Below are 72,089 nucleotides of genomic sequence, written 5' to 3'. Positions count from 1 at the left end.
ACTTGTTAATTAAAGAGACCTGTTTAAAAGACTGCTTTATTTCTTTGTCTTTTTTGAAAGACTTGTTTGACCTACTTTTAATATAAGTTACATGGTGTTGAAGTATAGGAAAAGAAGCCATTTTGGTTCATTAGGCCCATTGACTGCCTGCACAAGGGCGGAAAAGATAGCTCACTCGGTAAGGTGTTGTTTTATCGATCAGCAGATCCCCACAAGGATTGGGGTTCAATCCCAGGCATTGCCAAGTAAAATATTATAATTTTCTTTTGAAATCCAACAGTTTGTCTACTTTATAAAATTAAACTATAAATCTACTTGTTAATTAAAGAGACCTATTTAAAAGATTGCTTTACTTCTTTGTCTTTTTTGAAAGAATTGTTTGGCCTACTTTTAAAGAGTTACAAAGGGTTGAAGTATAGGAAAAGAAGCCATTTTGGTTCATTAGGCCCATTGACTGCTTGCACAAGGGAGAAAAGATAGCGCACTCGGTAAGGTGTTGTTTTATCGATCAGCAGATCCACACGAGGTTGGCGGTTCAATCCCAGGCATTGCCAAGTAGCATTTTTTAATTCTCTTTTGAAATCTAATAGTTTGTCTACTTAGTAAAATTAAACTATGAATCTACTTGTTAATTAAAGAAACCTGTTTAAAAGATTGCTTTATTTCTTTGTCTTTTTTGAAAGACTTGTTTGGCCTACTTTTAATATGAGTTACATGGTGTTGAAGTATAGGAAAAGAAGCCATTTTGGTTCATTAGGCCCATTGACTGCCTGCCCAAGAGAGAAAAGATAGCTCAGTCGGTAAGGTGTTCGATTATCGATCAGCAGGTCCACACAACGTTGGGGGTTCAATCCCAGGCATTGCCAAGTAAAATGTTTTCTTTTTCTTTTGAAATCTAATAGTTTGTTTACTTTGTAATATTAAACTATAAATCTACTTGTTAATTAAAGAGACCTGTTTAAAAGACTGCTTTATTTCTTTGTCTTTTTTGAAAGACTTGTTTGACCTACTTTTAATATGAGTTACATGGTGTTGAAGTATAGGAAAAGAAGCCATTTTGGTTCATTAGGCCCATTGACTGCCTGCACAAGAGAGAAAAGATAGCTCAGTTGGTAAGTTGTTGGATTATCGATCAGCAGGTCCACACAACGTTGGGGGTTCAATCCCAGGCATTGCCAAGTAAAATGTTTTATTTTCTTTTGAAATCTAATAGTTTGTTTACTTTGTAATATTAAACTATAAATCTACTTGTTAATTAAAGAGACCTGTTTAAAAGACTGCTTTATTTCTTTGTCTTTTTTGAAAGACTTGTTTGACCTACTTTTAATATAAGTTACATGGTGTTGAAGTATAGGAAAAGAAGCCATTTTGGATCATTAGGCCCATTGACTGCCTGCACAAGGGCGGAAAAGATAGCTCACTCGGTAAGGTGTTGTTTTATCGATCAGCAGATCCCCACAAGGATGGGGGTTCAATCCCAGGCATTGCCAAGTAAAATATTATAATTTTCTTTTGAAATCCAACAGTTTGTCTACTTTATAAAATTAAACTATAAATCTACTTGTTAATTAAAGAGACCTGTTTAAAAGATTGCTTTACTTCTTTGTCTTTTTTGAAAGAATTGTTTGGCCTACTTTTAAAGAGTTACAAAGGGTTGAAGTATAGGAAAAGAAGCTATTTTGGTTCATTAGGCCCATTGACTGCTTGCACAAGGGAGAAAAGATAGCTCAGTCGGTAAGGTGTTGGTTTATCGATCAGCAGATCCCCACAAGGAGCGGGGTTCAATCCTAGGCATTGCCAAGTAAAATATTATAATTTTCTTTTGAAATCCAACAGTTTGTCTACTTTATAAAATTAAACTATACATCTACTTGTTAATTAAAGATACCTGTTTAAAAGATTGCTTTACTTTTTTTGTCTTTTTTGAAAGACTTGTTCGGCCTACTTTTAAAGAGTTACAAAGGGTTGAAGTATAGGAAAAGAAGCCATTTTGGTTCATTAGGCCCATTGACTGCCTGCACAAGAGAGAAAAGATAGCTCAGTTGGTAAGATCTTGGTTTATCGATCAGCAGATCCACACAAGGTTGGGGGTTCAATCCCAGGCATTGCCAAGTAACATTTTTTAATTCTCTTTTGAAATCTAATAGTTGTCTACTTAGTAAAATTAAACTATAAATCTACTTGTTAATTAAAGAGACCTGTTTAAAAGATTGCTTTATTTCTTTGTCTTTTTTGAAAGACTTGTTTGGCCTACTTTTAATATGAGTTACATGGTGTTGAAGTATAGGAAAAGAAGCCATTTTGGTTCATTAGGCCCATTGACTGCCTACACAAGAGAGAAAAGATAGCTCAGTTGGTAAGATCTTGGTTTATCGATCAGCAGATCCACACAAGGTTGGGGGTTCAATCCCCGGCATTGCCAAGTAACATTTTTTAATTCTCTTTTGAAATCTAATAGTTGTCTACTTAGTAAAATTAAACTATAAATCTACTTGTTAATTAAAGAGACCTGTTTAAAAGATTGCTTTATTTCTTTGTCTTTTTTTGAAAGACTTGTTTGACCTACTTTTAATATGAGTTACATGGTGTTGAAGTATAGGAAAAGAAGCCATTTTGTTTCATTAGGCCCATTGACTGCCTGCCCAAGGGAGAAAAGATAGCTCACTCGGTAAGGTGTTAGTTTATCGATCAGCAGATCCCCATAAGGAGGGGGGTTCAATCCAAGGCATTGCCAAGTAAAATATTATAATTTTCTTTTGAAATCTAATAGTTTGTCTACTTTGTAAAATTAAACTATATATCTACTTGTTAATTTAAGAGACCTGTTTAAAAGATTGCTTTACTACTTTGTCTTTTTTGAAAGACTTGCTTGGCCTACTTTTAAAGAGTTACAAAGGGTTGAAGTATAGGAAAAGAAGCCATTTTGGTTCATTAGGCCCATTGACTGCCTGCACAAGGGAGAAGAGATAGCTTACTCGGTAAGGTGTTGGTTTATCGATCAGCAGGTCCCCACAAGGGTAGAGGTTCAATCCCAGGCATTGCCAAGTAAAATATTTAAATTTTCTTTTGAAATCTAATAGTTTGTCTACTTTGTAAAATTAAACTATTAATCTACTTGTTAATTAAAGAGACCTGTTTAAAAGATTGCTTTATTTCTTTGTCTTTTTTGAAAGACTTGTTTGAGCTACTTTTAATATGAGTTACATGGTGTTGAAGTATAGGAAAATAAGCCATTTTGGTTCATTAGGCCCATTGACTGCCTGCACAAGGGAGAAAAGATAGCTCAGTCGGTAAGGTGTTGATTTATCGATCAGCAGGTCCCCACAAGGCTGGCGGTTCAATCCCAGTCATTGCCAAGTAACATTTTTTAATTCTCTTTTGAAATCTAATAGTTTGTCTACTTTGTAAAATTAAACTATAAATCTACTTGTTAATTAAAGAGACCTGTTTAAAAGATTGCTTTATTTCTTTGTCTTTTTTAAAAGACTTGTTTGGCCTACTTTTAAAGAGTTACAAAGGGTTGAAGTATAGGAAAAGAAGCCATTTTGGTTCATTAGGCCCATTGACTGCCTGCTCAAGGGAGAAAAGATAGCTCACTCGGTAAGGTGTTGGTTTATCGATCAGCAGGTCCACACAAGGTTGGGGGTTCAATCCCCGGCTTTGGCAAGTAAAATATTTAAATTTTCTTTTAAAATCTAATAGTTTGTCTACTTTGTAAAATTAAACTATAAATCTACTTGTTAATTTAAGAGACCTGTTTAAAAGACTGCTTTATTTCTTTGTCTTTTTTGAAAGACTTGTTTGACCTACTTTTAATATGAGTTACATGGTGTTGAAGTATAGGAAAAGAAGCCATTTTGGTTCATTAGGCCCATTGACTGCCTACAAAAGGGAAAAAAGATAGCTTACTCGGTAAAGTGTTGGTTTATCGATCAGCAGATCCACACAAGGTTGCGGGTTTAATCGCAGGCATTGCCAAGTAACATTTTTTAATTCTCTTTTGAAAGCTAATAGTTTGTCTACTTAGTAAAATTAAACTATTAATCTACTTGTTAATTAAAGAGACCTGTTTAAAAGATTGCTTTATTTCTTTGTCTTTTTTGAAAGACTTGTTTGGCCTACTTTTAATATGAGTTACATGGTGTTGAAGTATAGGAAAAGAAGCCATTTTGGTTCATTAGGCCCATTGACTGCCTACACAAGAGAGAAAAGATAGCTCAGTTGGTAAGATCTTGGTTTATCGATCAGCAGATCCACACAAGGTTGGGGGTTCAATCCCCGGCATTGCCAAGTAACATTTTTTAATTCTCTTTTGAAATCTAATAGTTGTCTACTTAGTAAAATTAAACTATAAATCTACTTGTTAATTAAAGAGACCTGTTTAAAAGATTGCTTTATTTCTTTGTCTTTTTTTGAAAGACTTGTTTGACCTACTTTTAATATGAGTTACATGGTGTTGAAGTATAGGAAAAGAAGCCATTTTGTTTCATTAGGCCCATTGACTGCCTGCCCAAGGGAGAAAAGATAGCTCACTCGGTAAGGTGTTAGTTTATCGATCAGCAGATCCCCATAAGGAGGGGGGTTCAATCCAAGGCATTGCCAAGTAAAATATTATAATTTTCTTTTGAAATCTAATAGTTTGTCTACTTTGTAAAATTAAACTATATATCTACTTGTTAATTTAAGAGACCTGTTTAAAAGATTGCTTTACTACTTTGTCTTTTTTGAAAGACTTGTTTGGCCTACTTTTAAAGAGTTACAAAGGGTTGAAGTATAGGAAAAGAAGCCATTTTGGTTCATTAGGCCCATTGACTGCCTGCACAAGGGAGAAGAGATAGCTTACTCGGTAAGGTGTTGGTTTATCGATCAGCAGGTCCCCACAAGGGTAGAGGTTCAATCCCAGGCATTGCCAAGTAAAATATTTAAATTTTCTTTTGAAATCTAATAGTTTGTCTACTTTGTAAAATTAAACTATTAATCTACTTGTTAATTAAAGAGACCTGTTTAAAAGATTGCTTTATTTCTTTGTCTTTTTTGAAAGACTTGTTTGAGCTACTTTTAATATGAGTTACATGGTGTTGAAGTATAGGAAAATAAGCCATTTTGGTTCATTAGGCCCATTGACTGCCTGCACAAGGGAGAAAAGATAGCTCAGTCGGTAAGGTGTTGATTTATCGATCAGCAGGTCCCCACAAGGCTGGCGGTTCAATCCCAGTCATTGCCAAGTAACATTTTTTAATTCTCTTTTGAAATCTAATAGTTTGTCTACTTTGTAAAATTAAACTATAAATCTACTTGTTAATTAAAGAGACCTGTTTAAAAGATTGCTTTATTTCTTTGTCTTTTTTAAAAGACTTGTTTGGCCTACTTTTAAAGAGTTACAAAGGGTTGAAGTATAGGAAAAGAAGCCATTTTGGTTCATTAGGCCCATTGACTGCCTGCTCAAGGGAGAAAAGATAGCTCACTCGGTAAGGTGTTGGTTTATCGATCAGCAGGTCCACACAAGGTTGGGGGTTCAATCCCCGGCTTTGGCAAGTAAAATATTTAAATTTTCTTTTAAAATCTAATAGTTTGTCTACTTTGTAAAATTAAACTATAAATCTACTTGTTAATTTAAGAGACCTGTTTAAAAGACTGCTTTATTTCTTTGTCTTTTTTGAAAGACTTGTTTGACCTACTTTTAATATGAGTTACATGGTGTTGAAGTATAGGAAAAGAAGCCATTTTGGTTCATTAGGCCCATTGACTGCCTACAAAAGGGAAAAAAGATAGCTTACTCGGTAAAGTGTTGGTTTATCGATCAGCAGATCCACACAAGGTTGCGGGTTTAATCGCAGGCATTGCCAAGTAACATTTTTTAATTCTCTTTTGAAAGCTAATAGTTTGTCTACTTAGTAAAATTAAACTATTAATCTACTTGTTAATTAAAGAGACCTGTTTAAAAGATTTCTTTATTTCTTTGTCTTTTTTGAAAGACTTGTTTGACCTACTTTTAATATGAGTTACATGGTGTTGAAGTATAGGAAAAGAAGCCATTTTGGTTCATTAGGCTTATTGACTGCCTGTCCAAGGGAGAAAGATAGCTCACTCGGTAAGGTGTTGGTTTAACGATCAGCAGATCCCCACAAGGAGGGGGGTTCAATCCTAGTCATTGCCAAGTAAAATATTATAATTTTCTTTTGAAATCTAATAGTTTGTCTACTTTGTAAAATTAAACTATAAATCTACTTGTTAATTAAAGAGACCTGTTTAAAAGATTGCTTTACTTTTTTGTCTTTTTTGAAAGACTTGTTTGGCCTACTTTTAAAGAGTTACAAAGGGTTGAAGTATAGGAAAAGAAGCCATTGTGGTTCATTAGGCCCATTGACTCCCTGCACAAGGGAGAAAAGATAGCTCAGGCGGTAAGGTGTTGGTTTATCAATCAGCAGGTCCCCACAAGGTTAGGGGTTCATTCCCAGGCATTGCCAAGTGAAATATTTTAATTTTCTTTTGAAACCTAAGTTTGTCTACTTTGTAAAATTAAACTATAAATCTACTTGTTAATTAAAGAGACCTGTTTAAAAGACTGCTTTATTTCTTTGTCTTTTTTGAAAGACTTGTTTGGCCTACTTTTAAAGAGTTACATGGTGTTGAAGTATAGGAAAAGAAGCCTATTTGGTTCATTAGGCCCATTGACTGCTTGTGCAAGGGAGAAAAGATAGCTCAGTCGGTAAGGTGTTGGTTAATCAATCAACAGTTCCCCACAAGGTTGGGGGTTCAATCCCAGGCATTGTCAAGTAAAACTTTTTTATTTTCTTTTGAAATCTAATAGTTTGTCTACTTTGTAAAATTAAACTATAAATCTACTTGTTAATTAAAGAGACCGGTTTAAAAGATTGCTTTATTTCTTTGTCTTTTTTAAAAGACTTGTTTGGTCTACTTTTAAATAGTTACAAAGGGTTGAAGTTTAGAAAAAGAAGCCATTTTGGTTCATTAGGCCCATTGACTGCTTGCATAAGGGAGAAAAGATAGCTCAGTCAGAAAGGTGTTGGTTTATCGATCAGCAGGTCCACACAAGGTTGGGGGTTCAATCCCAGGTGTTGGCAAGTAAAATATTTAAATTTTCTTTTAAAATCTAATAGTTTGTCTACTTTGTAAAATTAAACTATAAATCTACTTGTTAATTAAAGAGACCTGTTAAAAGATTGCTTTACTTCTTTGTCTTTTTTGAAAGACTTGTTTGGCCCACTTTTAAGATGAGTTACATGGTGTTGAAGTATAGGAAAAGAAGCCATTTTGGTTCATTAGGCCCATTGACTGCCTGCACAAGGGAGAAAAGATAGCTCAGTCGGTAAGGTGTTGGTTAATCAATCAACAGGTCCCCACAAGGTTGGGGGTTCAATCCCAGGCATTGCCAAGTAAAATTTTTTTATTTTGCTTTTGAAATCTAATAGTTTGTCTACTTTGTAAAATTAAACTATAAATCTACTTGTTAATTAAAGAGACCTGTTTAAAAGATTGCTTTATTTCTTTGTCTTATTTGAAAGACTTGTTTGGCCTTCTTTTAAAGAGTTACAAAGGGTTGAAGTATAGGAAAAGAAGCCATTTTAGTTCATTAGGCCCATTGACTCCCTGCACAAGGGAGAAAAGATAGCTCAGGCGGTAAGGTGTTGGTTTATCAATCAGCAGGTCCCCACAAGGTTAGGGGTTCATTGCCAAGTAAAATATTTTAATTTTCTTTTGAAACCTAAGTTTGTCTACTTTGTAAAATTAAACTATAAATCTACTTGTTAATTAAAGAGACCTGTTTAAAAGACTGCTTTATTTTTTTGTCTTTTTTGAAAGACTTGTTTGACCTACTTTTAAAGAGTTACATGGCGTTGAAGTATAGGAAAAGAAGCCTATTTGGTTCATTAGGCCCATTGACTGCTTGCGCAAGGGAGAAAAGATAGCTCAGTCGGTAAGGTGTTGGTTTATCGATCAGCAGATCCCCACAAGGTTGGGGTTCAATCTCAGGCATTGCCAAGTAAAATATTATAATTTACTTTTGAAATCTAATAGTTTGTCTACTTTGTACAATTAAACTATAAATCTACTTGTTAATTAAAGAGACCTGTTTAAAAGATTGCTTTATTTCTTTGTCTTTATTGAAAGACTTGTTTGGCCTACTTTTAAAGAGTTACAAAGGGTTGAAGTATAGGAAAAGAAGCCATTTTGGTTCATGAGGCCCATTGACTGGTTGCATAATTGAGAAAAGAGAGCTCAGTCGGTAAGGTGTTAGTTTATCGATCAGCAGGTCCCCCCAAGGTTGGGGGTTCAATCCCAGGCATTGGCAAGTAAAATATTAAAATTTTCTTTTAAAATCTAATAGTTTGTCTACTATGTAAAATTAAACTAAAAATCTACTTGTTAATTAAAGAGACCTGTTTAAAAGATTGCTTTACTTCTTTGTCTTTTTTTAAAGACTTGTTTGGCCTACTTTTAAAGAGTTACAAAGGGTTGAAGTATAGGAAAAGAAGCCATTTTGGTTCATTAGGCCCATTGACTGTTTGCGCAAGGGAGAAAAGATAGCTCAGTCGGTAAGGTGTTGGTTTATCGATCAGCAGGTCCCCACAAGGTTGGGGGTTAAATCCCAGGCATTGCCAAGTAAAATATTATAATTTTCTTTTGAAATCTAATAGTTTGTCTACTTTGTAAAATTAAACTATAAATCTACTTGTTAATTAAAGAGACCTGTTTAAAAGATTGCTTTACTTCTTTTTCTTTTTTGAAAGACTTGTTTGGCCTACTTTTAATATGACACATGGTGTTGAAGTATAGGAAAAGAAGCCATTTTGGTTCATTTGGCCCATTGACTGCTTGCATAAGGGAGAAAAGATAGCTCAGTCGTTAAGGTGTTGGTTTATCGATCAGCAGATCCCCACAAGGATTGGGGTATAATTTCAGGCATTGCCAAGTAAAATATTATAATTTACATTTGAAATCTAATAGTTTGTCTACTTTGTACAATTAAACTATAAATCTACTTGTTAATTAAAGAGACCTGTTTAAAAGATTGCTTTATTTCTTTGTCTTTATTGAAAGACTTGTTTGGCCTACTTTTAAAGAGTTACAAAGGGTTGAAGTATAGGAAAAGAAGCCATTTTGGTTCATTAGGCCCATTGACTGCTTGCATAAAGGAGAAAAGATAGCTCAGTCGGTAAGGTGTTGGTTAATCAATTAACAGGTCCCCACAAGGTTGGGAGTTCAATCCCAGGCATTGCCAAGTAAAATTTTTTTATATTCTTTTGAAATCTAATAGTTTGTCTACTTTGTAAAATTAAACTATAAATCTACTTGTTAATTAAAGATACCTGTTTAAAAGACTGCTTTATTTCTTTATCTTTTTTGAAAGACTTGTTTGACCTACTTTTAAAGAGTTACATGGTGTTGAAGTATAGGAAAAGAAGCCATTTTGGTTCATTAGGCCCATTGAATGCTTGCGCAAGGAAGCAAAGATAGCTCAGTCGGTAAGGTGTTGGTTTATTGATCAGCAGGTCCCCACAAGGTTGGGGGTTCAATCCCAGGCATTGCCAAGTAACATTTTTAAATTCTCTTTTGAAATCTAATAGTTTGTCTACTTTGTAAAATTAAACTATTAATCTACTTGTTAATTAAAGAGACCTGTTTAAAAGACTGCTTTATTACTTTGTCTTTTTCGAAAGACTTGTTTGACCTACTTTTAATATGAGTTACATGGTGTTGAAGTGTAGGAAAAGAAGCCATTTTGGTTCATTAGGCCCATTGACTGCCTGCACAAGGGAGAAAAGATAGCTCACTCGGTAAGGTGTTGGTTTATCGATCAGCAGATCCCCACAAGGATGGGGGTTCAATCCCAGGCATTGCCAAGTAAAATATTATAATTTTCTTTTAAAATCTAATAGTTTGTCTACTTTGTAAAATTAAACTATAAATCTACTTGTTAATTAAAGAGACCTGTTTAAAAGATTGCTTTATTTCTTTGTCTTATTTGAAAGACTTGTTTGGCCTTCTTTTAAAGAGTTACAAACGTTGAAGTATAGGAAAAGAAGCCATTTTGGTTCATTAGGCCCATTGACTCCCTGCACAAGGGAGAAAAGATAGCTCAGGCGGTAAGGTGTTGGTTTATCAATCAGCAGGTCTCCACAAGGTTGGGGGTTCATTCCCAGGCATTGCCAAGTAAAATATTTTAATTTTCTTTTGAAACCTAAGTTTGTCTACTTTGTAAAATTAAACTATAAATCTACTTGTTAATTAAAGAGACCTGTTTAAAAGACTGCTTTATTTATTTGTCTTTTTTGAAAGACTTGTTTGACCTACTTTTAAAGAGTTACATGGTGTTGAAGTATAGGAAAAGAAGCCTATTTGGTTCATTAGGCCCATTGACTGCTTGCGCAAGGGAGAAAAGATAGCTCAGTCGGTAAGGTGTTGGTTTATCGATCAGCAGGTCCCCACAAGGTTGGGGTTCAATCCCAGGCATTGCCAAGTAAAATATTATAATTTTCTTTTGAAATCTAATAGTTTGTCTACTTTGTAAAATTAAACTATAAATCTACTTGTTAATTAAAGAGACCTGTTTAAAAGATTGCTTTATTTCTTTGTCTTTTTTGAAAGACTTGTTTGGCCTACTTTTAATATGACTTACATGGTGTTGAAGTATAGGAAAAGAAGCCATTTTGGTTCATTAGGCCCATTGACTGCTTGTGTAATTGAGAAAAGATAGCTCAGTTGGTAAGGTGTTGGTTTATCGATCAGCAGGTCCACACAAGGTTGGGGGTTCAATCCCAGGCATTGGCAAGTAAAATGTTAAAATTTTCTTTTTAAATCTAATAGTTTGTCTACTGTGTAAAATTAAACTAAAAATCTACTTGTTAATTAAAGAGACCTGTTTAAAAGATTGCTTTACTTCTTTGTCTTTTTTGAAAGACTTGTTTGACCTACTTTTAAAGAGTTACAAAGGGTTGAAGTATAGGAAAAGAAGCCATTTTGGTTCATTAGGCCCATTGACTGCTTGCATAAAGGAGAAAATATAGCTCAGTCGTTAAGGTGTTGGTTAATCAATCAACAGGTCCCCCCAAGATTGGGGGTTCAATCCCAGGCATTGCCAAGTAAAATTTTTTTTATATTCTTTTGAAATCTAATAGTTTGTCTACTTTGTAAAATTAAACTATAAATCTACTTGTTAATTAAAGAGACCTGTTTAAAAGATTGCTTTATTTCTTTGTCTTTTTTAAAAGACTTGTTTGGTCTACTTTTAAAAAGTTACAAAGGGTTGAAGTATAGAAAAAGAAGCCATTTTGGTTCATTAGGCCCATTGACTGCTTGCATAAGGGAGAAAAGATAGCTCAGTCGGAAAGGTGTTGGTTTATCGATCAGCAGGTCCACACAAGGTTGGGGGTTCAATCCCAGGCGTTGGCAAGTGAAATATTTAAATTTTCTTTTAAAATCTAATAGTTTGTCTACTTTGTAAAATTAAACTATAAATCTACTTGTCAATTATAGAGACCTGTTAAAAGATTGCTTTACTTCTTTGTCTTTTTTGAAAGACTTGTTTGGCCTACTTTTAAGATGAGTTACATGGTGTTGAAGTATAGGAAAAGAAGCCATTTTGGTTCATTAGGCCCATTGACTGCCTGCACAAGGGAGAAAAGATAGCTCAGTCGGTAAGGTGTTGGTTAATCAATCAACAGTTCCCCACAAGGTTGGGGGTTCAATCCCAGGCATTGCCAAGTAAAATTTTTTTATTTTCTTTTGAAATCTAATAGTTTGTCTACTTTGTAAAATTAAACTATAAATCTACTTGTTAATTAAAGAGACCTGTTTAAAAGATTGCTTTATTTCTTTGTCTTTTTTAAAAGACTTGTTTGGTATACTTTTAAAAAGTTACAAAGGGTTGAAGTATAGAAAAAGAAGCCATTTTGGTTAATTAGGCCCATTGACTGCTTGCATAAGGGAGAAAAGATAGCTCAGTCGAAAAGGTGTTGGTTTATCGATCAGCAGGTCCACACAAGGTTGGGGGTTCAATCCCAGCCGTTGGCAAGTAAAATATTTAAATTTTCTTTTAAAATCTACTAGTTTGTCCACTTTGTAAAATTAAACTATAAATCTACTTGTTAATTAAAGAGACCTGTTAAAAGATTGCTTTACTTCTTTGTCTTTTTTGAAAGACTTGTTTGGCCTACTTTTAAGATGAGTTAAATGGTGTTGAAGTATAGGAAAAGAAGCCATTTTGGTTCATTAGGCCCATTGACTGCCTGCACAAGGGAGAAAAGATAGCTCAGTCGGTAAGGTGTTGGTTAATCAATCAACAGGTCCCCACAAGGTTGGGGGTTCAATCCCAGGCATTGCCAAGTAAAATTTTTTTATTTTCTTTTGAAATCTAATAGTTTGTCTACTTTGTAAAATTAAACTATAAATCTACTTGTTAATTAAAGATACCTGTTTAAAAGATTGCTTTATTTCTTTGTCTTTTTTGAAAGACTTGTTTGGCCTACTTTTAAAGAGTTACAAAGGGTTGAAGTATAGGAAAAGAAGCCATTTTGGTTCATTAGGCCCATTGACTGCTTGCGTAATTGAGAAAAGATAGCTCAGTTGGTAAGGTGTTGGTTTATCGGTCAGCAGGTCCACACAAAGTTGGGGGTTCAATCCCCGGCATTGCCAAGTAACATTTTTTAATTCTCTTTTGAAATCTAAAAGTTTGTCTACTTTGTAAAATTAAACTATAAATCTACTTGTCAATTATAGAGACCTGTTAAAAGATTGCTTTACTTCTTTGTCTTTTTTGAAAGACTTGTTTGGCCTACTTTTAAGATGAGTTACATGGTGTTGAAGTATAGGAAAAGAAGCCATTTTGGTTCATTAGGCCCATTGACTGCCTGCACAAGGGAGAAAAGATAGCTCAGTCGGTAAGGTGTTGGTTAATCAATCAACAGGTCCCCACAAGGTTGGGGGTTCAATCCCAGGCATTGCCAAGTAAAATTTTTTTATTTTCTTTTGAAATCTAATAGTTTGTCTACTTTGTACAATTAAACTATAAATCTACTTGTTAATTAAAGAGACCTGTTTAAAAGATTGCTTTATTTCTTTGTCTTTATTGAAAGACTTGTTTGGCCTACTTTTAAAGAGTTACAAAAGGTTGAAGTATAGGAAAAGAAGCCATTTTGGTTCATCAGGCCCATTGTCTGCTTGCATAAGGGAGAAAAGATAGCTCAGTCGGTAAGGTGTTGGTTTATCGATCAGCAGGTCCACACAAGGTTGGGGGTTCAATCCCAGGCATTGCCAAATAAAATCTTTTATTTCTCTTTTGAAATCTAATAGTTTGTCTACTTTGTAACATTAAACTCTAAATTGATTTGTTAATTAAAGAGACCTGTTTAAAAGATTGCTTTATATTTTTGTCTTTTTTGAAAGGCTTGTTTGGCCTACTTTTAATATGAGCTACATGATGTCGAAGTATGGAAAAGAAGCCAAGCTGGTTCATTAGGCTTATTGACTTATTGCACAAGTCAGATCTGATAGCTCAGTGGGTAAGGCATCAGTTTAATTATCATCAGGTCTTCACAAGGCTGTAGGTTCAAGCCCCAACATTGCCATGGTAAAATTTTTATTTCTCTTTTGAAATATAATAGTTTGTCTACTTTGTAACATTAAACTCTAAATCGAATTTTTTAATTAAAGAGACCTGTTTAAAAGATTGCTTTATATTTTTGTCTTTTTTGAAAGGCTTGTTTGGCCTACTTTTAATATGAGCTACATGGTTTTAAAGTATGGAAAAGAAGCCATGCTGGTTCATTAGGCTTTTTGACTGCCTGGATAGGTCAAATCTCATAGCTCAGTGGGTAAGGCAGAGGTTTATTGGTCAGCAGTTCCTCACAAGGTTGTGGGTTCAAGCCCCAGCATTGCCAAAGGAAAACTTGATTTCTGTTTTGAAATATAATTGTATGTCGACTTTGTGACATTAACCCGTAAATCGATTTGTTAATTAAAGAGACCTGTTTAAAAGATTGCTTTATATATTTGTCTTTTTTAAAAGACTTGTTTGGCCTACTTTTAATATAAGCTACATGGTGTTGAAGTATGGAAAGAAGCTATGCTGGTTCATTAGGCTTATTGACTGCTTGTATAAGTCAGATCTAATAGCTCAGTGGGTAAAGCCTAGGTTTACTGATCAGCAGATCCCCACAAGCTTGTGGGTTCAAGCCACAGCATTGCCAAGGTAAAACTTTATTTCTCTTTTGAAATATAATTGTATGTCTACATTGTGACATTAAACTCTAAACCGATTTGTTAATTAAAGAGACCTGTTTAAAAGATTGCTTTATTTCTTTGTCTTTTTTTAAAGACTTGTTTGGCGTACATTTAATATGAGTTACATGATGTTGAAGTAAGGAAAAGAAGCTATGTTGGTTCCTTAGGCTTCTGACTGCTTGTACAAGTCAGATCTGATAGCTCAGTGGGTAAGGCATAAGTATACTAATCAGCAGATCCCACATGGTTGTGGTTTCAAGCTCCATCATTGCCAAGATATCATTGTTATTTCTCTTTTGATATCTAATAGTATGTCTACTTTGTGACATTAACCCATGAATTGATTTGTTAATTGAAGAGACCGTTTTAAAAGATTGCTTTATTTCTTTGACTTTTTTGAAAGACTTGTTTGGCCTACTTTTAATATGAGTTACCTGTTGTTGAAGTATGGAAACGAAGCCATGCTGGTTTATTAGGCTTATTGACTGCTTGCTCAAGTCAGATCTGATAGCTCAGTGGGTAAGGCCTTGGTTTAATGGTCATCAGGTCTTCACAAGGTTGTAGGTTCAAGCCCCAGCATTGCCAAGGTAAAAATTGTATTTCTCTTTTGAAATATAATAGTTTGTCTACTTTGTAAAATTAAACTCTAAATTCGATTTGTTAATTAAAGAGACCTGTTTAAACGATTGCTTTATTTCTTTGTCTTTTTTGAAAGACTTCTTTGGCCTACTTTTAATATGAGCTACATGGTTTTAAAGTATGCAAAAGAAGCCATGCTGGTTCATTAGGCTTTTTGACTGCATGCACAAGTCAGATCTGATAGCTCAGTGGGTAAGGCATAAGTTTACTAATCAGCAGATCCCACATGGTTGTGGTTTCAAGCTCCATCATTGCCAAGATATCATTGTCATTTCTCTTTTGATATCTAATAGTTTCTCTACTTTGTGGCATTAAACTGTAAATCTATTTGTTAATTAAAGAGACCGTTTTAAAAGATTGCTTTATTTCTTTGACTTTTTTGAAAGACTTGTTTGGCCTACTTTTAATATGAGTTACCTGTTGTTAAAGTATGGAATAGAAGCCATATTGGTTAATTAGGCTTATTGAAAAGTTTATTACACAAGTGGGAAGTGATAGCTCAGTGGGTAAGGTGTTGGTTTACCGATCAGCAGGTCCCCGCAAGGTTGGGGGTTAAATGTTCTAGTTCATTGGTGAGCAGTGGAACCAAAGAATCCTCTTAATTGAACACAAACACTTGACAGTCTTCTACATCTGACAGTGGAGAATTATCTTCACCTGTTAATTCAAATGTGAAGGTCATGATGCTGAAGAAGAAAACGGATGGTGGAAGCAGTTCACAGTGTGTCTGGCTTGAATGAGGAGACAAGCACTTACAAAACACCATCTTTAGCACTGAAGCTTGGGCACAACCTCAAGAAGATGGCAAACATTATTGAATGTGAGGCGATGATGTCAGGTGATAAGAACACCCTTGGCAATGTCCAAGCCTTCAAACAAATCTGGAGAATTAAATGCAGTAAGTGTGTCTCAGCCCAGGCCGAAATTTGACCGAGGCAAAGTGGAACTCTCTGCAACTTCTTCCTATTGCTGAAGATGTGAAAAAAGACCACAAGCACTGAGTCACTTTAGATGATCAGACATTATTCGTCAGATTGCTAAAAGCTGTTGAGCAGAACACCATGAAGCGTTATCCTCCACTAGACTAAGAAAGCACATGGCCATTATGTCCAAGGTCCTTAATTTGAAAGACAATGAAATGGATGACCTTGCTGACTTTTTAGGACACGACATCAGGGTGCATCAGCAGTACTACAGGCTACCTAAAGGTACATTACAGCTGGCGAAGATAAGTAAAGTTCTTCTAGCCATAGCCTTCCTTTAAATCTCAATTTAAAGGAGGAAATGTAGATGAGATCCAGATTGATCCACAAGGTAAAACAGGCCTGAGTAAATAAAGATGTTTTAAAAATCTTAAATTCCATGTTATGATTAACAGGAACACCAACGTTGGTTCTAGATTATTTAATGGATGTAGCAGTTTAAAAAATATTTTTCCACGTATTGAGCTATAATTATTTTCTCTGTGGGTGCTGTGTTTACTAGAGAGAGTACTGATGGACAGTGAAGGATCAGACTCTGAAAACGGGAAAGAAAATGATGCATCACCTCCACCCTCAAATTCTGCAGGTATGTAGGCAGCTAATGTAGGGAATTATGGGAAAGCTATAGGTAAAATGATATGATATGTAATGAGTCACTTTTATCACAATTTCTAATTACTTTTAATTTATTTAGGATCTTTACAAAACCCACGGAGAAAGTGGTTACAGAGGAGGTACAGGCTGTGGAAAAGACTCTAATGGACTACATCAGTTTTGGCCAGGTTCCTAGTAAACGCCAGTGCATGGTGTGCATTTATAAAAAATCCCCAGCAGGCAGTCAAATTTTATGTAAAGAAATCGCATTAATTCCATGAAGTGAAAAATTTAAAAGTGAAAAGCTTTTATTGGATGTTTTTTTTCATATGTTTGTTAAAGGCAACATGTTCAGAAACATTTTAGTTCAAGTTGCTGACAAATAAATGTTAAAGAGAATTATGATGTCACAGATTTTAGTTTTTGTGGAATTGCCTAAATGTCCAAACTTTTCAGGTGGTTCTTAATCATGGGTGTACATCAAATATCTTCTACTTCTACCTAATATTTATATAGATATATTAGCAATATATCGTGCAACACGGTTGATCACATGCTGTTTTAATTTAAATAGATTCCAGTATGCACAGATCATTATTTATTTTAGACCATGATGGTGTAAATGAACATAAACGTTTCCCGCTTGTCATATAACATGAGTGTTGTAGATACCAAAATGTGTGACTATTCAGACTCTCAGAATTGAAGAGAATTGAATGTGTTAAACAGGAAGTGAGGTAAGGCTTTTTTACTGTTTACTTTCTTAGAAATTGTCTATTCAAATACAAGGGATGATGGGAAATAGTGAAAAGCAAAATAAAAATAAATAAATAAATAAATAAACAAATAAATAAATAAATAAATAAATAAATAAATAAAAACAGTTAAATTCTCCCTTTTGAACAACACTTTAGTTATGGTCTGAACTTAATCTTCATCTTCGTTAATGTTATACACAGTTTTAATTGCATGTAAATTGGATAAACTGCAGATAATTTATAATAGTGACACCTAGAGGTGGTTGGTGGTAAGACAAAATAGGGACGTCCCCACCAGAATAGAAGAAACAATAAACAAAAAAATCCAAAAGAGACATCTGACTTAAAATTGTGGCCTTAATGTATTTAGAAATCGGTGTCCCCACGAGTAACCACTCAGTCAGGAGTCCCCACCATGTAGTGTGTGTGTTTGTGTGTGTGTGTGTGTGCGCGCGCTGTGGGTAATCCTATTATGTGACCGCTGCAGACTGCGCATGCGCCGCACAAACCCGAGCTAGAGGAGCGGTCGAAAAAAAAAAAAAACCAGCTGTATGAACGCCCACAATGCAATTCGTCGCCGCAATTCACGGGTTCGCGCTTTAATTTTTTCTACTTCTTCTTCTTCGTCATATATATAAATATTTGATAGAGCGCGTCCGCGATGTCTACGCGCAATAAACCAGGACTTATGGTTGTGTAATAGTAATATGCACCTCAGCAGCACGGCGGACACACGGCCACGACCGGACCAGCCTCAAAATGAGCACCGGCTTCAGCTCCAACTCCTGCCGGTTCGCGGACTACTTCGTTATCTGCGGACTCGACACCGAAAGCGGACTGGAACCAGACGAGCTGTCCGGTAAGCATCCAAACCTCCGAACCGTTTGATTAGTTTTTTTGTTTTGTTTTGTTTTGTTTTTTTTTAATCATATTGTCCGTATTTAACACAAATGTGTTGTTTTCTTTTCCCCTTTTACATACTGGGTGATATTTACAAACACCTGAAACAGCTCATTTTTGACTGAAATATTTTCCGAAATGCGAACAAGCTCTTCTTTCACCAAATAGAAGCGGCCCACCATTTATCCCGAGAACATCCCGTTTCCCTGAGTGTTCCTGTCGGAGACTCGCTAATATCTATCTATCTATCTATCTATCTATCTATCTATCTGTCTGTCTGTCTGTCTGTCTGTCTGTCTGTCTGTCTGTCTGTCTGTCTGTCTGTCTGTCTGTCTGTCTGTCTGTCTGTCTGTCTGTCTGTCTGTCTTTTGATTTTAAATTCGCTTTCATGCTCAACATCTTCATGTCCTTCAGAAACTCAGTAGGTCTTCTGAATAGAGATCCAGAGAGACTGCTTTCATCTTCTTATTTGCATTTCTTTTTTTTTTTATTTAAATGCATAGATAGATAAGATTTTTTTCCTTGTGTTTTTTTTTCTTACCACCTCCTTTTTTACCCCCGAAACTAAATTCTCTTTTGTCAGGTTTCTCAAACACCGGTTTCTCCCCCTTAAAGGTGCAATGGGCGTTTTTTTTTAGTGCGTACTTTTAAAAATAAATAAATAAATAAAAGACCCTGAAAGATTTACTAGACATGTGAGAATAAACAAGAAAAGTTCTGGCTGATAAAATCCGCTTGAGAAACTGGCGACCGATCTGTAATACTTATTACTGTTTTGACGTGTGACCTGTCAATCATTTTAAAGATACTGTACAATAATAGGCAACTAATATTGTGGGGGCGAGGCTTAGCGAATGTGGGCGGGGACGTGGGCTCAAGGAGTAAAGAATCAGAAGCCCCTTTATTGCCAAATATCATGGATTACATTTAGCATGAATATGTTATGGTGTGCTGGTGCTTTAAAAAATACAAAAACTATAAAGACTAGGAAAATAAAATGAAGTAATAGAGTAAAATATGAAGATAAAGACATTGACGGTACAGTTAATGCATAGTATGTAAAAGTGAGGCAGTGAAAATTATAGTATTTTCCAAATAAGTTTTGGTTGTTTGTGATAATTTCACCAAAATGTCTTCTTAAGATTGCAATCTTAAAAAAAAAAAATTGTTGGAAAGAAAGTTTCAAGAATGATTTTAATCAGTTTAGGGCTACTTTCACATTAATCCAGAAAATGGAAACCGCATCCGTTATAGTGACCTGAGAAAATAAAGATATTCAAAATATTTGTAGTTATTTACTTTTGTGACACAGTCACAGCTATTTAATTTTAAACAAATAAGATGATAAACAATATTGTATTGCAGCTATTGTGCCTGTTATCCAGTTTCAGAAGTTTGTGAAAGGAAAATGTGACTTAGTATGACCTTTAGATTGCATTTTTTTGGAGGGGACAGAACGTTCACATCAATTCAAAGAGAAGGAAAGTAAAAAAAGATCTGACTGAAATAAAGCAGGGCAAAGCTACTTGTGTTTCTCTGCATGTGCAACGGGGATGTTTATAGGGATGTAAAACATAAGTGAATGTATTGGCTAATAAAAATAAGTAAAAAAAGTGCTTATATTTGTCTGAATTAAAATTTTGGAAATTTCCTTTGTTATTACATAATAGTTATTTTAGAACTGCCCGAAGACTGTTGTGATTTTACGGCAGAGACTAAATAGCAGTGAAACAGCAACAGCAGTAAAATGATTTTGTTTTAGCCTGAGTCTTGATCATAGCAACATTCCTTTACCAGTGTATCTCACAAACCAGCTGTAAATAGATATTCACATGAAGCTTATTTGGAAGCTGGACTGTTTGAGCAGATAAAGGAGTATAAAGCTGGACAGACTGAAGCACTAAAGCAACACTACATTGCAGTGTTTAGTTTGAAAGGAATTTCCACTAGCGTTGTGGGTAATGTCGGAAACTTTACAAAACTTTGGAAGTGAAGGAAAGAATCATATTTACTGTGTCTTTCTCCAGTGTAATCGTACGTCCTGTCTTATGTTTGCGACACACATGTACTACGCAATGTGGAAATAAATAATAAGTACTAACACTTTAACCAAGGCCTGATTTGTTGCTGTATTGCATTCGGTTACAAAAGAAATAAAAGCTTAGCCTAATCCGTCTACTGAAGAAACTGTAGGTCAACTGAGTAAAGATCAACTAAGATCTATAGTTTTTTTTAGAAGAACAGCATAGGCAAAGATCACATACATACATACATACATACAGTACATACATGCATGATTATTAAGCACTGTCCCTTCATATTTCAGAAAAATCCATTCCCAGAGGGTTGTGTCTTTTCTAATGAAGCCTGACCTGAAGCAACTTTTAGGCAGAGTCTCATAAGATGTCATTAGCTGCTCAGTTGTTCCCTTGTCAATTTCCAGACATTTTGTTTGTTCAGTTGTTGACTCTCTCAATATGAAAAGCCCTGTTTCAGCATGTTTCATAAAGAAATGCTTTTATGCTTTCCTCTCATTGATTTGTTTTTCTTCATTAATATTAATAGTGTATAGTGCAGTAATATTAATAAGTGTAATAATGTAACAGTGCAACCGCGATACTCGCAGGGTTACGCTCTTATGACCCCTCGTGAGTAACAAAAACTTTTTTGACTCTCTTCTTTTTATGGTTCCTTTTTCAAGGGGAATCGTACATGTACTGTAAACTCAACAAAAATTGTGAATTACTTGTCATGCATGTTTTATTTACTACTTTAAATGAATAATACAATAATAAAATTGTTTTTCAAATGGCTTCTCGCAAACTTTCAGATCTTAGTCTGGTTCCAAATAAAAAGTTGCGAATTATCGAGGTCACGAGTGTCAAGGTCGTGAGTTTCGAGGTTCCACTGTATATGTAAACAGATTGTGGGTGTAACATGTTTTCCAGATCATGTCTTTGGAATTGCTATCATATAGAAATATAGGAGTTTTTTTAACAGGGTTCATTTTTTTGCTTAGAGCTGAGATTATGATGATCAATTATGATACTTTGACCAGAGTCACAAAAAACATTATGTATATTTATTACGTTCTTGTGTTGCTGTAGCTAAATTTTTCCAATTAGAAGTGGAATTATGCTACAGTTTCAATCAGAAGTGGAAATCAATTTGGACGATTTTGTGTATGTGGGCTACAAAGTGGGGCCGAAAATGATGATCGCCCCAGTGTTCGAATTTTGTTATCAACAAGCGAGTCAGAGAACTGTGATGAGTTATGTATTTTTTCCTTCTCAAAACAGCGAATTGTAAAGTCAGTGTTATAGATGTAGCAAAGTAATATATTTTTATGTTGATTGATTTAAAGCAAATACTTGTATATGCTCATTTAAAGTAAGAGGGGCTACTTTGTTTACTGTTTATGGTATAAGCAAGTATTTTGACTTGATCACTTAAAATTTGGGTCGAGATATTTTAGTAGAAATTCCAAGATTTTCTTTTTTTTTTTTTTCTTGTCTGAGGTCAGAAATTCCAAGTTTAGGGGGAGTTTTATTTGTTTTATTTTCTAGTTTGAGGTCAGAAATTCCAAGTTATGGTTTGTATTTGAATGTAGCATTAAATCTTGTCTACATTTATTAGCATATATGTAATGCAAAACAAACAAATGCTTAGCAAGTGAACTGCATGGACTACAAAACGAATCATATCTGAAACCCAAGATTGCAACATGTCAACTGAAAGTTCCCGAAGTGAAAGCAACAATATTAATGAAATTATTTGTTCCTGTTCAACAAATTGAGCAACTCATACCCCACTTGTGGTTTTGTGCTTGTGATGTATTCCTGAGTTTAGCGAAGTAACACGCAGCCTGACAATGCATTTGTTCAATTCACATATTAATTGTCATTTTTTTCAATAATTGGGAATTTAATATACAGGATATGATCTGAAGCATCTTTTTGGGACAAATTAGTTTCTTCCAGCTATAAAAATCTCTTCTAACATCATTCAAAGTCCCATCACTTCAGGTGTGCACTGTTTTTGATTTGATTAGCATCAAATTATAGAATTGTATGAAGTTCTTTTTGAGATTTCACTATGAATTTTTTGTGCAGAAAAGACATCTTCAAAACTGATATTCTGTGGCACCTTATAATTTTTTTCTGTAATGCCTAACAAGGATGAAATATTTGTAAAGGATCTTGAACCAGGGTTTCTTTGTGCGTCTTTAATTCAAAAGACATGTTTTCAGGAGGTTTCAGTCTAGACATTGACATGGCCAATGCAGAGCATGGAGTCTGCACACCACAAACATTTCATTACCATTTCTGGAACTCGTCATTTTGGCCAAGTTTTAACCTTCTACATGGCAGAGGCATCGACGCTTTGTGCTATAGACATCCTGCTATTTTGCTGCATTCTTCAGACCATTAGATTCACCTCTGTATGGGTTTAAGCGCCTTCTTTCTTTTTTTTCTTCCAGTGAGCATCATTCATTTTTTAAGGAATTAAATATATTGTGAATGCACATACTACCGCACACAATATATATATTATTGTAAATTGGCGTCACCATCACTACACCGTTCACAGTATTATGGGATTGAACATATTCAGATCCTTTCAGATCAAAAGGAATTGAGATCTTTTTTTTCTGATTTGTCAAAGTTAAAATCCAAAACCAAAGTAATTATTATGAAAATAATTCTGCTGCTTCATCTTTTTTTTTGCTAAAGGAAACTGTCCTCAGCAAAGATCCACACAAGCACATCCTTCCCTTTTTCTGATGTTCCGTTTAGTGTGCCTTACACTTTCTCTTAGTTTTTTTTGTTTGTTGGTGCAGCAAAACCAAGCACCTGATTTATACTCAAATATCTGTGTGTCCTCAGCCCTATTAAGGTGATTGAGATTATCTTGTGTCGAGTTGTGACAGGAGTGTTCTGAACTTCTCGACACGGTCGCTGCTTTTCCCTGTGGTGACTCACTCCATCAGCACGAATGCCACGCGTGTTTTGGGGGTTAATGTAGTTCCTGGCAGCGCTGCAACAGTGCAGTCAGTTGCCGTTCGGTGTAGTCCAGGCATGCTTCTGAAACCCCTGTGACATTTTTTGCGGTGATGTACAGGGTGCATTCTGAATCTGGGTCGCTTGTTGCAGTAAACAATAATAATGTATGCGTAAGCAGTGTTTTAAAGATACAAGCTTATGGCCTCTTGCTTGTAAAGGATGTGCATATTATTAGATCACAGGCTGACCATACATTTGTTTCACCATCTATGGCTGGCTCAGAGATTTTTGTATTTTAAATAATTGCTATAAACAATCACGGTTATATTTTTTAGCTATTACTTGGCCAACACTGTAACATTATATTCCTAAATCTTGTATGTTCATGATGTATTTTTATCATTGTTCGTTTATACAATAAGAGCAAATACAGAATTGTTTGTGCAGCCTCACTCAGTTATAGTCAATGTTATCCACTTCCATTACAGCAGCTATAAACAGACATTCCATCACCATTCACTCTTCCTCTTTCTGTCTTCATGCTACAAACAATAGCTTATAGAGAAAGGACTAAGCCCTCTACTCTGAAGACTCAAGAAACATAGTTACTGCTTTTTTTTTATGTCAAAAAAGCTGTGATATAGGTGACTTTTAATATACGCATTTAACATCTGATAGCAGAAAACGTAACCATATCAACTATTACTGATTTAATATGAACCTGCGATTTGAATTACAGCAGGCTTAAAGTGAACGAATCAACCTTGACCAATCAGAATCAAGAATTTAACAAGGCTGTGGTTCAATACAATAGAGAGAGGTTTTAGATAGTAAAATATTCATGCTGCACAACCTGGCAACAAACCCTGATTACTTTTAGTCCATTTAATCTCGACGATGGGTGATTATGATGATGTCCATAACATTGACTCTTATTTCAGAATTTGTGGCGTTGCCCCCCAAAATGATTACCCGGGTAGGTCCAGGGTGAGATCTTGTAACATGGCAGACTTGAGATTTGTGTTTTTGTGAATTGCTTTGCGTACATTTCCCAGGACTAAACTGTGGGCATGGTAACAGACATAAACACACTCAAAGGTGCACACACAGGTGCTCAAGATGTTTACTGTAGCAAAAGCAGGATAAACAGTCTTAATGTGTCTCAGCTTTACCGCTGGCCCATTTACATCTTTGAAACTAATTGAAGCCCCGTTTCTAATTGCAGCTTTGTGCTGTTTTAGGCCAGTTTTGACCCTAGTTTACTTAAATAGAATCTATACACAAAGCTCATGAGCACACATTTTACTTGAAACAAAAGAGACGCTGTCAAATACATAAAACCAATATAGATGGCTATAGAATATAACTCTTTTGAAGAAAAAGTGAGCAGACCTTGGACCACTCTTCTTCTACTTAGTTTTCTTTTATGAGGCATTGCACAAGCTCACTTTCCCTCTCCTCTAGCCAAGCCTGTGACGTCCGTTAGCACACTGAGAGCAGCTTTTATTCTGTTTTTCTTTTCCTCCCACACTGCGGAGGGGAAAGAAAGTACTTCCACTCCCACTCTAAGGCTCCACAAAGCCAGTTCTGTTGGTGCAGGTCCGTCTCTATGGTACAGACTCTTTTTTTTTTTCTGCTGCTGATTTAGTTTCAGAGTTTCAGCTATCCGATAAGGAAAAACTGTCTCTTTCACCATCTGAATGCCATGTGACAAATTTTGTCTCTCTTTCCAGTTGAAAAAATTCAGAGCAAACAGATGTCTTAATGGAGGCTAACAGTGCTGTGCGCACATCTGTGTACGGCGAGTAAATGTGTATGTCCAAACCCAGAAATAATGCAGAAAGTCTGGTTCAGGCTATTTTGCCTTCATTATTTAATCAGTGTGGAAATACTGGTTTATAGCAACCTGCAAGTTCGACTTGCGTAAAGCTGTCTTTTCTCCATAGGGTCTAGTCACATTAAGGCTCAATGATAGACGTAACAAGGACTTGAAAGCGTTCTGTAAGCTTGCGGTTGTCAGAGCTGCTCAACAGAGTCATTGATTCTAATCTTCAGTGAGACAGAAAGTGTTGTGTTTTTTATTTAAAGACTTTCCAATCTAGTTTTTTTTTTCTGTTGATGTATGTAATCTGGCATAAATCTAAAAAGTCAATTCTGATTCACAGTCTTGGTGACAAATCAGGGGTTTCTGATGCAGAATGTCAGGGTTTTCAAAGGCTGAGTAATTATCTCACACTGAATGATCTATGGGACAGAGATGCTGGCTGTGTCTCAGACTGCAAGCAAATGCACTATTTTAGATGGTTATCAAGTATGCATAACTGTCTAGTGAGCTCACATTTGACTATATTTGTCAAACAAATAGCATGTAGGTCAGGGGATACCTCACACTAACCTGTCCCATCATGCACCACAAACGGAAAGGGAAGATGCTTCCAGGAGATAAGAAGATATCACACTGTATAGCTTTAGTCCTGGCTCAAAACTTACATGTATAGCATTGTAATTTAAAACAACAGCCATCTATAACTATTGGCACCCTTCATAGAAGTAAGTCTAGGTTCTAACCTGACAACACAGGATGCACTGTGTATTTGTAGTGTTGCTCTGATCATTGTTTTTGAAAAGTCCTAGGAAAGACTTTTTTCTTGTAACACTAACTTAGTTTGTTGTTATGAAAGTGGCATTTAAGAGCTGGTTTTGAAACAGTGGCAAATTTATCCATCCTCCTTATCATGTGGGCGAATGCTGCACTTTTGATTTCAATTTCTGTGCAAACAACCCTGGTTATAATTAATACTTAATGGTATTTTTCACTGCTAATGTATTTTATATCCATTACCTAATTTGCACAAACATTGACTACAGATTGATTTTACCTGCTCGCCAAATCAATTACAGCTACTGTATTTCCTTTCTAGTCAAGAAATTACATCTGTTTTATTTATTTATTTATTTATTTATTTATTTATTTATTTAAATAATTGATTCAATGCATATTTTTTTAAGGAAAAAAAAGAACAATTAGAACAAAGAATTGTTGAAGCAAATCTCTTATGACTCGAATGGAAAATTGGGTATCTGATGTGAATTTCTAATTTAAATAAGATTATTTGCATTTTTTAAAATTTGCATGTGTGCGAAAATTCTTCAAGGCACGTTAGCGTTTGGCATTTAGCTAAAATCCCTTTAATGTGCACGTTTCCAAGATTATTTTGTACACATACAATTGCAATTGTTGTACTATAATTTAGCTGGGTTAGCAAAAATATTGTAATATTATAGATATTATGTTGTGTGTTGTGCCACAAACTCAACACAACCGATTAGAGTAGAAATTAGCATTGTCACTTTTTCTTTGTTTTTATTCAATTAACTTCCAAAGCAGCATCTGCTTGGTTCAGTTTATTCTCATTTTAAATAATCTTAAAACAGGTGGTAGTAGACTTGACACTCTCCATCTGTCTCTCTCCTGGTATTAGGCCAACTCTTTGATATGTGCATCTTTATTTCAATAGCTACCTACTTTATTGCTTATTAAAATAGCAGCAGGATTTCCAAACGCTTCATAGTGATTCACAGACCATCTCCTTTATCCGCAGTGACAGGGCACAGGGTGAGAGCCTTATTAGCATATGTATAAGGGGCGCCTCCTGCCTGGACGCTGTTATTGGTTGGCTCACAGAGCCTTTGCACCACCAGGCCTTAAGCACATTGGGGAGCACAGCTGGGCTTGACACATTTAAATGCGTAACTCCCCCTGGAGTTTCCCATGCACCCCCGCTGGCCTTTTTTCAGTGACATCACTCATTCGATTGCAGCTCTTATCTTTCCTGCTGGTCATTTATTGATGCGCATGTGAAAGAAGCTTACAACGAGTAATCTCAAACCTGTTTTTGTTTTGTCCCAAATAAGGTTTTCTTTCTAATTTTCTAGCTGAAATGGCTGCCATGTTGACTTTTTTATATTTTGAAAAAATTAACCATGAGCCACTGAAATTATAAATGAAAACAGATGCTTGATACTGTGATTTAAAATGGGGCCAGTGTGATAAATCTACTGGTAATAATCATAAGCTCAGTAAAGCACCTATCTTTTGGTCACTGGGCAATAAGACAAAAATATAAATCAAAGACATTCAATCAATTTTACATGTAGATTAAGTACAAAAGTTAAACATGCTTTTTAGTTTGTTTTAGTTTTTTTTAAATAGGTATGTTAGAAAAGCCTAATATGAGTATAGATTCCACCACTTAGCTCTTCTCAACCTGTCTGACTCTTACACACTTCTTCCTGTGTCATGTCTTATAAGGCCCCAAAAAACAACCTGGCTTCACTCACAAGTCAAATAAAACATTTCCTGTCTGGAAATTTCTAAACCTGGTCACTTTCTAAACCTGTACGACAAAGCTCAAATTCATAGCTGAGGTGAGACTTAATCAGTTCCATTACTGAGATGCTCCCTGCTGCCTGGGTCACATCAAAAACCTATAACGAGTGCTGCAAACTCCTGCTGAGCTCCTGAGGAAATCAAAACCATGTTTTTGCTGCAGTGTAATAAAGCAGGCTAGATTCATTTCAGCAAGTAAATCTCACATACCGGTAAACATCCCTGGTCATAACTAGACCAATGACCATTAAGGGGTAAATGTCCTCAATATTTTTTATCAAGTGCACATGACACACTATGGTTAAAGTCTTTTCCTAATGTTAACAACCAAGATAACATTTTTAACAATCTAAAAAAAAAAACACAAATGAAACAGATATACAAAACAGAGTTGATCTACTTTTACATCAGAAATTGGGGCTCCTTAGACACTAAGAAACCTACTGGACAAATACTAAAAGAGCAAATTTTACAAAGAAATTGTGCCTATTCTGGAAGTGGTGGTTGTTCTGAAAGGTTACTTCGTGGATGGTGACCTTCTACTATGGCAATACATTGTGGGCGTATCGTATGCCAAATTTTTCATGCCCCACCCATTCAGGCAGCATGATGAGTAGCTTGTATTTTTACAATATAGTTTTTTTTTGCATTCTGCTTGAAAATGCTTTTAAAGCAAGAGTATTTGTAAATTGTAATGCAGTTGAAGCATTTTGACCAATCAAAAGCGCTAGATGATTCATCTGAGGGTGTTAGCATATTCTAATACTGCAGGCTATGCTAAAAGCATTTATTGCTACCATTAATCATTTTCACCTTTATTGCTTTTCAAAGCAGCACAGCCATAATGTGGAGCAACGAAAATACAATATAATTTTTTCCTTTTTAATCACACAGCTGTACTGTACATAGAAATGTTACAAATCGCTAATGAGTTAAAATTTCTTTCTGTATTTGCCTGTTTCTTTTACATTACATTTACTTTAATAGACTGCAACAGAACTTTCAGTTTTCCTCCTTAAGAAACTAAAAAACCTAGTTAAAAAATATAACTAGTTAAAATATAATAGAAGCTTGTTTCCATGTGATTATTAAAAAAGAACCATGTTTGGTATTAAATTTTTATGGGATTGCTAGAAGTCAACAACAGTCAACAACATAGCTAATGAGCATTAATGTAAATGGTGATTAATTTGTGATGTTGGACTGATGGTGACCAGATGTAAAGGGTGTGTCATGTGCAAGTTTCCCACCCCTGTAACAGATACAGTTGACTTAGGTTGAGAGAAATGCAAAGAAATAGTAAGTATTATAAGTGTTATGAGGTATTACTAGCAGGCTAGGAATTTTATCCAAAATGGTATGTTTAAGATGGAGTTTGGAGTCTGTTACCTGACTTTCTAGTTCAGAGTTGATGAAAGCTGGGATGTACTTTTCCTTTTCACAACATAGTGAAGGAGGCTTAACTGGAATATTAATTAATGTGCACATGAATGGAGCTGTCAAGTAAAGTCAATACTAATGCCCATCCACTCAGCAACCATTTTGGTTGCTCATTAATAGAAACCCAGGCAACTAATGGATCTACAAAATATGGTTTAAAGTGTGGGTTTTGACAGCACTTTTAAAATTAGACAATTAAGGTGTCTTTCTCATCAATGAATTTTTTTTCTTTCATGCATATTTATATCACTAACAGCAAAACATATTGAGTCTGTGCCTATATTGTAGTGCATTTTAGCTGCAGAAGATTAAATATGCTTTTATACTTTTGTAACCCTAACCCTTTTTCTGTATTAATCTCCCTGAGAACTATTAGCTATATAAATACAAGTAGACTATAAACTTCAATTTAACAGTACATTAAGAGAGCACATAGAGTTAGTATAGAAAATACACAAAGAAAACTACCTTTTAACCATATGAAAATGACTGGGTCAGTGAAGGTATTGTTCTGTAAAGTTATCTCACTCATGGTGACTGCATACAGGAAGCTTGCATATCATATGCAAATTTCACTTGACTTGTTAATTGTTGTTAGGGACATTTCACATTTTGAAATTCTGATGTAATTTTAATGTAGTTGCTGTATGCGTTTACAATTTTCCTGTAGAGAGTCTTAACTATATAAATGTATATCACATATAAAACAATAATTTATAACATTAGTTTTTTCATAAAAAAAAGACCTCTATAATGATTGTGTGCATGTCATATCAATGTTACTTATATATAAAAATAAATATATATATATATATATATATATATATATATATATATATATATATATATATATATATATATATATATGGCATGCACACAATCAGTAGGGTATAGAGTTTACATATATATACAGTGAGGAAAATAAGTATTTGAACACCCTGCTATTTTGCAAGTTCTCCCACTTAGAAATCATGGAGGGGTCTGAAATTGTCATCGTAGGTGCATGTTCACTGTGAGAGACATAATCTAAAAAAAAAAATCCAGAAATCACAATATATGATTTTTAAACTATTTATTTGTATGATACAGCTGCAAATAAGTATTTGAACACCTGTCGATCAGCTAGAATTCTGACCCTCAAAGACCTGTTAGTCTGCCTTTAAAATGTCCACCTCCACTACATTTATTATCCTAAATTAGATGCACCTGTTTGAGGTCGTTGGCTGCATAAAGACACCTGTCCACCCCATACAATCGGTAAGAATCCAACTACTAACATGGCCAAGACCAAAGAGCTGTCCAAAGACACTAGAGACAAAATTGTACACCTCCACAAGGCTGGAAAGGGATACAGGGAAATTGCCAAGCAGCTTGGTGAAAAAAGGTCCACTGTTGGAGCAATCATTAGAAAATAGAAGAAGCTAAACATGACTGTCAATCTTCCTCAGACTGGGGCTCCATGAAAGATCTCACCTCGTGGGGTCTCATAGATCCTAAGGAAGGTGAGAAATCAGCCCAGAACTACACGGGAGGAGCTGGTCAATGACCTGAAAAGAGCTGGGACCACCGTTTCCAAGGTTACTGTTGGTAATACACTAAGACGTCATGGTTTGAAATCATGCATGGCACGGAAGGTTCCCCTGCTTAAACCAGCACATGTCCAGGCACGTCTTAAGTTTGCCAATGACCATTTGGATGATCCAGAGGAGTCATGGGAGAAAGTCATGTGGTCAGATGAGACCAAAATAGAACTTTTGGGTCATAATTCCACTAAACGTGTTTGGAGGAAGAAGAATGATGAGTACCATCCCAAGAACACCATCCCTACTGTGAAGCATGGGGGTGGTAGCATCATGCTTTGGGGGTGTTTTTCTGCACATGGGACAGGGTGACTGCACTGTATTAAGGAGAGGATGACCGGGGCCATGTATTGCGAGATTTTGGGGAACAACCTCCTTCCCTCAGTTAGAGCATTGAAGATGGGTCGAGGCTGGGTCTTCCAACATGACAATGACCCGAAGCACACAGCCAGGATAACCAAGGAGTGGCTCTGTAAGAAGCATATCAAGGTTCTGGCGTGGCCTAGCCAGTCTCCAGACCTAAACCCAATAGAGAATCTTTGGAGGGAGCTCAAACTCCGTGTTTCTCAGCGACAGGCCAGAAACCTGACTGATCTAGAGAAGATCTGTGTGGAGGAGTGGGCCAAAATCCCCCCTGCAGTGTGTGCAAACCTGGTGAAAAACTACAGGAAACATTTGACCTCTGTAATTGCAAACAAAGGCTACTGTACCAAATATTAACATTGACTTTCTCAGGTGTTCAAATACTTATTTGCAGCTGTATCATACAAATAAATTGTTAAAAAATCATATATTGTGATTTCTGGATTTTTTTTTTTAGATTATGTCTCACAGTGGACATGCACCTACGATGACAATTTCAGACCCCTCCATGATTTCTAAGTGGGAGAACTTGCAAAATAGCAGGGTGTTCAAATACTTATTTTCCTCACTGTATATATATATATAGGATTAATTAATAAATGGAAAAAAGTTCCAGTAACTTACTTGCTGTTATTCTATCTAGTTATCTAACTATCATCTTTTGCTATATATTTCAGATTTGAGCTTGTATGATACACTTCTATCTTTAAAACCAGAGATGTGGGGGTCTGAGAAAACTCCAGACCCTACTTGACAAATACTAAAAGAGCAAATTTTCTGAGTATCATGGTGGCGTTCTGTAAGTGGTGGTTGTTCTACAAGGTTGTTACGCTGATGGTGACCATGTGCATCAAAGTATAGGTGTGTCATATGCAGATTACTTAATGTCCCGCCCACTACAACACCCTGCTATATGCCCAGCATCTCATTTGTTGTTATAATATTATCTACTCTTCTGGGAAGATGTTCCTGTAAAGAGTCTTAACTATATAAAAGTATATCACATATAAAACACAATAATTTATAACATAATTAGTTTTTTCATAAAAAAAAGAACTCTATAATGATTGTGTGCATATCAATGTTACTTTAATTATTGTCAAAGATGTTCAACACATCTAAGCTACATGCATAAATCATCAAAAAAAGTTAATAATAAAAAAATACATATACACACACATATATGTATATATACATATATATATAGGATTAATTAATAAAGGAAAAAAAGTTCCAGTAACTCATTTGCTGTTATTCTATCTAGCTATCTAACTATCATCTTTTGCTATATATTTCAGATTTTAACTTGTCTGACACACTTCTATCTTTAAAACCAGAGATGTGGGGGTCTGAGAAAACTTCAGACCCTACTTGACAAATACTAAAAGAGCAAATTTTCTGAGTATCATGGTGGCGTTCTGTAAGTGGTGGTTGTTCTACAAGGTTGTTACGCTGATGGTGACCATGTGTTGTTACGCTGATGGTGACCATTGAGGTCAGATCTCTGTAGCGGCCACCTAAGGTCTTCCACTTTAACCCATTTAAACCATTTTTTCACGTAGCTATCTTAATGCAAATAATGTAATGCTACCGCATCCAAAGACATTCTATACATTTGTGTGCCTCCAACTTTTTTCCAACAGTTTTGAAGAACCACACATAGCTTGAAAAGTCAGGTTTCCCAATACTTTTTGTCCATATAATGTAACTGTTGACTTTTAATCTTATTGTTTGACCCACAAAATGGTAATCTGTGTAATAAATCACAGGAAACATGACTAGAACACAGGTATTAAATAAGATACTCGTCATTATATAGTCATGGGCCCTTGATAGGATCTTGGTGCACATCATGGGTTATTTTTGTATCATCAACTTTTACCAAAGGCATAACAGATGACCTGCAGATACTGTACATTTACTGTTTTTTTTTTGCATGTGATTAGGATTAGCATCGAATTGAATTGAGTAAAAGTAAAACTTTGGCCTGCTTCCCACCACAAACTTTTAATATTGAGTCAACTGTCACACTAAATTACTAAACGCCTTTTAAGAATCAAACATCTGAACCCTAGTGGTATATATTTACTAGAAGAAGTGATAAGTATAGGCTAAACATCACTGATGCCATCAGGGGCAATGGCTATTGCATAAACAACTGCAGAAATTAAGTAAGTTAGCCATCATGATTAATTCACTAAACTAAATAAACCAATGCTTGGAAAATCTCACAGGACTGTTAGGACTTTTTTTTGGCATTTCATAGCTGTTTCTATATGTTTGACATCATTTTCAGAGGAGACCATTATGTTATGTGCTCCCCCACCTACTGTTGCTCTGTTTGGCTTTTCTTTCTCACACACCCACAGTCTCTGGGGAGTTCAGTCATCAGCTGCTATTGTGTTTATGTTTTGTGTATGTGATGCATTTCATCATTGTCCTCCAGTCAGCCCTGTCACTTTGATGCAGTTGTTTTCTATTTATCAGCAACATGGCTTTTAGACAAAACCTGGAGCGGCTTATTTACGATAAAATACAATTTATTAAAAGAGCCAAATCTGTAACGTTGCAGAAAAACAGGTCACTAAAATGTTTTTAATTGTATAACTTTAGACCCTCAAAAACTTCCTTTAAAACCTGCCAGCTGTAAAAACACTTTGCTTATAATGTTTATCATACCACCTTAAACTATCAAAAAGAACTTAAATTAAATACAGTTAAAAAAAAAAAAAAAAAAAAACATCATGTGACTGAATCTTTCATTGAACCAGAGTAGAGATGGGGTCCTGAACACTACAGGACCCTACTAGACAAATACTAAAAGAGCAATTTTTCTAAAGACATAACAGTCTTAGGGGAGTCTGTATTGTTCTGAAAACTTGCCTCACTGATGGTGCATTTGAATGATGTGGGTGTGTCATATGCAAATTTCACCCCTCTTTTTTTTTTTTTATAGTTGTCAAAGGTATTTAGCATGCCTTTGTTGTGCTTGTAATTTTCCTCAGGCGAACGTTCTCCTTAAAAAAAAAAAATTATATACAGTCATGGCAGACATTAAAGGCTTTCGGCAAAAAAGTTTCCTGTCTTTTATACAAATAGATTTTTATAAATCCAATCATAAATACTGGGTATCACACTTAGACCAAATCTAACAGTGTTATAGCTACTGCTTCTAAAATATTTCAGATAAGAATTTCTAAATAGACCTGCTCTTTTGAATATGCTAGATTTTCCTTAATGGTTGCTTTATTGACACACAGTGTGAATGTGCGTGTGTGTGTGTGCTTTGTATACTGTTTTCATAAAAGAGTGTAGCATAATTTGGGCCGATTCAAAGGACAGTAAAAGGACATCATAAGAAACACAAAAGCCAGTGGCATTGTTTTTATATTTATCCTTATCAATGACCTCAGTCATTTGAGGCTTTATTTGTAATACAGGTGATTAAATTATTAAAATTGTTAATGATGTTATTTGGTGGAACATTAATATTGAGGGACGGGGTACTAAAATGTTAATGTGTTTTATCGAAACATATATTTGTAGAAATTTACGCTTTTGAATGCAGAAGTGTGTTTTAGTGCTAAATCCTGAGCATAATTTCCTATAAAATATTGATCCTACTATTTCTCATACAGTAACACACTCAATCTTAATTAGGGAAATCAATCTTACTCTAATCTAAAAACCCATTCTAACCCAGACAAAACAGAATTTCACACATTAGTACAACCTTCCATACAAGCAACACAATACCAAATTGACCCTACTGACAAGAACATTGGAAATCGGGGATTGTTCTGTGAGGTTACCTTACTGATGGTAAAGTTTGTGGGTGTGTTATATGCAAATTACAATCTTCATTATCAAAAGCAGACACGATGACTCCTGTCTTTGTTGTTCTCATTCAGTGCAGTTGTCATTTTATGTCAGCCTCCATTTTCACTGCAGAGAATGTGTCAGCTTGTCTAGTTCTGCTTCTAATCAAAATCAACTCAGTTGAATTAAAGTAAAAAGCGTATAAAAGTTATGCACAACCTTGGCAGCTCTATTTGCAGGATAAGGCAAAGGCTTTAAGCCAAAAACCAAATGAAACACTCCTTGCCTCAAATGCTAATCATACCATACTTGTGAAACTTGCTCCACAGAGAATTGTTTTCTGTACAATCAGTTTTTTCTTGTAAAGAACACTGACATTGGGAAAACAAATCATGTAGAAAAAAGAACAGTTACAAAAGGAAACAATGGACAACTATATATAAAAAAAAAAAAAGCAACAACTAAGTAATAAATCATTAGACAGTATCTGTAGAAGTTTAATCTATTTCTGGATAAAGAAGCTACAAAAGATCTCATGCAAAGGGCTCATTAAAAAAAATGCTCTGCAAAGGAATCTAAATGATGGTAGGCCTGTCCTCCTCATGAATTAGGTCATGGGTATGTCACATGACTATTGTTTTAAAGTCAATGAAGGTGACCTGCTGATGACCCATTGCATCTTTCAGTTCTTCATTGTCAGCTTTATTTCGTTAGGGTCAAATAACCTCAGCCACCATCATGAGGCTAAATGGCTTATGAATGCGATGTACATGAATAGGATACAACATTTCAGTTGTTCTTTAGGATATTGTTATCCCTGATGATGGCAGTGCTTACTAAAGGAATTGAGTAGTGGATGTGGCTTGACTGTGATGTCGCACTACATATTGTTGTGTTGTCATTATTATTTTCTATGCAGCTGTAAGATACATTTGCCTTAACAGTACACTTGCTCATTCATCATATAACATAGTGAGCTTAACCCAACTGTAGATTCCTGTAATTAATGCTAATAGTAGAACCAAACCATCTGTGGTTTTCAGCATAGGTTTAGGCACAATTTGCTTTTTGAATGTAAAGAATGGATATTTAAGTTGCTGTTGCCTTCTTGTCAATTCAAACCTGTGTGGTAATTTGTTTTTTGGTGGCTTAGATCACTAGGCGGTTTTGTTGGTAAACTGTCTTGTTTAGCTTGAAGGAATGAGAAGCTTCCAAAACATTCAAACTTAAAAAACAGGTTTTAGTTAAAAGACAACCGCAAAATCTAAATGATCATTTCTCTTAGAAGACATGCTTGTGTTATAGAACAAAAACAAACTTAATGCATATTGAAAAATAACACTTTCAATCTATTTTTTTTAAACCAGTTGTGAAGAGCCCTATAAGTTTTAGGACTCTGCTTGACAAATACGAAAAGAGCAAAGTTTCTGAAGGAATTGACTAGCTCTTGTAAGTGGTCATTATTCTGTCAGGTCATTTCGTGGATGGTGACTATCAGACGTGGCTTTCTAACTAGTGGGTGTGTCATATGCAGATATGTGTAAACTCCGCCCACAATGATAGTGTACAGATGCATGTGAACCAGAAACAAGGAGCAGTGATTTACTGCCATTTTTTCAAAAATTCTTTATTTTAAAATTAACACGGTAAACAAACTGGAGAAATTTCAGAAATGTACATCCATAATACACAGTTGATATATGCACACACAAGGTTATCTACAAAATGCATTACAAAACAACTTCTGACTTATGTATATTAAAAAAAAAAGCATGTCTCACACAAAAAGTAGGATTGCTACAATTTGAGAAAAAATGTCATGTTGTAAATATTGTGGTCAATATTGCAATATGCGATATGATAAATGGTTTCATGAGTCCACTTGATTGGTTATCAAGGAAACATTTTTTCTCCAATGTACAGTTGAATTAAATAAATCCATAAACAAAAACATATACATTTTCACAAAAATAAGATTTTTAAAACATTTTGTCCAATCAAACAGGGAACGCCCTGCCGCTGCCTTTTTTATTGAATGATTTGTATGGTGTGGGAGTGGAGCATTTGGGTGGGAGCCATGGGGAGGGTGGGGTAGGGTGACAATAGGAATCTTGCCCAGGGTTCCAAAAGGCTAGAAACGGCCCTGTTTACGTAGCATGTAACAGACTCCAGAGACCGGGCAGAGCTGACGGTGTGTATGAGGTGCGTATAATGGTTTGTATGGGGATATGTGTGTGGGAAAGCGGAGGTTGCCAGGTGAAAGCGCGCCAATCTGTGAGTGTGCGCGGGTTTCGCATTGGCGTCGAGGAAACATGCTTTACCCCGAGTGGGTGTGTGTCCTGGCGTGAGTAGGAGAAGTGGAACATGGCGGGGCAAAACTTAAGGAAAAATAAAATAAATTTCTGTCTGTTTAACCATCGCCTGTCATCTCTTTCTTCAAACCCAGAACCAGTGAGATCTGCAATCGTCATCTTGCCACGTGATATAGCAACTTTAATTCAGCAAATCTTACATCTCACCAGTAACTATCTGCTCATTGTTGTGCTCATTACTTAGTGCTCACGCTGCACGCTGGAAAGTCACGTGACCACACACGTGACCACACAGGTTCATTGCCTAAACTGAGACTCCGGGAAAAAAACATTAGATTACACTGTGCCTTTTTATTGTTTTGTTACCGGAACTGAAAATCAGTTTTACGAGCCGGTAACAAAACAATAAAAAAGGCACAGTGTAATCTAATGTATATTTTTTTTCCAGAATATTTTATAAATGTTATTAAAATTATTTAAAAAGGGGAAACATTTAGTAAATGACACCCATTTTAAATCACAAATTTGAAGCTTGCTTATATTATTCTCAAAAAATCTAACTAATAAGATATCTAATCTTATCAGGGACTAGTGCTATGTCTTTTTCACAACTTTTCAGTAAACATGTTCATTCAGGGTCACTGTGAATCTAGATCTTATTACAGGAAATCCTTTACTTTGAGGCATGCTGTTGCATTAAACTAAACATGGATTCCAACATGTACTGTGACATTCTGAAGCAGAACATGATGCTCTCTATTCAGAAACTGGGCTGAAGGCAGTTTTCCTAAATAATAACGACCCCAAACATACCACCAAGATGACAACTGCCTTGCTGAAGAAGCTGAAGCTAAAGATGATGGAGTGGCCAAATATGTCTCTGTGATGTCGTTATAGAGGCGTGGAAGAGGATCCCGGCAACAACCTGTGTAGCTCTGGTGAATTTCATGCCCAGGACACTTTTGACACTTTAACTTAGGGTGAACTCACTTTTGTTGCCAGTTATTTAGACAATAATGGCTGTATGTTCGGTAATCTTTACAAGCTGCACACTGACTATAATATATCCAAGTTTCATTTCTATAGTATTGTCCCTTGATAAGATATACTAAAAAGTGAATGTGCTGAAATGTGAGGGGTGTACTCACTTTTGTAATATACCGTATGTCCCAGGGAATACTTTGCATGATGTGGGAATACAGCCTGGATGTGACACCAGTCCATATCTGTGTTGTGATTGTTTAATGTAAAAATATATCTATGTTGATTGTAGTTCAGGCTTCTTTTATTATTTTTTTTTAATTGTTATAAAATATACAGCTGTAATTCACAAGGTGTCAGAAAATATCTTTAAAACACTCTGTTAGATTTTCTTAGTGGTTGTGATGCTTGGCACCAAAAGGCTCAGATAGAGGCATGTCCTGGCACCCTGGAGGAGATGTAGGAAGTGTTAAAAGCGGAAACGTGACACACTCCTTCTCCCACCTTCCATATGCGCTCTGCAGTGACATCATTTACTTTCTTGTCCCGTTAGTCTGAGGGTTTAATCATAACCTCTTACGATCAAGATCCAAAACCAAACCACAACCCTAACCCACACCTGTGGGTGTGTGTTTGTGTGTGCTTGTGTGTGTGTGTGGGGGGGGGGGTGCACTACAAGTAATAGCACTCTCATAGATATAGCTTTTTGCAGAATGAAGTGCACATGTGAAATGCTATTTAAAAGCAAAAACCAAACAAAGACTCTTTGCTGTACATAAACTTTCCTGTTTTGTAAAAATGCTGGAATAAAATGTTAATTTGAGTAATGACCAATAACCAAAATCGATATTTATATTTAATATGGTGATACCTCACAGTTTGTGTTTACTAAGTATTCTTAGTAACACCTACAATTGTAGAAATCCTTGTCAACTTTTTCAGAGGTATGAATGATTATCAGCCTTGGCACAATACATTTCTTACTGCTCTGGACCGCTAACCAACTGCATTTATTTCTCAGAAGTTGAAACGTTTTGAATCTTTGATGAGCTTGTAAGCAGCACAGCTATTTCAATGCAGTGCAGTGGAACATTTATGCTCATTGCTGCACTTTCTGCATTTAATGAGGTCATATCCTTCAGAAGAACCTTATATATATGTATATACATATATAGCTTTAATTACGGCACGCATTTGCCATGGCATCGTTTCAACAAGCTTCTGCAATGTCACAACATTTCTTCCCGTCCAGAGTTGCAGTAATTTTTCATCAGTATCTTGTATTGTTGATAGGAGAGTTGGACCGCTGCGCAATGTCTTCCCCAGCACATTTCAAAAATTCTCAATGGGGTTAAGGTCTGGACTCTATGGTGACCAATAAAGTTGTGAAAATATTGTCACATGCTCCCTGAACCACTCTTTCACAATTTGAGCCCGATGAATCCTGGCATTTTGGAATATCCCGTGCCATCAGGGAAGAAAAAAATCCATTGATGAAATAACCTGGTCATATTCAGGAAGTCAGTTGTCTGCATTCTTCGGGCTCATAACGTTGCTGAACCGAGTCCTAACCAATTGCAGCAACCCCAGATCATAGCACTGCCCCCACAGGCTTGTACGTTAGGCACTAGGCATGATGGGTGCATCAGTTCATCCGCGGCTTTTCTTACCCTGATGCGCCCATCACTCTGAAACAGGGTAAATCTGGACTCATCAGACCACATGACCTTCTTCCATTGCCCCAAAGTCTTTATGCCCCCTAGCAAATTGAAGACGTTTTTCCAGATTAGCCTCAATGATAAGCGGTTTTCTTAAGGCTACACAGATGTTTTGTCAACAACCCTGTTAAAAAACCTTGAGTTCCCTCCGCAGTGTTCCTGTAAAAATGCTCTTAATTTCACTATTAAACATGAGCCGTGAGTTCCACTGTTGTTTTTTTACGGTTTGATTTCACCAAATGTTTAAATGATCGCTGATCACAATCATTCAAGATTTTTTATCGGCCACATTTCTTCCTCGAAGATCATGGTTCCCGACTGTCCTTCTAGTTTTTAATGATGCGTTGGACAGTTCTTAACCCAATTTTTTGTAGTTTTAACAACCTGCTTAGAGGTTTTCTTTGCTTGATGTATGCCATTAAATTGACCCTTCTGACACTGACATCTTTTTCTCGCGACCACAGGATGTGTCTTCCGACAGGGTTGTTTAAGAAATGAGAAGCTACTCACTGTATTAGTTAGGGTTAAATAACTTGTTTCCAGCTGAAACATAATCATCCATGCAGCAATTATTCAATGGGAGGCTCTTACCTATTTGCTTAGTTAAATCCAGGTGGTGATTTTTTTTTTGGATGGGCAGTGTATAGAGTTGCATATATATATATATATATATATATATATATATATATATATATATATATATATATATATATATATATATATATATATATATATATATATATATATATATACATACACACACACACACACACACAATTTAGTTTCTTACTGTCGTACGCCGTGTAGTCGAATGGTTGTAAGTTGCATAGGTCAAAAGTCGACGACTGCCTGTATATATGTGTGTGTGTGTGTGTGTGTGTGTGTGTGTGTGTGTGTGTGTGTGTGTGTGTGTGTGGTTATTAGTAGAATTAGTGGACTGTCTGGACCTTGTGAAGCTTAGGACGTGTGTGTGTGTCTGTTTTTGAGTCAACAAAACAGATAAACTGACTTGACCTTTAAACGTTTTAGTCTAGAATACATTAGTGATTAGATAACAATGCTATCCTAAACAAAAAGTTTTGTAGCAGCACCCAAGGCACCATATTAACTAGAAACAAAGATCCAAATAGGCCAACATGCTCAACTTCTTTACCACTTTCTCGGACATCGTGGAATGTAGTGGTGCAGGATGTGATTTTAAAAACTACTGAAAGGTGCTAAATAATGGTTGTGTAACTAAAAAACTCGAGTTATTTACCTGCATTGAATATGTGCTCCGCATAGTGGGACCTCTGGTGTTCAAACCGTGCAATTGATTTAGATGTATAATTAATATATACACAGTGTGAATTGAACATCTCTGAAAATTAAACATTCTATGATGCCCAAGGCACAGTTTTGGTACAATGTAATGTTTGGTATTTAGGTCTTTGGCATTTGCATCCTATCGAAAATGTGACCTGTTAAATCTGTTATTTATATATCAGATTTAACTTTGGTTGAATTGTAATATCATAATAAACTCACTCAGGGATAAATCGGTAAATGCTTGAAAAAAACAAAAAAAAAAGCATGCGAAAAGCAAAATTGCACTAAGAAGCTTTTAAAAATTCTTGTATTGTCATGGTGCTTGAGGTTGGTCCTAATGATTTATGTATATATTTTTTTATTATTATTATTTTATATATATATATATATATATATATATATATATATATATATATATATATATATATATATATATATATACTTTATAACCACTGAGAAGTGGATAACACTAATCCCAGTGAGAGGGATATATTAGCCAGCAAGTGAACATTATGTTTATGAACTTCTTTTGCAATTTGCGCTACAGAAGCTCGTCTGTTGGTTCGGACCACATGGACCAGCCTTCACTTCCCACGTGCATCAATGTGCCTTGGCCACTCATGACCCTGTTGCTGGTTCACCACTGTTCCTTCCTTGGACCACATTAGATAATATTGATTACTGCAGACTTGGGAATACCCCACAAGCAGTTTTAGAGATGCTCAAACTCAGTTGTCTAGCCATCAGAAATTGGAAACTCGCTTAAATCCTTACGCTTGCTCATTTTTTTTGCTTCTAACATATGAACTTCAAGGAAGAATGTTCACTTGCTGCCTAATAATATATCCAACCCACTAACAGGTACCATGATGAAGAGATACTCAGTGATATTCACTCACCAGTGATCGATTGACAGCCCTTACACAAAATAATATATATTTATATGTAATAAAAAAAAATAAATAAATAAAATACAGTATATATATATATAAAGAGAGAGAGAAAGAGAGCTTAATTTGCAAATAATATTTTTGCAGAGATCACCACCTGCGACCATATAAGTGTACATGTTATAAATTTGCGTTAGCGTGTAAATTTTTTATAGATCATATATATATATATATTAGAACTATAAAAATGTACACGTTAACACAAATTATTGTTTATATTTTTTTGTTTATGTTTTATTGTTCATATTGTTTATATTGTTTATATTAAACTAAATTATTCCTTATTCTATAATGGGTCTGTTTCCATTTTACATAGTTTTGCTCTAAGTCATGATGTTCACGTTCTGACACTGTTGTAATCAGTACCAACAGGGGCTTTGACTATGTTTAGACTTGTCTGCTACCTCTTTATTAGGGCTCATCTAATTCCACACATTCTTGACCTACATTCCAAACTCAGCTAAGAAACTTGGTCAGCTGTGAGTTTCTCCCATCAAATATACATTACACTTTAGCCCCAAAGCAAACTAAACTAAAGAAAGACGCATGGTGTTTGTCGTGAACATCAAACCATGACTTCTGCCATGTTAAGAAAAAGCACAAAGTAAAAGAAGGGAACACTTTGTTGCACTGTGTTGTTGTATGCATTGTAGTCCACTTTAATATGAGGATTACATCATCATATTACTCAGGCGTACTTCCACATCTGCTTGTGTAACATTTATACTTTAAATCCCAAATGGAATCAGTCCCAAAAAGGAACCAGCTAATACGAGGAATATAGAATATGAGAGAAATATCAGTATACTGAGATGGGGATGAAGGATGTCTCCTGCGTTTGGTCACATTCTTTCTGCAGTTGTGCTCTTTATTGCTCTGATCAGTTCATTGCAAGTTCATCAGAAGCATCATGTTATAGTTATATTTGGTTTCCAAAAGCAAAATCTTTTCTTTTTCAGTGTATCTTCTATATTCTACAAGAATGAACAAAACACATTTTGGTCTGATTTAAAAAAAATGATTTTTTTTTTTTTTTTTTAAGCCTCTCATCCTTCTCTGTAGCGTTATAGCACCTCATAGCCTGTGTTATTAATTGTGTTGTTTTATCTGTTGTGTAGCTTTATGCCAGTATATACAAGCCTCTAAATTCAAAGAGGGTGCCCAAGGAAAGTTGCCGATTGCACGTGAAGGTAAACCTCCCCCCCCTTTACCCCCAAACTTTCTTTCTCCCTCGCTTCCATCTAAGACGATGTTGCTGTTCCTGTCCCGAATGATTCTGCTTGTGCCCTCTAACCCTTTTTAACGTTTAACCTCACGCACACACCAAACCTTTCTGCGCTGCGGTGAAGGGAATTATGAGATGTTCACTTTTCTCCTTTATCACTTTCATCTGGCTGTGCCCCTTTTTTTCGCCTACAAAAAAGGCAGAGAAGACGATCTGTCTGGCTCTCACTCTCACTGCCGATCTGTTAGACTTTCACTGCTGGTCTCCACTTCCTCTCATACTGATTTGGTGCCAGAGGCGTCAGTGGCTCTGGCGTCTGCTTGGTCCTTGTGTGTGATCTGTACTGCTCCTTCACTCTGAATGAGGTTGTTTTGCCATGTCACTCAGGCTTCTCTTTGCATTCGACAGATCCATTGATCATGCTCTTTGCTAATTCATTAAGTTAGGGTGCTTCTGTTCTGCTTTCTTTTTCAACAACAAATATGAAAGAGCTCTCAATCTGGCCAAAATGTCTAAAGCAATAGATATTTTGTGACTGGAGATTTGTCTTTTTTGAACAGAATTCTGTTTCAACCCTAACCAGCAGCAATGTAATGAATTAGGGTTTAAGCTGAATTCTGAACGCTCTCCAGGATCAAGATGGGAGATGCATGAATACTTATTTTATACAATATTCAAGATGAACTGTTTTAACCATTTTTGTCACCTTCGAATGTAAAATCTAGAATGATTTAGAATTCAATGAAGTAACTGCTTCCTTCTGTGCATTAGTTTTTAAAAGACGCGTTTCCTGTGCTTAGGTGTCTTCTGCACTTCCTCTGCCTCTAATCCTGTGTCTCTGTCACTGTTCTCTGTCTGTCTCATTGCTATCAGGTGAGAATTTTGAGCAGAGTCCACTGCGGAGAACGTTTAAATCCAAAGTTCTCGCCCATTACCCCGAGAATGTGGAGTGGAGTCCGTTCGACCAGGATGCAGTGGGCATGGTGAGCAAATCAGTTTATTGTGAAGCGATATTATATTCACCACGTCAAAAAAATCAATGCGGCGTGATACTGAAGCGCTAAATGTCTGTGTCCCGCAGCTTTGCATGCCCAAGGGCCTGTCTTTCCGCACTCAGGCAGACGTACGCGAGCCCCAGTTCCATTCGTTCATCATCACACGCGAGGACGGCTCACGCACCTATGGCTTTGCTCTCACCTTCTATGAGGAAGTGACCAGCAAGCAGATCTGCAGTGCCATGCAAACGCTCTACCACATGCACAATGCCGAGCAGCAGCACGATGCCCAGCCGCGCCTGCAACGCTTCGACTCTTATGACATCGGTCGCGACACACTTTTTGTGTCCAAATGCATCTGCTTGATGGCACCAATGGCCTTCACACAGGCGAGTCGCAAAATCCTCAAGCAACTGCACCAGGCTGTGACGTCTCCACAACCGCCACCGCTGCCACTCGACAGCTACGTGTACAACATCCTGTATGAGGTGCCACTGCCACCCGCTGGTCGTTCGCTCAAATTCTCAGGCGTCTATGCGGCTGTTGTGTGCCAGCGACCCAGCTCTGCCGAGCTGCCGCTCTTCGACTTCCCCATACGGGAGGTTATCGAGCTGCTCGGTGTCGAGAACATGCTGCAGCTCTTCACCTGCGCTCTCCTTGAGATCCAGATCCTGCTCTACTCACAGCGTGAGTCCAGTATTTTTTTGACCAGCTTGAAGTAACTAGTCAGTTAGAGAGAGTTTGAGATTAGGAAATCATGCAGATTTAATTCAGCAGTAAATGAGGATTGACACACATCACATATCAAGCAGGGATTTGTCAAGAAAGCAACAATGAATAACTCTTCACCTTCTCATTAATTAAGAAGCAAAAACTCAGGACTATTAACATCCTGGCATAGTGTGTGCCACATTCCCATTGCAAAACTTTACACATGAAGGTAAAACCTTCTGTCATTCTACAGAGGTTATCAGATTTTGATTAGTTTTAGCCAGAAGCAGTAAAATATTAATCCAATCTCATTTGACATTAAAAAGTGTGTAAATGGTGTTGAAGTCTTTGCATAATGTAGGACAATCAGGCTTATTATTTTATATTTTAATCTAGGGCACAAGCAAAGTGAGCAGGAAGCCATTTTGAATTAGCTTGAACTAAAAAAAAAAGCAGATATTATTTGGACCACAGGTACAAAACAAAGCAAAATACTAATATAAAAACAATTCTTGGGGAAAGTGAATCTAAAATATTTGGGTTAACGATTAAAATTACGATGTTGGCTCATAAATCTGGTCTGAGGAACAGACTTTTATAGTGTAGATGTAGACAGTTATGGGCACACTCTGAAAACTCAGCATTAGTATAGCATGTACAGTATGTTATACTTTATCTCACACAGTTATCTCACACAGTCCCCATGCGCATTTTGAACTATTGCGTACAGGCTTTAGTGTTATTTATAGCAGTTAAATCCAGGTTAACGCTGAATTAGGTTAAAGTTTACTCACTGAGAGCTATGATTTTGCAAGCGATAGCGAGGTCAGCCCCTATAGTGTCAGAGCATATGAATAATAATTGAACTAGATTGCTGAAACAGTGATGTTCAATGAAAAACAAAAAACATGAAAACCAAAGTAAGCCATTTTGGTTTTTAATAAACTCCATGTAACTGGTGAACGGAACAAGACCAAATACATGGATTATATAACAGCCTGTGAAAGCGTCTCATGCAAACGTCAGTCTCTTTTCATGGACCCTTTTAGCTCAGTGTGCGGGGGCTGACGTAAGCACAACTGTTATTGTATAACAGTGTACTTTGAAGCGCAATTTCCCTGTTCACTTATACCTACTACCTACAATGCACACGATGGAAAGAAGCACAGTATCTATCTAGATATAATATCAAATATCTATCTAGATGTTTATTTGCATAATGTGTTATGAATAAAAATTTATAACATTGCAAATATGTGTTCAAATTATGTGCATAATGTGTATTATGTATATATAATGTGTTGCAAACAGGTACAAATACACACAAATGAGGGGCATAAGACACAGTTAAAGACCAAACACTATCTCAAAGCCTATTTCTACCATATAGACCATGTATTAATGTAATATTCCTTCATATTATATGATCTGAATAGTTTTTTTGACTCGTATGCCATATTTCTACTACTTAGATTTATGTAAATTTTTTTCTTTTTACAAAAGTGAAAAGCGGTAGGTTATTAAAAGGTTCAGAATTGAGCAGCAGATTTAGGCATCATATTTATTATAGAAACAAGGAAGAACAAAAAAATCGACAGAGGGACTGCTCAAGTGCATCAGCGGGATGTTGCCTAGCAACCCCCTCCCACCAGTCAAGTGGGACGTGGTGATGCAGCAGAAATATAATTGGCTAGAAATTACATCATCCCTTTTTTCCCCTCAAGAAGACGCAGCAGAACGTGGAAGGGTGTGAGATTCCAAAGGAAAAGCATGTAACCAGACGGCCACACAAACACACACACACACACACACACACACACACACACACACACACACACACACACACACACACACACACACACACAGGCAAACCGATGCTGCCTACGAAAAAGGAGATGGCTGCTAGTGTGGGTCTAAAAATAGAATCACTTCCGTTTATGTTGATCTTATGGTCAAGCAACGGTTTTGTGCAATGCTCTGCTGCATAGCTCAGATTGAAAACATTCAGGTTCATTTATTTACTGTTGAGGGTGGTAAAGGACCTCGTTTACCCCGAGCATGTGATGATGAAGTGATGAATGATCTCATTAAAGTGCAACATTTCTCCAACTCGTAACAGATGTGCATGACTGAATAGGTCCATTGTTGGTCCTCAGGGTCACAATACACTGGATAGATTAGTATTCTTGTCTCTTAGACACAAGCCATTTGCTGTGGGGAATAAATACCTGAAAGGGAAACAACCAGGGAGTGACAACAAACTAAAATAGATTTTTGGAAAAAAATACAGTTATTCTGATCCAGCTTTTTCTTTTCTTTTTTTTTTTATTGGCAACATGTTATTATTTCCTTATTTGGCATAGTCTTTACTTCTGGCTTCTCATTTAGGATTCTGTATATATATAGAGTATAATGCATCTCTTCAACCATGATATTTTAATGCGTAAGTGTCCTCATGGGGAACTTATTGTAAACCAGGAGAGGGTTAGGAATACAAAGCTTGAAAGCTAAGTGGAAATTCAGAAGGTCATCGAGCTCCACTGAGCTGTGCTACCCTCTTTGTTATTTAAAGGCCTTCAGTTTTCAAAGGAGGTCTCATAGAAACAGTAAACAGTGGATAACCTAAATACTGGCTTAAACTGCACTGAACTGATTGGAATACATGCATATGATATTAAAAGAATAGCCTCCATTATTTTAACCTAAGCTCTCTCCACTTCACTTGTCCAATTACCACTGTGATTAGTATTGATGTTCTTCTTTGTTAAAAGGAAGGAAGGAAGCTGTTTACTTGCAACTCATTTTTAATGGAATTCTAAGGGTAATTATTGGGACAGTTAATAAACATTACACAATATATAAAGCAAATGAAGAACTAAAACCAATACATTATACTCTAACATTAAGGGTGTTAATAGAGACTGTGAAAAAATGCAACTGTGTTGAAATGACCATGAGCAAATAATATAGTTCTATAATCATGAATTATGTAAATAGTCAGTAAATTGGGTCTAGTTGAAAAAACCCTCAGCTCTCATAATGTCGCTCATTTCAACCGTACGTGCTCTTATCGTGTCTTTTTTCATGTGTCGAGCAGATTACCAGCGGCTGATGACCGTAGCCGAGAGCATCACGGCTTTAATGTTCCCTTTCCAGTGGCAGCATGTCTACGTGCCCATCTTACCCGCCTCGCTGCTGCACTTCCTAGACGCGCCAGTGCCTTACCTTATGGGCCTTCACTCCAACGGCCAGGACGACCGCACCAAGCTGGAACTGCCTCAGGAGGTCAGGAGTCATGGACGTCACTTTTTTTTTTCATGTGTTGAACTTTAGAGTAGAAGAGGTGATAGTGGTCCATTGTTTCATTCATCCGTGAGTGCTTTACAGTAGCACATTTTTACTATTGAACCTATTAACTCACAGTTGAGATCATTTGTAAAGACTGGGTTTACTGCATTTGAAGAAAACAGCAGCTTGTCTTTGTTCTTGTGTGATAATGTGAATAAAATTCAATTTATTTGTTCGAGATGTAAAAAAAATAATCTTATATCTATATAAATATAAGCTGTCATGCTGATCAAGTCACTACATACTGTACCAGACTAACCCTAGACTCGGACGCTTCAGTTTGCTTTACATAAAAGAGATATCTCTTTTTTTTTCTCAACTCCCAGGCCAATCTGTGCTTCGTCGACATTGACAACCACTTTATTGAGCTTCCTGAAGATTTGCCTCAGTTTCCCAACAAATTGGAGTTCATCCAGGAGATCTCAGAAGTTCTGATGGCATTCGGTGTGTCTCCAGAAGGAAACGTGCACTGCAGCGAAGGACCAAGCAAGCTAAAGGGCTTCCGGGCAGCGGACATGGCTTCCGACAAACGTAACGGGAACCTGGCCAGCTCTCCGCTGAACTCCTACCTGCTGAGGGAGAACGAGACTATCGCACGGCTACAGGCCCTGGTCAAAAGAACCGGAGTCAGCCTGGAGAAGGTGAGTCTACTGAAGACTAAAGAGACGTTTCACTCACAAATATGGTGGACACCTGATTATCACACACATGTATATGCTATTTGGAAATCCCATTCTAGATTTTGGAGAATGGCTGGTAGGCTTTGTGTTTATTCAGCCACAATAGTAATAGGTCAAGTCAGGTCAATCATTTATATCAGGTGAGGAGGCCTGATGTGCAGTGTTCCGGTTTATCCAAAAGATGTTTAGTGGGGTTAAGGGCTCTGTGCAGACCAATCAAATTATTCCACTCCATCTTTCAAACCATGTGTTCATGGAGCTAGCTTGGTTCACGGGACATAGCCTTTCCCGGAGAGGTTTGAGCCTTTTATTTATAATATAGGAAAATTGTAATACTACAGCATACAAAAACATTATATAGATTTGTGTGCTTACAATTTCGTGGAAACAGTTTTGGAAAGAACTTCATATGAGTGAGTACAGTCAGGAATCTACAAACATTTGGCCAGATAATTCTGTCTACACCCATGAGTAACACTTTTGATACATTCAGTTTCCATCAATGGGAAATTATTTTCTTTGCCAACAGCTCATTGCATCCACCAATCCTATGATGACAGGAAACCAACTTTTTTTACCAAACAAGGTCAAAAGTGTATCTAATCTAATAAAATATGCCAAACTAGTTATCTCAAGGGATGGTTAGACTAAAGGAACTAAATCCTCATGTCCACTCAACACAATATAATTTGGATATAAGATGTAGTTCTGTCCTCACAGTGTACATAAAATATATTAGCTCGGCTTTTGGGGGACAGATGCTACCTAGCTACTGTATATGTGTCTATTATTTTGTTCTACACTAATTTCAGCATCTGGCTTTACCTTGCGTTTGACCTTGATTCACTTAAAAAACAGGGTTTGTATATTTGCATTATTTTTATAAATAGATTGTTTTATTAGATATGTTCTTTTGAGTAAAGATTAGCACACACAATTCCCATATTCATGCTATAATAAAATCTGAATAAAGTATTAAACATGTATAACTATTTGTATTAAATACTTCTGTCACCCTATAGCACTTGGCCTCTTTGTCACGTTTAATATTTTGCATGCGATATTTGTTTCATTAATTTGTTTTACTGCCATTGTCCCATTGTCTAAAACACCTGTAAAGAAAATCTCTTTAAATGGTTACATGGTAAACATAATAATAGATAATTAATTGTTCTTAGCGAGTTTTTTGTTTATTAATATCTTGCAAGAAAAGTTGCATGCTCACGCACGTCCATTTTTGCATGCTCACGTCCATAATAGAAGTTAGTGGCTGCTTGTGTTTCTGTTGTTTGGACCCAGTTTTCATTTGTACGTTCATAAGGTTTCTGTGCTGGTTTTGCTGTTTTACCCCCTTTTGCATCAGGAACAGGGTCTCTGGGGAAATAATACCTCTAGTCTGCTTAGCTCCAAAAAAAAGGGCACTTCCTTTCCCAGGCTTTTGTGTGATGCTGAAATAAGCTTTCTGACTTTTAAACCCACCTTTGAATTTTGCCCTCTTTTATTTCTGAAGAACAGTTTCTTCTCTAATAATCAAGGGGGATTATAGGAAGGGAACATTAAAGTAATAGTAAAGCTTTGCTCTTAGACACTTCTGCTCAGATCATTTACCTTTGAGGACTTTTGAAGTTTGGATTTGTTCAGCAGATGATTTGTGGGTGTTTTTGTGTGTCTGTGATTTGTCTGGCAGCTGGATGTAAAAGAGGACTCGTGCACTAATAAGGATATGAAGATGCAGTGTGATGAAGAGGAACTGAAGATGCACCAGCTGAACATTCGAGTGAGGGAGGTTTTCGCCAACCGTTTTACACAGATGTTTGCAGACTATGAGGTCTTTGTCATCCAGCCCAGCCAGGACAAAGAATCCTGGTTTAGTAACCGGGACCAGATGCAGAACTTTGACAAGGTGAACATCTGCTTACGCTCTATAAACTGCTCATTATCATGCATTTTTTTTATTTGATATCCTGTTTGTAAACAGGATTTTTTATATGTTGGACCTGGGTCAGGTTTGAGAGAACATTCATGTTTAGCAAGTCACAAATGTGCCAATTTTGTTTTTCCCTCTTCTGAAAAGTTCCTTTATTGCAAAATGTCCTTCATTTTATGTTAGAAATGAAGTTATAGCATTGAATGTGCTATGCAGAATAATATTTTCAAACGTTTTGTCCCCTCAGGCCTCCTTCCTGTCAGACCAGCCAGAACCCTACCTACCTTTCCTGTCCCGCTTCCTGGAGACGCAGATGTTTGCCTCTTTTATCGACAGCAAGATCTTATACCACGATGATGAAGACAAAGAGCACACGCTGCGAGTGTTCGACAGTCGTGTGGAGAAGGTGCGGTTGTTGAACGTCCGGACGCCGACCCTGCGCACCTCCATGTACCAGAAATGCACCAACATTGATGAAGCAGGTAAGAGCAGGCACAAGAGGAAATTCAGGCATATTCCCTAAAGCCAGTCAGGTTTTTTTTCTTATTTTGCATTGTGCCTGAGAAACAAAGTGTTGATGCAAGTGGATGAAATGGTCACTTGTTAAAATGTGGATACAATTCACAATCCAAAGAGCATAAATTGTGGGGGAGGTTTCCCTCTGGTGGTGAGGGGGTGAATTGTCCCTGCTAGACATGACAGAAATGTGTAAAACAAAAATGTTTATTAATGCTTAATACAGCTTATTTGCAATTTCAGTACTTGTAGGTTTTTATGGTGTTTAAAAAATATATTGTTGGTGAAGAGATGGTTTCTATAATTACCTGAATATTGGAAATGCTACTAAAGTCCCGTTTAGCATGTTTCTCTGTCATCGGAAAAGTAATGTGCTCACAGCATATGTAATACAACTAGAGTTGCCTATCTGCATTATTAAAATTTGCAAATTCTCTTAAATTGTTCTTTCACAAATGTTGTCCTAAATTCAAATGTCTATAATATGAAATACAAGATTAGAAGTAAAAGGCTCAGATTGCAGGTCCAATGTGTACATAAGATTCTGTACAGTTTGTTGTTGATGAATGATGAATAAAGGCATTAGAATCATGCAGATATTTTTGGAAATCATGCTCATTATCATTATTCCTTTATTAGTTCTGTCTCGGCAGCTAGGAGAAATACTATCATTTTCTTTAAAAAAAAATTGATTTCTAAAGAGGCTGATATCATTTTAAAGCACACTTAATTTTTGCAAAAAAAAATTATTTAATTGAATATTTTTTATAATTTGTTGTGTTGATTTAGTGGTAAAATCCTTGTTATTCGAATCTATTTACATGCCCTTCACCTATTAAATGATTGTTTCATATACATCATCGGACTGTTTCAGATTTAAAAAGAAATACATAGTTTTGGTTATTATTTTGCTCATTGTTTGTCTCCCTGCTGCTATTAGACTTTACAATCAGATCTGTTCCCAGTGAACCAGTCATCATAACACACACTGTTATTACTGTTTTTAACTGTGCAATACCAATCTTATCTCTTATCCTATCTCTTATCTTATCTTATATTGGAATATAATTTCTCTTTCTGTGTAAAAACAGAAAAGTAAGTTTTTTTTAGTATGTTGATATATATATATATATATATATATATATATATATATATATATATATATATATATATATATATATATATATATATATTATTATTTTTTTTTTCCACCGCAAAATGAGTAAATAAGCTCTCTTACTCTTATATATATATTTTCCTTTATCAGACAGAGATCCTGTCAAATTGTATATAGTATTCATTGTAGAAAATATAGTTCTAACAGGCAGAACGGTGTGGAGGGTGAGAGGAGGTGTTGGATTGTGTAATGCTTACTCACAGCTTGAAGTGTGGGTGAGATTTAGCAACTGGATCTTCTCTTTTTTCTCATTCTGCATGAGTCATGCTGGCTTTTGTGTGACATAAGTAAGAAAAGAAAAAAATTTTCTCAGTGCTTCTGGCATTACTTGTCCTACAGAAAAGGCTATCGAGATGCGGCTAGTAAAGATTGACCACACGGCTGTGCACCCACACCTGCTGGACATGAAGATTGGACAGGGTCGTTACGAGCAGGGCTTCTTCCCCCGACTACAGTCTGACGTGCTGGCCACCGGACCCACCAGCAACAAGTGAGATGCTGTAACATCAGAGGACCTAATATTACATGACTATTATTTATTTCAGTTAACTGAAAAGATGTGAATGAATAGGAAAATGTGCACTCATTAGAGTACAGTAAATAAATACAGAACAGTGAATTTCACATTCACTTCCAGACCCATCCAAGCTAAAACTAATTAAAATTCTATTTAATTTAATGCAGCTGTTTTAATATAGTATGTCTTTTAAAGATTGAAACACAGAATATGAGTGTACTGGCGTTAATAGATATGAATGTAATATACCATGGAGCTTAATTTACTGTGAAATGCAGAACATTACTCTGAATGACAATACAGCACTGAAGGACCTTTTTAATTTCCTCGTAAAATTTGAAGTTAAATTGAAATGAGATCATGGAGTATTATATTAATGCACTGTAATAATTCTCTATAAAGGGAATGTGTAGGCTGCTTTAATATTCATAAACCATGTTCTGTTTTTTTCAGGTGGACTAAACGCAGTGCTCCTGCACAGTGGAGAAGGAGGGACAGACAGAAGCAGCATGCAGAGCACCTTTACCTGGACAACGACCAGCGTGAGGCAAGAACTCCCCCCTTTATTTATTTGACTTCTTTCCTGTTGGTTTATTTCTTGCTTTGATTTCTGTCTTTTTTTTTAAATTTACCGTATTTTTCAGACTATAAGCTGCTATTTTTTGAACCCCGCAGCTTATTTATGAATTTTTCCTGGGTTTTTCCCGGTTTCACAAACTTCAAGCCAAAAAACTGAACCCAATAACATTAGACCAATGACATTTCCGAACGGAAACGAAAAAAACACACCTCACCTGTGTTCTGAGCTGCACGGCATCGGGAGAAAAAACGTTTTTTTCTTAAACACACGACGATGCCAAAAGAAAAACTCCCGAGAGAAATAGCTGTGAAAGGAAGGAGGAAGACAGTGAACAATGAGTTTCTTGGTCGGCTACTGTTTGGATACAAGCCGTTGTAACGTGTTGAGTCTGGGTCAAGTGGGAGCTCGCTAACTCCAGTTGCAACAGAAATCATATAAGCACAGACAGGTTTCCAAAACTCATGCTTTTTAATTTTTCTTGGTCCCAGCGTTACGGGTTAGTCAAAGAAACTTAGAAATGAGCATCAGAAAATAATGAACACATAATCCTCGTTCTTGCACACATGCAGTAATAGCGGAAAAAAGGCTATTCCCAAAATACCGCTATGCTCCTAAAGGAAGCGCAACATATTTCACCCGTTACACCGTGTAAAAGACACTGTCTTTCATTAAAGCCTGTGTAAAGTTCATTAGTTTTAATACACAGGTGCGGCTTATTTATGTTTAAATTTATGTCAAATTCAGTGAAATTACGGTAAAAATTTCCATTTAGCATTTAATTGATTGTTCTTTTTGTGCCTTGCCCATCAACTGCCACCTTTTTTGTCCTCCCTTTTCTTTTCCTGCATGATCCTGTTCACTTTTCTTTTACATATTCGACACACACACACACACACACACACACACACACACACACACACACACCTTCAGCATTTGGAGTGTTTGTTTCCAGCTTTTACTGTCTCTGGACCACTACTGGCACTCACAATCCCGCAGGCCGTGTATAAAGTCTGTCATGGTGGATGCGGTATGTGCTGGTTATAAGGTTGATCTGCAGAAGTCATGTGTTTCTGTTGTTTTAGGGCCCTAACACATCAAGCCAATTGTTACCTTGTGAATAACCACTGCTTGGAGTATGTGGTGTAGTCTAGTGGATGAGAGGGTTGTGATTGTACATGGAAAAAGAAAACGGAATCTATAGAATATCTACAAGCAGAGCATATTAGAACATGTTTTTGTTTTACCCTGTCGGTAATTTTCCAGTTTATATTCATTATCTATTTCTCCCCATCACACTACACGCGGTTTCCGCAGAGTCTTGAAAAAACTTTTTTAAAAAAGCCTGTAAAATAAAAAAAAGTTTAGGCTTTAAAAAGTCTAAGATTCGCTGTTCTAGGTCTTAAATAATTTTAAACAGGTTTTAATTTTTCCATTGTACATGTAATGCTACCTCTAATGCTAATTGAAATGCTCCCGCAGCACTTTTTTTTTTTTTGGTTTGTTTCATTGGTTTTATAGTTCTTTCTTTTGCTACATACACATGGAGCAAGTTATCTCCTTTCACACAGACAAAAGCAAAAAAATAATGTTGATATTTTAATTTTTAAATATCAACATTACAGTATCCCAGAGTGCAGAATTGGTTAACAGTGGGCTAGCAGTAGGTTAGCATTAGTTCTCCAACATTAGCTTAATGTGTCAAAGCCCTTAGGTCATACATTGTTACTTTTGATCATATTTGTGCACGTGTTTTTATGTGCCTTTTGTCACATTCATTTTACTTATCAGCCATCCAGTTGGTCACTTGTTGGTTTTTAATGTGCAAATTTCAAATAGCAAAAGAGTTTTGAAGAGACTTTTGTAGAACATATTGGTGCTCCTGCTTTTGAGTTTAAGATACAGTTTACAAGTGTACAATTATTTGGCAGCTCGAACCAGACTACCACAGAAGTAGTGGTTGTGCTAGTTCTCTGAAAAATAAATAAAATGGTGAGAAGTGTAGAAACAACACTGTTTAGAGCATTGCTGTGGTCTGCACAATCTAGCAGCCATTCAGATTTTCCACTCTGCAATTGCAGAAGTACATCCAGGAGGCTCGTAACCTTGGCACCACCATCCGCCAGCCCAAACTGTCCAACCTGTCCCCTTCTGTCATCGCTCAGACCAACTGGAAGTTTGTGGAGGGTTTACTGAAGGAATGCAGAAATAAGGTATGTCGTATTTAAAAATTGGCTTTGGGAAATGGATCTGTGCATGATGGTTCACTGAAACTGCATAAAAAACATTTTTAGTATGCGATGATCTCTGAAGTAATGATAGTGTATTCTTCGTCCAGACAAAGCGCATGCTGGTCGAAAAGATGGGCAGGGAAGCAGTGGAGCTTGGTCATGGTGAGGTCAGCATCACCGGCGTGGAAGAGAACACACTCATTGCTAGCCTGTGTGATCTGCTGGAGAGAATCTGGAGCCATGGGCTGCAGGTTAAACAGGTACAGCAGGAACACTCATACACAAATACACAATGAATACGTACAATGGGTTTTCATTTACCTTCTGCCTTAGGACAATTGAGAACATCAGTATTAGATATAGGGATATACTTTATTTTAGTTAACAATAATTGACACTTTTACAGTTATGTACTGTTAATAAATTGGAAACAAAGAATATATAATAAAGGGCAATGAGAGAGAGATTATTTATTTTGGTGATGATAGTGATTATTGTGATTATGATTAATATTTTTATTATTGTTATTATTATTATGATTATGTGGCTTTTGTGGATACATTTATATATGTAATAAAACATATGTTCTTCCAGAACATTTTTTTACCTTAGCAAATTTGTTTTTTAATTACATTTTGTAAGTTGGAAAAAATCACATGTAGACACTATGTACAATATTTCATATGTACATTCTGTATTACTATGCAGGTGGTGGCCTTTGTGTTTGCATATAACCTTTAATGTTATAGAAACACAGTGACTATTTTTTCATGCTTGCAATGATGCAAAAGGTGAATTAACATGTTCATGCATGTGTATGTCTTATCTCTCTCTCTCTCTCTCTCTCTCTCTCTCTCTCTCTCTCTCTCTCTCTCTCTCTCTCTCTCTCTCTCTCTCTCTCTTTGCTGTATTAGGGGAAATCTGCCTTGTGGTCACACCTGCTGCATTATCAGGAGAGCAAAGAGAAGAGAGATGCCACACCAGCCGGCTTAGGGCCTCCTGGTAATAAATATTCTGTCTTTTCTAAATAACAAAAACATTAATGAGTTACTTCTGCAATGTTTTACTCTTGTGTACTTTGATGCGGAGGTCTTATGTTTCTCATGTTTTAAGGTTTTATGTCTTTTATGTTTTAAGGTCTCATTCATGACACAGAAAGGCGGAAATCAGATGCCAGCTTCGCACTGCCGCCTCTTAAAATCTCTTTGATTGAGGACATGAGGTCAGTGTGAAGGACTGCTCATTTTAATTTCATCTGGACTGCCATCCTGTGGCATGTAAATATAAATATGAAGCTGCAGTAAAGTGCTTTTAGAGAAGAGTAACTCAAACAGAGTTTTTCATTAGTGTTCATTATTATTCTAGTTAATTCAAAGATTATATATATATATATATACTGTATATATTTTCGTATTAAATATTAAAACTTAAGCAATTCCCATTACATATACACATTTATCTGGGAGATAGAATGATGGATTTGGGTTAATGTCGTCTCACCACATTGTGTGAAGAAGATGAAAACAGGTCGTTGTGTCTCGTCATGTTATTTCCAGTCTAATTAGTTCAAGCCCTCCAGCAGGATTTTCTGATGAACCAGTGAAACAGTGCAGGAAATCCTTTAACATGCCCCACCAAACACAGAGCTTTCCCTCTGCAACTTTACTTACAAAGTCTTAATTAAAACATGTTTTCGTATTGTTTATTTGTCAATAATTGCACCATAATTTATAGTAAATGCTTTATATTCGATTTCCCTTAGATGTTACCTTTAAATAGGTGTCTTTATTGATGTTAATAAATACTGATAATGACAGAACTCTGGCAATTCAGCTTCAATTATTCCATTAAAGTTATTTCAGGTGTTTATTTGACCTTATTTGTTGCATTTAGAAATATTTAATAAAAGCATCAATTATTGGAGCATGTTAGCCTGTTACCATTTCGGTTTGTTAATATGAACTTTTTATATTAGTGTTAGTTTGACAGAAAAACTTTTTTCAGGTTACCTAATCGCCATTTTATTCTTATTCTTAGAAATTCTAGAAAGTAAAGGGTCAGTGCTATTTAGAGGGGCTTGGGTTACTTTAGTGAGAAGCTCAGGGGATGTGGTGGCACTTACAGACTGCAAACAGCAAATGTGCCTGGACAGCTCTGCCAAGATACTGTCTCCAAGGGACAAAAGCAGGCTGGCTGATGATATGTGGGCTGAAATTAAAGCTCCTCTTGCTGACCTCATTCCCTCTCCAAGTTCTCAATGCTAGTGGGGTATTGGACTTTATAGAACACAATAATCTACACCAACTGTTGTGCAAATTAAACAGAGAAAAAAAAAAGTTGGATATGTTGCGAAACAATGTGGAATAAAAAATAAAGGATTTTTAAAATGTAATCTTGTAAAATGTAAAAAAAAAAAAAAATGCCTGCTTTAGTTATATTGGCAGCCAGAAGAGCTTTTAATTCTTTAAAAAATGATAACAGATTTCAATGATTTGTTGATTGTGTGTAAGTGGATAACGTTTAGTTAATAATTGTCTGAATACAGTTCCGTTCCCACACCCACACCGTTCCTAAACTGTCCTCTTGCATCTCGAAAAACGAATACTATATATTTATATAATTTTGTTGTAGGTACATCACGAGTTTCATTGAAAATAAAATTGTGTACACATCGGTGGTAACATTCTAACTAAAACCTTTCTATCAGCATTGCAGGAACGTTATAGAATCATGTTTAAAAGCACTTATAAGACAGCATATCCCCTTTTTTTCCAGGCACATTCGGAACATGGGAGAGATTAAGACGGATGTAGGGAAGGCCAGAGCCTGGGTGCGTCTCTCAATGGAGAAGAAACTGCTGTCCAGACACCTCAAGCAGCTCCTGTCTGATCACGAACTCACCAAGTAAAAAACACCACTATGATGCATATTACTCACAGAGTCTATAGCTTCTGAGTGGATATTTTATTATTATTATAATTTTTTTTACTTTAAACCAAAAACTTTTAATCTGTTCAACGCAGATGAAGATTTATAAGATGTTAACGTATCACCTAAGAATGTAGGAGTCTTCCATTAAAAATGGAAACACATTGTATTATTAATGAGTTCATCAGGGTAAACTGGGTCATGCTTGTGCAAGGATTATTTTGAAGTGTCTTCTTTCCACTTTGGCAGAGTGTCTTTCAACATGCAAAAACATGCACGTTTCACTTATCATTTTCTCTTTCTTCTGCTGCAGGAAGCTCTATAAGCGATACGCCTTTCTGCGCTGCGATGATGAGAAGGAACAATTTCTTTATCATTTGCTGTCTTTCAACGCCGTCGATTACTTCTGCTTCACAAACGTCTTCACCACAATAAGTGAGTTGCAACGCAACGCAACATCACACAACCACCTCAGCATGCCGGCCTAGAGTGCGTTCTAAATCGTCTGTTTTTCTCTGTCCTGCAGTGATGCCATATCATGTGGTAGTCATTCCTAGTAAGAAGCTGGGTGGCTCCATGTTCACAGCTAACCCCTGGGTGTGTGTGTCCGGCGAGCTGGCTGAAACCGGCGTACTCCAGGTGCCAAAAAACACCCTGGAGATCACATTTGAGGTGAGGAATATTATATAATTCTGTTTGGACTTACTTTTCAGAAAATTCGCCATGCATGAAAGGGTCCAGCATTCCAACCCACATTGACATCAGTGAGACTGTGTGCAAGTCTAATCATGTGACCTTCATTCAGCTGCAGTGGTGCATTCCAGTGACTCCAGGCAAATCCTTGTGCACCTGGCATAAGTGTATAATAGCATTCGGAATATCAACATCTCCCAAATATATGATTGGAAACTGCCTAGATTCCATACAACCATAATTACACAGTAATTACACCCAGCATCTGCCACAAAATTATTTTAGTGCAGGCAGGGTGGACTGGGTGGAGTAGAGTGGCAGGAGTGATTTGTGATAGAAGGGTATATGCAAGAGTGAAAGGGAAAGTTTATAGGACTATGGTGAGACCTGCGATGTTGTATGTTTTAGAGACAGTGGCATTGAGTAAAAGACAGGAGGTAGAGCTGGAGGTAGCACAGCTGAAGATGTTGAGGTTTTCGTTGGGAGTGACGACGATGGACAGGATTAGAAACCAGTTTTATTAGAGGGACAGCGCATGTAGGACGTTTTAGAGTACAAGGTGAGGGAGGCGAGATTGAGATGGTTTGAACATGTGTAGAGGAGGGACATGGGGTATATCGGTAGGAGAATGCTGACGATGGAACAACCAGGAAGAAGGAAAAGAGGAAGACCAAGGAGGAGGTTTATGGATGTGGTGAGGGAAGACATGCAGGTAGTTGTTTTGAAAGAGGCAGATGTGGAGGACAGGGGGTATGGAGACGGATGATGCGCTGCAGCAACCCCTAATAGGAGCAGCTGAATAAGAAGAAAAAGAAGATACTAATAATATATGCAAGCTTGTCAGCAAACAATGTAAATATTTTAAAGGTTGACATTTGCAAGTGGCTTAATGGTGTGATCCAGATTTGTAATTTCTCTTCTCAGTGTCAGAATCTGGGCAAGTTGACCACAGTGCAGATGGGCCATGATAACTCTGGACTGTACGCCAAGTGGCTGGTGGAGTGCGTTCTGGTCCGAAATGGGATCACAGGACACACTTACAAGTAAGAATCAGGTTTGGTAATACAAGCGATAAATGTGACCTGATGTTTAGGACAGGAGATATAAACGCCCTTGTCTGTTTGTGTTCAGGTTTCCATGTGGCCGCTGGCTAGGAAAAGGCGTAGATGACGGCAGTTTGGAGAGGATTCTAGTTGGAGAGTTGGTCACTGCAGGCTCAGAGAATGATGACAGAATGTGTCGCACTCCTCCCATGCAACAGTCGCCTGGGATGATGCGCAGATTTGTTACCATCTCACCAAACAGCAAACCAAGTGAGTACCATCCTGACAAGCATAAAATGAACCCTCTTGCTCTAACAGCCTGCCACATGAGTATTATGTATTTTGTTTTTTTGTCAGAACTGAACACGGGACAAATCCAAGAGGGGGTCGGAGAGGCAATTAATGGAATTGTAAAACACTTCCATAAACCAGAGAAAGAGGTACTGAGTAATAGATTTTTTTTTATTATTATCTTTGCCAAGTAAAGTAGATTATGGAGTATGTTTTAATGAGAAGCATTCTCTCGGTCTGATTTCAGAGAGGAAGTTTGACTCTCCTTCTCTGTGGGGAGTACGGTCTGGTCTGGGCTCTTGAGCAGGTGTTTCAGCATGGCTTCAAGTCACCGCGTCTTTTTAAGAACGTCTTTATTTGGGATTTTCTTGGTAATAAACATGTTGATTCAAGACATTTTTTTCCTGAAAATAGAAAATCTAATATGTGTTTGAAGTCATCAAGAATGTCTCTGGAGTGAATAGCTAATAACTAATGATGTACCATTTCTGTATGATGCTCTCACTTCAGAAAAGGCGCAGATTTATTTCGAAAGTGCTGAGCAGGGTCAGGTAACTCAGGATGAAAACTATCAGACAAGGGTGCGCCATTTCTGCCGCTTCATGCGCGCCATCAGCAGCACTACCAGAAACATCGGCAAAGATGGAAAATTCCAGATGCTTGTGTGCCTCGGAGCCAGGTTAGTCAATAATCTCGTGTAGAATGATGGAAAAACTTCCAACAAACGAATACAGCTTTCCCTTTGTTGCATTCTTCTTTCATAATTTCATAATGTTTTATTGTGGCAGTTGTGTCCTCAGGCTGATAATCAGTGTTACTGATGTCAAATTCTTATTGGTTTCAAACCACCAATGATTGACCCATTTCTAGTAATGATTAAGCATCTGCTCTTTCTGTTATCTCCTCCAGAGATCACTTGCTTCACCACTGGATAGCTCTACTGGCTGATTGTCCCATCACTTCACAGATGTACGAAGACATGGCACTGCTAAAAGACCGATCTCTAGTGAACTCTTTGATCAGAGTGTTACAGACTTTGCAAGAATTCAACATTACTCTGGAGGCCTCTCTCGTCAAAGGAATTGGAATATAAAACCTTGCCCTCCTGCTCCTCCTCCTCTGAAGAAGAAGAAAGACATAATCCAGGCAGATCAGCGGGGACCATGGACTGTTTTGCATTTGTTTGTTTTTTTTGTTTGTTTTTAACATGAAGAGACTTGAACAAAAGGACAACACCTGGCTTACATTTAAGCTACTGTCACGTCTGCCGTATATAGAGTGCAATGAGCCTTTTCAAAACACGTCATTATTTTTTATCCTCAAAGCTGTCGCTGTTAGACATTTTACGATCTGTTTTGTATTACGATTCCACCTGTATAGCCCACCTGCGCTATACTGATTTAATCGAATGCTCAATATTTTCATTGCTTTTGTGAACTCCGGGCGACAGCTGTAATTAAAAAAGAAAAGAAAAAAGGAGAGCAAGGAAGAAAAAAGGGTAATATATTTTCGAAGAAGAGCAGTATTATTTTGATATGTCTGTGAAGTTGCTTGCTCTGTGGTCTATCTAATCCATACTGTCACAATGCAGAGTGAAAAGCAAATGATGTAGAAGTATGCTTTATAAGTAAAACTCATGGGAAACTCATATTTTAATTAAAACACACACACACACACACACACACACACACACACACACACACAGAAGGACGAGAAATAAGTTGTTGTTTTTTTTAACCAAGGGACTTTATAAATCAAAATGTAGTATGCAAATCTCAATGAGCACATGCTGAGATTAGATATTGTTAGATGATAGGGTTCGTAACAAAAAGAATGATGAACTGTATTTTATAAATAAGAGAGAAAATAAATAATTCAGACCCTAAACATATTTTTTCCCCACTTAGCTCACATATTTTCATAGCCAGACATTTTCTCAGATCTCAGTCTCACCACTGTATCCCTGTTAGCTAAAGTATATCAGTTCATCATCTTTTTTAACCCTCAGGTCTGCACATCAGCCGGTGGTCGCATCCCAGAGACATTACAAAGCAGCACGTTTTGGGTTTTATTGGCCTCCATGAAAGCCCCCGAGCTCAGCGTCATTTGTTTCTGCTATGCAATATTCACATCTCCATGAAGCCACCACTGATATACACTGATATCAGTAAACTGTTGAAATGGAGGCTTCGTCTAGATGCTGTAGTGTAGCACATGATGTTTAGTCCAGAAGCTTCTGAGGTGTTCTGGTAGTGTCCACACCAAAATGCTCTAAATAATGCATCATTTGTCTCTGTACATTTTAGACAGGACTGTGTAATGTAGTGTTTAATAAGTGAGCAACAGTGTACAGTGTATAAAATGTATTAAAAGTCAGAATTCCATGCTGGCATTATGGCTCTTCATTAAAGTGTAAATGATTCAAAGAAGAGGTTAATCATTTTTTTTTTATTGTCATGATTTTTTATTGACATCAGTACTGTATACATATCAGTGTATACAGTAATACTTTATTTGTATGTAATGTGAAAACATTATTTTTTTTCTCGTAATCCAACAGGATTCCAAAGCACACCAGTAGTATCAGATGCCCCATGAACAGTTCTGGCAAGCTGTATAACAAAAATAGACTATTGCACCTTGTATTCATATCTATATTTGTATAAGTTTACAACACTTCAACTCCACATTTCTTGCTGAATAATGTATTTGCATTTAGTATCAAAGTACTGCTGATGCTGTAGTAGTTACAAAGTGGTTGTTAAATCCACCAGTATTTAATCCTCCATTTTGATGGTGCCCAACAAAATGATGAGTCAGTCATTTCATGGTTTCTCAACTATTATTATTATTATTATTATTTATTTATTTTTTTTACAGATTTCAAAGCATTTGTGGGAAAACTGACAAATGATTTTAGTTTTTTATAATTTCTTTATTTACGTTCTTGCACAGACTGCTGTCATCTAACACAGATAATATTTATATGCCTGTACTGTTGTGATGGTCCCACTATGCCATTTATCCATGCACCAATACCATCGTTTAACAATTATTACTTGCCACTGGCATTGTAATGTGTATTTGTGTGGAAACTTTATCACTTCTTTAAGCCTTTTTTCTACAAGAAGTGTGTATAAACAGCATTGCTGTTATCTAGTAAATATGTCAGGTGTCTCTCTCTCTCTCTCTCTCTCTCTCTCTCTCTCTCTCTCTCTCTCTATATATATATATATATATATATATATATATATATATATATATATATATATATATATATATATATATATGAAGAAGACTACTGCAGGCCAAATAACAGTGTATACTTTTCTGTATATTTTATTTCAATGAATAATGAATGGACTAAGTTTTCAGACACAGATCAGGAGGCGGATTGTTTATACGTGCAGGAGGTTGGTGGGATTGGTTGGAATACTGACGCAGATACACAGAGGAGACTGATTTCGCGCTCTTTTGGTCGCCTTTGCAAAAATAAACAAGACGCCATCTACGCTAGAGCAAAGCATTCTGGGAAAGCGAGTCCTCTTTCACGGTCGCTAACACGTTGCTCAGCGCATACACGCCTACATCTCCCGGGATGCAGCATTCTTAAAAGGCGAAAAGAGCTCACCGATTGGCGGACTTGAGGTTTAAACTGAGGCTCAGACGCGCCTTATATGGACTTCCTGTGAGCCATGACGCCGTTTCCCCTTGGTATTTCTATGCAAATGAAGCACCTCCATTCATGTGCGTGCGGTCCGTAGTAGGACATGCGCAGTGCGGAGGAGTAAAGCGGACAGAATTTGAAGAAGTTTCAGACGGTAAGCTCTTTGCTGTTGTTTTATCGGTGCGGAGTCGCTAATAAGCGGCGTGACACGTGCACGAATAATATTTTTATTGCATTTGTACGCCTGTTTTTTTATTTTATTATTATTATTGCAAGTTTAGCTTGCGCGTTTAACAATGGTGCACGAAGCCGCGGCGCGTGGCATGGCATGGCAGCATGCTAACAATAGCTAACTCCTGTCCGAGGACAGTGTGGCGCGCGATGTTCACGGGGAAAAGTTGAATAAACAGCACAGACCCGCGTTTCAACAAACGTTTTGACAGGGAGGCCCAGTTCGACACATTACGGAAGGAGCGTGAACATTCGGGCTTGACGAGGATTTGTCGTAAATACGAGTTTAAGAGGGAGAGAAAGACGCAGGTCCTCCCACTCGGTGTGTGCGTGGTTTTTGTCTCGCGCGTCCATGAACACGGAATGCGTTAGTTAACTATACTCGCTGCTTTCACGTTTAAAATAGTACGCGAGTATATAATTGATTCCTAAAGACCCGCATTTACACAAATCGTAATATATCTGCGTTTCCTGACTGCACACTGACGCTCCGTGGTTTCGTGTTTAGAGATGCAGAGGCTCTTTACAGCTTCACACTGCAAAAAATCCATTCAAGATGCGCGCGCTTTAAGGTGAAGTCCTGCACGTACACACGCACGCGCTTGGATAATAGAAATCCTAATAGAAACACAGGGTTTAGTCTGGTTTTGAAATTCTATCCGCCTTCCCGCTTAGAAACTCCCTTTGTCCTTATTTACTTTCGGTTTTGTGAGTTTGATTCTGGGAAATGAAGCTGTTTGTATTTTTTTTGGATGCTTTCATTTTATTTTATTGATGCTTTTTGAGCGCGAAACCCAGATTGTTTTTAGAAATTACTAGGAGAAATATTAAAACAGGGCTTTTGCTAATCTGAGTTTCTCTTCTCTTTAGGTAAAATCTTTTGATGTGGGCTAGTTTCAGAAATTCATGCCTTAGTGAAGAGCATGAAAAATGTCTAGGAAACTTTTTCAGACCTGGAGAAAGTGTGAATTCATCAAGATTTTGTTTTTGAAATTTAAGTCGTCTGAATATGCAATTTAAAAATCTATATTTACCATCTACGTATTTCTGCAAATCTTTTGGACAATGTCCATTGTTAAGAGCATTGTGCAAATGCAATTTAACCCGAATGATGTCGGAGCAGAGAAAAATATGCATAATTTTTCTCTTTCAAAAGGGTTTCCTCAAAGTTTGATTTTATATATAGTATAATATCATTTATAATAATTAATTTAAAAGGGATGTCTATGGACAGAATGAATGTCTACCAATGTAAGTACCAGGCTAGCAATGTAGATTGGAATGATTTTTTAATTTTTTCTAATAAATGGGATATTCCCTCTGTTATATAAATATACTTTTTGTGGATTATAGCATTTTAATGTGATTGGATTTTCCATTTGGTAATTGATCAGTTATGCACCATGTCTGTGTGACTTTTTAGATTTGTATTAATTTACTTGCATACTTTGGTTTTAAATGCAAATGCAGGATCAACCAGAGATGTTTGGATTTCATAAATCCAAGATTTATCGCAGCCATGAAGGCTGCTGCATTTGCAAGACCAAGTCCTCGAGTTCCCGGTTCACAGACAGCAGCAGATACGAGGAAACCTTCCGCCTCTGCTTCGGGTGAGAATTACTCCTGTGGAATCATTAACCTGTAATGTAGATGTTGTTATTGTTTACTATTTACATTTAACTTTTTATTCATTTGTATCACAGTGCAGCACTTTCTCTTCTGCATAGGCACTTTGTGGTCTAGTGGTAGCTTGACACTTTTTGCACGAATTTGTGCAAGTGTTTAATGTTGAGTTATAATACTGCTTGAATAGGATTTGTTACTTTTCATTGTGTTTAATAAGAATGATGGCCCATGAGCAAAATAATCAGTATGAAAGACTCCAGGTAACAAGTTACAAGTGAAGGAATACGGTACATAAAAAAAAAAAATATATATATATATATATATATATATATATATATAAAGTAGAAATCAGTCTGATTTCCAGCCAACTTAATTTTTACACCAGAATCAGTCTAAATGTGTTTATAGATAATAAACAACTGGACAGTTTAATTTGAGTATTCTGCTCAATACTAACCAATTTGCTTTGTTCTCATAACTGTTTGTTTGATAGTTTATCTGAAGATCGTGTTGGTGACATCTGCAATGCCTGTGTACTCCTCGTCAAGCGATGGAAAAAGTTACCTCATGGATCTAAGAAGAACTGGAGTCACGTACGTATCTTGTTCATTAAACTTGCAAAGTTAAACTTTTTTTTTTTTTTTTTTAAACTGTCTTTTCTTTTTAAGGTGGTGGATGCAAGAGCAGGACCTGGCTTCAAGCTGACAAAACCCAAGAAAGTGAAGAATATTGACGGGAAGAAGAAAAGCAAGCTGAAGAAGCTCCACAAGTTTAAACGGCAAAGTGAGTTCAGTGTATAATGTCTAATCCGAATCCTTAGTGTTCATTTAAAAAATTGTGGGTTTAATTTTACCTCAGTGTGGGTTTCAGCTTACTAGAAAAATCTGTTATTAGACCTTGAGTTATTTTAATGCATGCATAGTGTTTGGCATATGCACGTGACTGGTTTGTTTAATTTGTATTTTTTTTTTCCCCCTTCTTCCTAGATTCTGATGCCCACAGCACTACATCAAGCATGTCTCCCTCTCAGTCTCCCAGCCACAGTAACCAATCAGATGAAAACTCAGACATTGAGACCAAGCAGAGGCGTCCGACGCCAGCAGGCTTCTCATTTCTTGACCTCTCCTACTGGAAAAGGTAAAATGCCTTTCTTGTGATGAAATTATGCTTCTTCTATAGCAAATAGAGAAAAAATTGAATAAAATCAAAAACCTTTAAAAAAAATAAATTAAAAACTGTAGTGGATACTAATAGCAGTCAGTTAAGCTTTGGTTCACATATGTAGATGTATGTTTGCATGTACATGTGTTGAGCAGTTTAAGTGAGTGGCATGAGCACAAAATGCTCGGAATTACATCACATAAAAAAAAAAAGTGTCAGCCAGATGAGGATGGGTTCCCTTTTGATTCTGGTCCCTGTCAAGGTTGTTTTCTAATGTAGCCTCAGGGAGGATTCTCTTGCCACTGTGGGATAAAACTTTCTCATGCATGACTTCAAAAGTTGTATTTTTGTAAATCTTATTTGCAACAACGTGCATTGTTAAAAGCGCTATTAAAGTTGAATCAAGTTTAGACACTGTGATGTTGTATTCGTGTTCTTGAAAGCTTCTCCTGTTAAGTTCCTCCTCATGACTCAGTTTGAAGTCTGCTTTGCTTTAATTGGCATTTTGTCTGTTACCTGGTATGACAGCATGCACTAATCTTTATACGTCATATTACATCATAGTGTGTGTAGTTGTAATGCCTGGCATCAGAACATTTTCATGGCAATGCATAGTTTTGAGTTGAGTCCTTTCTATTGGTCACTCTCAAAATCAGGGTAAAATTAATTTGTCAGTATTCACAAAATGTTTACCTCATACTTTAATCTACAGCATTTATTAACTATTTATTTATTTCTACTTTTACATCTGCAGACAGAAAGTGTGCTGTGGCACTATATACAAGGGGCGCTTTGGTGAAGTAATCATCGACCCTCGCTTCTTCAAACCCTGCTGCACCCCGAAACAGCAGCAGCAGCCACCAGCGGTGACGTCACCTGCCCCAGACTCCTCATGCCCTGCTGACACGCTGCCATCTCCTCTCGTAGAGGATTTGAAGGAGGCCTGGTGACTTCACACCCCCCCACCCCAAGCGTCTCCTCAAGGCTCACTCGCTTTGTCTCCAGTGGCAGACTCTATCATTCCCACAAGACTGTATAAATTCCAAGTCTTTTTTTTTTTTTTTTTTTTGGTCCCCCATTTGTTATGCTTTTCCATTATTATTATTATTATTTTTTTTTTTTTTTTTTTTAACAAACAAAAAGCTATTAAATGTACTGCGGGCATTAGGAAATATTCATAGATTCAGGACAAATTGACGGTTTAAGACGTGTAATCAATTTTGTATTTTTTTTTTTATATATATATATATATATATATATATATATATATATATATATATATATATATATATATATATATATATATATATATATATATATATATATATAAAATATATATTTTTGGCACTGTAAAGTATTTAGCATTTTCTAGTGCTTTGTAAATATTTTTTCCCTAATTCCAGTGCATCAAAAGCCTCCTATCTGGCTTCTAGTTTCCTGTGTGTAAATTGAGTTATTATAAAGTTTCATGAAATATGGCATATTGCTGTGTCCCTGAGGTTGCATGTGTTGATGAAATGGTTATTAGAAATGTTTTTTTTTTTTTTTTTTTTTAAACAAATCAGCTCCGCCATGTCTACAAGCTCATTTGGTATGGATGTGCTGGTGGAGCGGGCAGTTTTAGAACATGCTGTTTTGGTTGGTGTGGTTTAAACAGGGGATGATTTAATAAATCACTCGGTGAATATAGCTCAGTATATCCATTAAATGCATGCGTGTTTAAGCACACATTCAAGGTATCTTTTATTAACAATAACAGAATGCAGGCCATAAACCTTTTGGCAGTCAATCCAAAAATAAACGTGCATGCTAATATTGATATTTGAAATAATATTTATTATAGCATGCCATGTCAGCATGTGCTAAATGCATCTTAGGTAGTGTTGGTTAACATATAGTTTGATTGTGATTTTATATTTAAAAATATTGCTCAATAATTATCACTACAGATTTTAACAGCATTTGTTGATAGTGATTTTAAAGAAGCTGTATGTGTATTGTAGCTGCTTCTAATTCTATTGTAAATGTACAAAAAAACCCCAGCAATAACTGAATGCATCATGATAGCGTGCAGCTTTTAAATCATACAATGTGACGGCTTTTCGCCTTTGTGCAAAAGACGGGTTTTATTTCTACTCAGGCAGCTTCTAATCCGAAGTAATGGTGTGAAGAGATTCACGTTGAAACGACACGTTTAAAATGTTTCATTTGTGTGAAATAAGAAATTACTAACACAATAATTCATTGTATTGGAATGAATTAATAAACAGCAATAGCTCTCTGGTTTCCAGATCAAACAGCTGGCTATTTACATAATGTCAAGGTTCAGGGAAACTATTTACTTGGTACATTTGCAGTCACTGTTAATGTGCCTTATGAGAGATTTAACTGAACATAAATTTGTCTTTTCTAATTTATACTATTTATTCAAACATGTCTGTACAATTGATGCTGTAAAGAGGTTTTGTGCACTTTTTTATACATTTATAATGTTTTCTTTTTACATATTTTTTAATCTTGTCATTACATCAATTCAATAAATCTTTGTATGCAAAATCATTTTTGATGTCGGGCCTCTTTTTTCGAGATTAAATGGGTTTATACGTAAATTGTGCGTAGGAGCATTTAAATCTTGGATCTTCTTTTTTTTTTTTTTTTTTCTAAATTCTAACCAATTAATTCCTCAAGTCTTTCATTTGTCTTTTGATTTTGACCTTTTAAAGGTGCTCCTTTTAAGAGATGAGTCAAAAGAACATTTCGTTTTGTCTTTCTGACTTTGCTTTCAACTTATTTTTCATTTTGAATTTGATGCCCCCATGGGCTCATCAAATCTGTTAAGCTAAATATGAGGAAAAAATTTTTTCTAACATGATGTGGTCTTCTGTTGTAGCTCTTCCACCTCAGTATGTGAAACGATGTTTATTCTGATGTGCTTTTATGCTCACTGTGGTTATTTCCACATTCCCCAGGATGTCACATTTTGTCCCATATAATGTTTGATGTAACATTAATTAAGGCACTGTGCTGCTGCTACTTGAGATGCTGATTGCATAACTGCATGAATGTGTAGGTGTACACATGTTCCTAATAACATATTTATTTATTTATTTATAGATCTGTGAGCTCCTGAACAGTCTGTGGTGCTATTTGCCAGCTTTAGATGCTTCAATACATAACATCCCATAGGTTCCCAATTGGTTTCTTGTTTGATGAATGTGAGCGCCACTCAATGAAATCAGTGCCTTCCTCGTCCTCAAAAACTGCCTACACACTCTGTCCACATGAGGGACCATTTCCCAACAGTGCAATAGATTACAAGCTGTAGCACATGATTAGTCACCTGACCCAGTATCCAGTCACCTGATTACTAACTCAACTCAGCACACCTGCACCTGGGTCTAATCACACACTTTATCACACACTTTTTAAACACACCTTCGCACACACACTGTAATATTTAGTCTAAGTCATTTCTGTTTGAAATGTGTTTGTTTTTATATACAATTTAATTTCTTCTCTTTAAAAATGATATTTTCTCGTTTTTGAATGACATTTGTGTTATTTTTGCATTAATAAAATGAACACTAGCCTCATTCCTAGCATTGGGTGTTATTTATCAAGGCAAAGGTTTGAAATAGAGATGGGCGGGGTTGATCGATCTTATCAACACTTTTGATATTGCTTCTGTATTGAGAGGATTGATTCTCACATTAAAATATAGATTAAATGTTTTTTTTTATCAAGTGAGTTTAATATTTAAATTAAATTATTTATTATTGACAGTGTTAATTGCAGCTATTTATTTTCTTTTTCACTGCACCATCAGCAATTTTTCATTTAGACATAAGTCACATTTGACGTGTCGTTGGAAAGTCACACTTGATGAGTTGAACTGAAAAAATGTAGAAATATTGTGTTTGATTTTTTTTTTATTTTATGTTTCAAATAAATGTAACCGAAGAGAAACTGAGTCCATTTTACTATATTTAGTATATATATAATAACTGCTTTTTAATATAGTTGTACCAGTGTTGGTACTGGTCTTGAAAATCCATGGTACTGGATTAAAAAAAATAAGTTGTATCAATCAAGCCCAGTATTGGCTGCGATTGTTTGGAGTTGCTATGATGGTGTACGTGATTATATTTAAAATCAACAGGTACTGATGCAGTAAATGATAGTAATAAGCTAGCATTAATTAACTTGTTTAATAGCACAACACTTCTAACTTCATTATGGCATGTGTTAGTGGGTGGGATATATTGGGCAGCAAATTAACATTTTGTTCTCAAAATTGATGTGTTAGATGCAGGAAAAATTGGGCAAGCGTAAGGATTGACCATTGGCAAATTTTTGATGGCTAGACGACCGAGTTTGAGCATCCCCAAAACTGCTTGTGGGGTATTCCCAGGTCTGCAGTAATCAGTATTATCTAATGTGGTCCAAGGAAGGAACAGTGGTAAGTCAGCAACAGGGTCATGAGTGGCCAAGGCACATTGTCGCACGTGGGGAGTGAAGGCTGGTCCATGTGGTCCGAACCAACAGACGAGCTTCTGTAGCGCA

The 72,089-nt window shown here is 36.4% G+C and overlaps 2 protein-coding genes and 1 long non-coding RNA gene across 5 annotated transcripts; all 3 read left to right on the top strand.

Moving 5' to 3' along the window:
* Positions 1–15,898: 15,898 nt before the first annotated feature.
* LOC310736137 lies at positions 15,899–16,687 on the top strand. Of its 2 annotated transcripts, none has more exons than XR_014536475.1 (3): positions 15,899–16,091; positions 16,369–16,452; positions 16,561–16,687. It is a non-coding gene; the product is annotated as an uncharacterized lncRNA (long non-coding RNA). The 2 variants fall into 2 exon arrangements; XR_014536476.1 differs by lacking the exon at positions 15,899–16,091 and adding an exon at positions 16,148–16,212.
* An 849-nt stretch (positions 16,688–17,536) lies between these two features.
* On the top strand, positions 17,537–63,225 carry dennd5a (DENN/MADD domain containing 5A). 2 transcript variants are annotated; one of them, XM_083558055.1, is made up of 23 exons: positions 17,691–18,077; positions 43,101–43,172; positions 44,081–44,190; positions 44,289–44,889; positions 48,011–48,198; positions 48,588–48,902; positions 50,629–50,844; positions 51,116–51,350; positions 52,901–53,051; positions 53,532–53,625; positions 55,737–55,868; positions 55,994–56,146; positions 56,801–56,888; positions 57,024–57,108; positions 58,662–58,790; positions 59,128–59,249; positions 59,341–59,486; positions 60,432–60,550; positions 60,639–60,820; positions 60,908–60,990; positions 61,089–61,212; positions 61,352–61,520; positions 61,751–63,225. In XM_083558055.1, the coding sequence occupies exons 1-23, from the start codon at positions 17,978–17,980 to the stop codon at positions 61,932–61,934; spliced, it is 3,798 nt and encodes a 1,265-aa protein (XP_083414181.1). In that variant the 5' UTR covers positions 17,691–17,977; the 3' UTR covers positions 61,935–63,225. The 2 variants fall into 2 exon arrangements, with proteins under 2 accessions (XP_083414182.1, XP_083414181.1); XM_083558056.1 differs by lacking the exon at positions 43,101–43,172 and having other exon boundaries at positions 17,537–18,077.
* Positions 63,226–64,492: 1,267 nt separating this feature from the next.
* sinhcafl (SIN3-HDAC complex associated factor, like) lies at positions 64,493–68,773 on the top strand. The gene is made up of 6 exons (XM_083557818.1): positions 64,493–64,662; positions 66,210–66,349; positions 66,859–66,958; positions 67,034–67,148; positions 67,352–67,502; positions 68,281–68,773. The coding sequence occupies exons 2-6, from the start codon at positions 66,222–66,224 to the stop codon at positions 68,474–68,476; spliced, it is 690 nt and encodes a 229-aa protein (XP_083413944.1). The 5' UTR covers positions 64,493–64,662; positions 66,210–66,221; the 3' UTR covers positions 68,477–68,773.
* Positions 68,774–72,089: the final 3,316 nt, after the last annotated feature.

The sequence above is a fragment of the Silurus aristotelis genome, assembly GCF_946808225.1.
Source record: "Silurus aristotelis genome assembly, chromosome: 13".
NCBI lineage: Eukaryota > Metazoa > Chordata > Actinopteri > Siluriformes > Siluridae > Silurus > Silurus aristotelis.
This window is presented reverse-complemented; position numbering and strand designations above follow the sequence as displayed.

What these genes read in the sequence shown, in the direction of transcription:
- dennd5a (XM_083558055.1), top strand. Translation starts at nt 17,978, where the DNA reads ATGAGCACCGGCTTCAGCTCCAACTCCTGCCGGTTCGCGGACTACTTC. An exon ending in GATCCTGCTCTACTCACAGC is followed by an intron (nt 44,890 to 48,010) that starts GTGAGTCCAGTA and finishes TGTGTCGAGCAG; the next exon opens with ATTACCAGCGGCTGATGACC. An exon ending in AGCTGGAACTGCCTCAGGAG is followed by an intron (nt 48,199 to 48,587) that starts GTCAGGAGTCAT and finishes CTCAACTCCCAG; the next exon opens with GCCAATCTGTGCTTCGTCGA.
- sinhcafl (XM_083557818.1), top strand. Translation starts at nt 66,222, where the DNA reads ATGTTTGGATTTCATAAATCCAAGATTTATCGCAGCCATGAAGGCTGC. An exon ending in ACCTTCCGCCTCTGCTTCGG is followed by an intron (nt 66,350 to 66,858) that starts GTGAGAATTACT and finishes TTTGTTTGATAG; the next exon opens with TTTATCTGAAGATCGTGTTG. An exon ending in CCACAAGTTTAAACGGCAAA is followed by an intron (nt 67,149 to 67,351) that starts GTGAGTTCAGTG and finishes CCTTCTTCCTAG; the next exon opens with ATTCTGATGCCCACAGCACT.